Source organism: Magnolia sinica, chromosome 6 (assembly GCF_029962835.1).
Source record: "Magnolia sinica isolate HGM2019 chromosome 6, MsV1, whole genome shotgun sequence".
Classification (NCBI taxonomy): Eukaryota; Viridiplantae; Streptophyta; class Magnoliopsida; order Magnoliales; family Magnoliaceae; genus Magnolia; species Magnolia sinica.
Window position 1 is genome coordinate 104,219,767 of NC_080578.1, and position 66,009 is coordinate 104,285,775.

The 66,009-nt window shown below is 41.6% G+C and overlaps 2 protein-coding genes across 4 annotated transcripts; both read left to right on the top strand.

The window, feature by feature from the left end:
* Positions 1-4,714: 4,714 nt before the first annotated feature.
* On the top strand, positions 4,715-7,089 carry LOC131249388 (E3 ubiquitin-protein ligase SGR9, amyloplastic-like). The gene is made up of 2 exons (XM_058250139.1): positions 4,715-5,041; positions 6,785-7,089. The coding sequence occupies exons 1-2, from the start codon at positions 4,854-4,856 to the stop codon at positions 7,056-7,058; spliced, it is 462 nt and encodes a 153-aa protein (XP_058106122.1). The 5' UTR covers positions 4,715-4,853; the 3' UTR covers positions 7,059-7,089.
* A 16,521-nt stretch (positions 7,090-23,610) lies between these two features.
* On the top strand, positions 23,611-54,576 carry LOC131249391 (E3 ubiquitin-protein ligase SIRP1-like). Of its 3 annotated transcripts, none has more exons than XM_058250146.1 (2): positions 23,611-24,075; positions 53,809-54,576. In XM_058250146.1, exons 1-2 carry the CDS (start codon positions 23,888-23,890, stop codon positions 54,080-54,082), a joined length of 462 nt encoding a protein of 153 aa, XP_058106129.1. In that variant the 5' UTR covers positions 23,611-23,887; the 3' UTR covers positions 54,083-54,576. The 3 variants fall into 3 exon arrangements, with proteins under 3 accessions (XP_058106129.1, XP_058106127.1, XP_058106128.1); XM_058250144.1 differs by lacking the exon at positions 53,809-54,576 and adding an exon at positions 25,577-25,980 and having other exon boundaries at positions 23,697-24,075; XM_058250145.1 differs by lacking the exon at positions 23,611-24,075 and adding an exon at positions 51,654-51,996.
* The last annotated feature ends 11,433 nt before the right edge of the window (positions 54,577-66,009 follow it).

Genomic DNA, 66,009 nt, shown 5'->3' on the forward strand with positions numbered 1-66,009 from the left:
ATGCAATGAGTGGTCAGGATCTCTTATATTCACTGAACTTAATATCCTGTGCTGCGAAAGGTGATATTTATCTACACTCGCGCGAATCGCTTCAACGTTTCCCGTTACCTTGTGCCCTCCATTTGCGAGGCAAGCTCCTGGAAATTTACTCACGTGACGGTAGGTCGGGCTAAGGAAGCTTCCACGCTTTTTTCAGTTACGAAAGAACATCTGCTTTCTCAATTAACTTCGAAACTGCCACCGAAACCGCTTTTACCTCCTGCTGTTTTTCATTGGTGGTAAATAAAAAATTACCGTAGCATCTTCGGCTTTTCGTGGACGACACGTTAGTGTGTGTTACGCTGACCGCATGGGGCCCACCTTTGATGAATGTGTTATGCATCTATGCCGTCCATTCGTTGTTCAAGCAGATCCAATTCTCAACCGGACCATACCACCAGGAGTTTTGGTGATTGACCATTTAAAGCTTATATTAGGAGAAAAAAGTTTTGGATATAGCTAATTAATCGTTACATTTTCCCTTCATCGTCTCTTTTATGTTATCAATAGGTTGGATGGTAAATACACGCATCGAACACTAGGTGGGCCTTAGGTAGTTTTTAGTGGTGGACATTCAATCACCAGGTTTTCATGTGGTGTGGTCCAACTGAGATTTGGATCTTCCCATTTTTTGGGACCACGTCGTAAATGATACGTAAAAATGGATGGGCGTGGATATATAACAGATTCATCAAGGTGGACCCCACGGTGAGTGCATGGCTTAAATTGAGTCAATCCAACTACATACTTATTTTGTTTTTTTTTTATTTTTCCTTTTCTTTTACCAGTGAGACCTTTATGTGTTTTGGTACGTGTTTAGGGTCAAGCCTGCCCATTAAAACCAAAAACAACTAGCCCCTATACTTTGTTTGTTTTTAACTGTGCTATTTTACTCATTTAAGATCATGGTCTTATGACTTGTGACTCGTAAGTTACCGACTTGTTGAATTATGAGTTTTGCAACTATCACAAGTCAAAGGAAGGTTGAAATAAGGTATAACATTGCCCCCACATCATCTCGCCTTTGGTTGAAAAGGTGAAAGCGATATTGGTTCATCATTTAGTGGAATAAATGCGACAGCTCAACTAAGTAAAAACATCAAAATTGGTCATATTGATTGAACTCTGTTATCTTCCTCGAAAAACATTAAATTTGGTTATCTTGGTTAAACTCGAACATTTTAATCGAAAAACATTGAATTCGGCCATTTCGGTCGAATTCAACCATCTTGGTCGAACTCGACTATCTTAATCGAAAAACATCAAATTCGGCCGCTTTGGTTGAACTCAACTATCTTCGTCGAAAAATATTAAATTCGACTGTATTTGTCGAAATCGACTATCTTGAAAAAAAAAAAAAAAAAATCAAATTCGACCACCTCAATTGAACTTGGCCATCTTAGTCGAAAAATATCAAAGTCGGTCGTCTTAGTCGAACTCGGTCATCTTAGTAAAAACACATCAAAGTCGGTGGTCTTGGTCGAGTTTGGCCATTTTGGTCGAAAATCATCACAGTCGATCATATTGGTCGAACTTGACCATCATGTTCGAAAACATCAAATTTAATCGCAGCAATAGAGACTGTTGGTCGATTTATTTTGAATAAGAATTATAGTAGACTGGAGTAGTAGTACGGCTAAGAACTTGGCCTGCTACTTCTTGGACCAGTTGCATGATTCAGTCACGATCAAGATGTTGTGGTTTCAGTCATATCTAGTTTTGTCTTCCATGATATGGTAGATTTCTTGGAAATGGTTGCTCACAGATATACTTCGATTTCTTTCTTTAAGAACAAGGTTTCTGACCTCCTATTTCGGTCGAGTAAACTCAATAGCATAAAAGCATTCCATATCTCCTAGACTGTAACCGAATGAATATTACATTGTGGGGGAGGTGTGGGTGGAACTGTCGCCAAGTTTCCCACCAAGCTAACATCAACATTTGATTGAGGCATTGTTAGCGCTCTTTCAGCAATGATAGCCATCAGCTTGTTTAAGTGCCCAATCAGATTGGTCATCCACCTGTTGAAAGTTTAATATTGAATTTGTGATTGCTTGACTTGATATCGCGTTTGATCAAGAAGACCCTAAATCTCACTTTGCATATTGCGCATCACGACTGATATAATCTCAAGAGGATGAGTCCGAGATGTAGATGCTCTGTTCAAGTTTGAAGAATTGGGTGTCAGATTCAACAACTACTCTAGTGCTAGTTGTGCCTGTAATTCCTTTAATTTGGTACCTTAAATAGGTATCATTTGCATCATTACCACGGTGCGATCATCTACAATCTTTTTCTGAGTCATCTCGTGACCAAATATTAATTTGGCCACTTTTCTGGCATAATTTCAACTTAGTCGAATTTGTGCGCATGGTTTTGAGAATGCACACCAAAGTAGCATCACCTCATCATTAGTAATTAAGATATAAAAGTCACCTGTGGGACTAGCATAGGTATACAACAATTAGATCAGAATTGATCTATACCTTGTAGATAATTTGGTCTTGCATCATGTTGGCTTTGTTCATATAATGTGAATAATCAAGCATTTTTCATCTACATAATCATCACACAATATCTATCCAATCAATAAATGATTCATCCATTTTGCAATATATACGCTTACATGATCTGACTAGGTACGAAGCTAATGTCGTAGATCTCTATGAGATATCATCATGGTCATTTCTTAAATCAGAGTGGAGGTACATCTCATATGTGCATCTATCTCAATATGTACAACTTTTGTTTTTGCATACGCATATAAAAACTTATACCGTATAAGAAGGGGACCAAGCCTTTAATCAACGAATATTGACCATACCTCAATAAGGATCAATCCAAATGTCTATATGCATACATTATCAAGAAGCAATTACATCAATAAACATAAATTCAAATGTTGAAAAACTCAATATAATTCAATTAATAACTATATACACGTGTTAACAATGACTAGTGAACTTCACAAAGTCTAAAATGAAAATCTTCCTATGCCTATCTAAATTTTTCATTGGGTTTGGTCCACTCCACACCAGTAGTTGCTCCAAAGTAATATGATCTCGGACATCTATTTTATAAGCAATTGATTGAAATACAATTAAATCAAAATCATTCTCAACAAATTCATATGAAATTGATATAAAAAATTTTAAGCATTTGATTATAAAAAAGGTTACATGGTCGTCCATATACAAACCTAATCACCTATATTATCAATAGCTTGAAATGATCCAATTAGAAGTTTCTATTAATTAGAATCCACCCAACAAAATAAGACCCATTATAAAATGGGTTTGGGTCATTGGAAGATAAACCACATTAACAAGAGATGTGAATTCAATAGAATCGAGAAATGATGAGGACAATGGACATGATTATGGTCCCACCACGATATATTTATTTTATATCCATATCATTCATTCAATTTTGTCGTATCATTTTAGAGCATGAGTTCAACCAATTGATTAGATCCCACGAGCCTAAATAAAGGAAAACACAAATATCAGCTCGATCAAAACATTTACGCTACCAATAAAAGATTTTACGACGGGCATTCAATGATCATTGTTTTCTGGATCGTGGTTCACTTGAAATCTTAACATTTTAGGCTCGTGCTGTAAAATGCATTCAATGGTCATTGTTTCCTGTAACGTGGTTCACTGGAAATCTTAACTTTTTAGGCTCGTGCTGTAAAATGACAAGGGAAACAAATGAACCGTGTGTGTGTGTATATATATATATATTATTGGGTCCACATATTCCCTTGCGCCCGACGTTTTACGCCCGCTGAATATTCTGAGAAATGATTCAGTGCAGCCAACTCCATGGAGCTTCCATGCAACGCGCCTTCCACCGTACAAGTGATTGAGAAGATGACGAATCAGAACGCTTATCTAGTGATCTTTCTGTGGATGGTCCAATTTTGAAAGAAAATCATACCAATCAGATATACATCCATTTTAAGGTCATTAAATTAACGGTAAAAAATTAGTGAACGTTTTCAGCACTCTAGGTAGTAAAAGATAAGATGTTCTGACAGTAAAGTCTTCACAATTTGGGCCATCCACAGTGGGTTACACTAGATGGACGGCACCGATCGATCATCTCTCCTACTACAGCCATTGACGAAGGTAGGTTGTATGCGGTTTAGATGGAGACCGTTCCACTGAATCACTTCCCGTACAAGCTCATTCTCACGGGTACAATTCTCGTTCGTCGAAAGTTCTCGGGATATTTTGGGATTTTTAATTTTTAATCGCGATAATATCAGGAAATTCTTGCTTAAAATAAAATATCAAAATATTTATTATAAATTAATAAATGAATATCAAAATATTTGTTATAAATTGATAAATGATTTTGAAATTTAAAATATTGGGTAAAAGGTGAATATAGTTAAATATTTAGACATTTATCTTGAAAAAATCGTGAGAAAATAAAACCACAAGACATTGAAAATATCGAGATCCGTGATATTTCCGTGATATTTCGCAATTGTCTTAAACATTAGGGGTAGACAAGGACTGCGGGCCCTAACCTTTGTTTCTAGTAAGCAAACGGCATTTTCGTAATATTCTTAGCATCCAGGGTTAAATCCGCTACTAGCGCACCTTATTAGGTGAGAGGGAAGCTCATTTTTGGAAGAAACATTGATCGTAAAAAAACGCCTTGTTGCTAATCGGCCGCGCCAGCTGCATACGTTAGAAGAGAACCCCACTGTAAACGGAAGGAAAACCAGTTATCGGATTTTCTTTTCTATCTTTAATTGATTCCCGTGAGAAGAGAATCAGGGTGCGCAAGTTAGCAAAACGATGGCGGGAATGCTACCCGGAGTGGAGGTGGCCCGAAAGAGAAGGATCCACCATCACCGTCTCCACGACACGCGCGAGCCTTGTTTTCTGCGCTCACGTATCGCACCGTCGACAGCGACGGCCATGGACGAAACTGCCCTCAAAGCCCGTACAAGGCTCGAAGAAAAGCTCCGAGGCATTGGTTACAGGTCCATCCTCTCTCCCATCTCTTAATCGTAGCCTTTTATTTTGTCTTTTTTCTTTTTTAATTATCTGTGCATAGACTGATTACGATCCGACGGTTACGATTATTCGGGGCCGACCGAGATTCGGGTGAATAGCTATACACTGAAGGATAAGTTTAGACGATGCATTACGAGTCCGTTTGAAACCCGAACCCGACGTGGACCCGTTTTGTGTGGGTAGTTCGGTCCAATTGATCGGACCCGCCTCCACACGACGTGGATACAGAAGACGAGACGGGGCGCGATGATGTATTGATCCGTTCCAACTCTGTAACTCTCGCGCGAGTTGCGTGTAACTACTGTTACTTTAAATATGTGGGGCCCACCATGATATCCGTATGAAATCTAGTCCGTTCATCAGTTTCGTGGGGTGATGTCAGTACGTGATCTTAAAAATGAGGTGGATCTAAAACTTAAATCAGCCACGCCACGAGAAACAGTGGGGATGGAACTACTGACCGTTGAAACCTTCATAAGGCCCACCTTGATCTATATATGCCATCCAATCCATTCATAAGGGGATTCTCACCAGGATGTACGGAATAAACAAATATCATCTAGATCTGAAACCTCTATGGGTTTTGATGGTGAGCGTTCAATCCCAACTATTTCCAGTGGTGTGACTCACGTTAGTTTTGGATCTGCCTCATTTTTGTTCGGCCATAGTGAAACTGATGGACGGAGTGATGTCACACAGACATCTCGGTGGGCCGACAGAGCTTTGGGTTACATGCCCTCATGTGGCCGGGCTTACACGCAACTCGCGCCCACGGCAGCGTAGCGTACGGTAAACTTTGTGGGCCCCACCGTGGATGCATGTCCTATCCATGCCGTCCATCCGTTTTTTTAGATAATTTTTTTATCGTGAGCCCAAAATTGGAGCATAACACCTCAAGCGAACCACACGACAGGAAATAGTGGGGATAATGACGTCCACCGTTGAAATCTTCCTAGGGCCTACAGTGATGATGTTTATATGTCATCCAACCTGCTCACTATGTCAAAAACGCGTGGATGACGGGAAAACACAAATATCAGGTTCATCGAAAACTTCTGTGGCCCCCACGAAGTTCTCAATCTTAGGTGTTCAATTCACACTGTTTCCTGTGGTGTGGTCCACTTGAGCATTGAATATTCTTCAATTTTGGGCCCATATACTAAAATGAGCTGGTAAAATAGATGGACGGAATGGATAAAAAAATCCATGCCGTCTATCTATTTTGCTAGCTCATCTAAGATTACAGATAGTGGTTGGGTAGAAGAGGTGATCAGATGAAGCGCTACTGGTGCGTTTGGTTGCAACAACTTCCAACTTCTCATTTCTCAGAAAAGCTGTTGTCTCCCTTTCTTGTAAAATGAGTTAATAAGGAGGTCGGAATTGACCATCTATCATACATATGTTCATATGTTTCATGTATTTGAAAATCCAAACTGATTATCAAATTCATCATCACAGAGAGCCCATTCTGCTGAAATTTCAAGCGAATTGGACACTTGAGTGGACCACAATCTTACCAAGCTGGCAATGATCATAAGCTCAAATCCAGCCGTTAGTATGCTTCTGATCAGGAGAAAATGTGTTTATAACCCATTATCAATGACACCCAAACACGCCCTTAGCTTACAAATTGCATTTCGTATTACACTTATCATTTATGCCAGCTCTACTACTAGCATACTGACCTTGCATTGCAATCTTAATGGCAGATGGAGTAAAAACCAGCCTAGCAAAGATGAAGAGTCGGACCATAAAGCCGGTGCAAGCAAAGCTGGTGTGGGCGTGGTGAGAATGGAAATGGCGATTCATGTGGAGAGAAGGAATTCAGAGAAAGTCGTGTGTGCGGTTTGCCTAGATGAGATCCGGGCCAGACAGATGGTGATAAACCTACCATGTTCCCACACCTACCACTCTCATTGCCTTCTACCATGGCTCAATGTTCATTCACATTGCCCTTACTGTAGGACCAATGTTCAATCTTGATATTTCCTTAATGTGGTAGTCCATTTCTTTTTTTTTTGGGTTGATTTTGTTAGTCGACCATCGAGGTTTCATGGCACCCTTACGCATTGTGGGCTATGAGCCGTACATTAGACGGGGCGCGCCTCACAGATGACCTGGTGTAAAAATTAAGGCCAGTCCAATCATAGTTCTAAAGCTTGGTGGCACGCCTTGAAGTAAGGCTGAGTCAACTCGACTCGACAGGATTGTGAGTTGAGTCTACTTGAAACTCAAAACTCGCTGGTGAATTTGACTCGATTAGGGGTGGCAACGGGTCGAGTGGGCCTGTTGGTCAATTAGACTGACATGTTTTTGAGGTGGGCTTGAGGCAAGCTAAATGGGTGGTGGGGTTAGGGTCTGGCTGGAAATTTGACCTGTTTATATAAATGGGTTGTGCTTGGGTTGAACCCTACCCGACCCAAGCCACCTTTATAGGTTAACAATAAAGTTGGTTACGGGATGACTCGACTTGGCAAACTCGACTTGTACGACTCAGTTAGATCTGAATCTATTCCAACCAAGTGGGTGAGTCGATCCGAATTGAGTTGACTTCGTCCGATCCGAACTCAAACTAAATCGAGTTCAAGTCACCCGGTAACTCGACTTGACCCGTAATCCAACTCGGTACTGACCCAGATCGATCTGAAACTTGACTCATATATATATATATATGAAAAAACTCATATATGACGTTTCAGATCTGAGATGTTGTGTAGGTGATGGAGAGCTATAGGTTTGAGTTGTGATTTCAGCCTGTGGATACCCACTGCACTCGACCTGACTCGGTGCGAACTCGATTCGACTTGATACTTGTCACTAGGTTGGACTCCGTCTGAATTGGTCTAGGCCTGACGTGGACTCGGATCGAGTCAAGCATGCTAGACTCATACCGAGTCGGGTCGAGTTCAGGTCAAGGCCTATTTCAAAATCGAATCAAGTCGGATCAGCCCAACCCCAACTCGGTTCTGCTCGATGCCCACCTCTAGTTATCAAATGGTTAGTCTTGGGCCTAGAATGTGTTGCCTAATTAGATTTCGGGCTAGGTTTGGGCTTCAGCAATTGAGACCAACTTCAATCCTATATTATCAGTCTAAGTCATTTTAGAAGTTAAGGCCCATTTACAGCTTGTCCTAAAAGAGTTACATTAGATGTTAAACCCATCTTAAGAGTTACATTAGATGTTAAACCCATCTTAAAACGTAACTTTAGACTTTATGGCCAATTGAAAGTACTTTTGCAGAAGTGTGTCTAAACATACGTAACTTTAGACTTTATGGCCGATTGAAAGCACTTTTGCAGAAGTGTGTCTAAACATACATAACTTTAGACTTTATGGCCGATTGAAAGCACTTTTGCAGAAGTGTGTCTAAACATGTCCTAAATGCATAGGATTTGTTGGCTTTCATATATTTATTAAAATGAGATGTTGCAGTACGGAGGATGATTAGAGTCCTCCACACCATGTAGGGAGGGTCAGCAAAAACTTGACCCGACCTATCAAACTGATTGAACTCAACATGGGATGTTACGGATTAGGCTGACCCATTTCCAAAATGGATGGGTTTGGTAGTGTTTTGTCAATATAAAATTAAATAAATTGGGCTTGAGTTTGATTAGCCTGACCCGACATATTAAAAGAATTGAAGAGGCCCATTTAGGAAGAAGCTAACTATTATATATGATAGTTGGTCCTAAATGTTAATGTCTCTCAAACTTATATGATAGTTGGTCCTAAATGCTAATGTCTCTTAAACTTTTAAACGAGACGTTAGGTAGTGCAACTCGGTTATCGTGTCAATAAGATTTTGATACCCAAATACCTAAAATGCAATATATATATATATATATATATATATAAGATTTCACCACAATGGGTAATCGAGCCCATGATCTTGAGTTGAAACTCTTTTGAGTCTACCACCGTAGCATGAGAAAGGACTTGACATTAGAAAATTATTCGAAAGACTAACTTTTACACCACCATTTTCTTGTATATATCTTAAATGAATATTTAATTAATAAATTCTAATTAAGAAATTGATTTCAAATCAAGTATAATTTATTGCAAATCAATATAATATTCCTTAATATGATAAAAGCCTAATAAAAGTGAATATGGAAAGTATTTGTATCTCTAAAACCAACCCTTATAATTAATCACATCTTTAAATTTGTCCTCGTATCTACCAAAAAAGTAAATTATAATATTGATTTAAATCTCTAAATCTGTAAATAATCAATCCAAAAATTAGCTTAAGCATCAGCTTAGGACAACCTTTGTTAGAGTTCACTATAGATGATGTCTATCATGCCCTAAACTCGGAAACCAGACTCATTAAATTCTCGGCTACCGAATTCAATGCGACAGCCTCCGTAATACCCCATTCTCGACTCCTATCTCCCATACGCCAGGTTCAAATCATAGGATCTTGTAAGGAGAATTTTCAAGGTGTTTTTGTTTTTTTTTGTAAAGGAGCATAACCACAAATGTACCCAAGTCACAAAACCACATCACCACATATCCATTAATACAATCTTTGAATACAGTACTGAAAGGAAAATATAATATGTAATCAACACTCAAAAGAATATGCTCATGCTCCGGGCTCAATACTGCTGATATGTCTTAGCATCACATGTAACGTAAACAAACGTACATAAGCCTTATACAAAGCTTAAAACAGTGCATGTGCGCCTGCACAATGCATATGACAAGAATACATATACCGGAGTATGCGGAAGACAATGGAGTGCTAAGTTGATGAGTTCAGGAATGTTGTTAGCCATACCAAGGCTATGCAATGCAAGGCCTACATGGGCGGATATTATATGATAGAGATGCAAGCAAACATGCCCATCCTCAACTACTCCACGTATAAGTACGGTTCGTATTTGGAAATATCACCAGAGTCAAGTACACTTGTAACGCCCTGAAAATCGGGGGTCGAGTAGAAACCCAACTCCTGAGTTCCAACGCATCACTTATGCAACATATTTAATGATGGTTGTATGTTGTCTGTATTAGTGCATAAAACATGAATGGGATTAAGCCAAAATAGCAAAACATAATCCAGGGACAGTTGTAGTGCACAAGCGAAAGACTGACTCAAATATGTATAACTTTATAAATCAGTTTAGGTCCCCAAAGTATGTATGCATTGCCAGGTCAATAATTACATATATTGTTTCAAAATACAAAATGTCAAAAAAATGTAATAACCCACTGCAAGTATAACCTTGAAGCCTCGCCGATCAGAACGGTCTATATAAACCCGCTTGAATACTGCATATATGAGAAAGCATCCTCATTGTCTGCGAAGTCCGTCTCTGCCTCATCAATCAGGTCTCCATCTGTAACTAATACAGAGTCTGGTTGGTGTTTAAAACACCGTCCCGTAACGTGGGAGTGAGTGATCAACTCAGTGGAACAATAAAGCAAATGTTAACATGTTCTCAATTCAGTCAAACAGTAATGATAAAACAATATAATCAAATATCCCTAAATACTCTGATTAATGCAAGAATAGTATGTATAAATGATGCATGCCCTCGCCTGCACTCCTTCTGCGATCTTCATCTAACGGTCGCGCATGTCAGTCACTTCCTCGTGCTCTCTACTCAACGCCAAACGGCACATGCAGTGCGGTGCATGAGCGTGATTACCAAGTTCTTATTAGTCCTTTTCATACAACAAGATTGGGAAGCTAAGGTACCTCCCTTATATCAATTCCCAAATGATAATCCATTCTAGGGTTGTCAGTCCTAGTAAATCTCATACGATGTTACGGTTCTAGGTCGCTACAAAGGGCTCGTCACTTTATCAGTGTAGGCCTAGTTTGTACTTTTGTTGCTATGGAAAGGCTCGTTGCCTCTACGCATTCTTAGAGTGCGCTCAAGGTCACTACAAAGGGCTCATCACCTTATCAGTGTAGGCTGATAGCTCGAATACAGTGTCCCATACCACCGTATTTAGCTCACGAGGTTGTGTTGCTCACTGGACACTACGGGGAGGCTCGTCACCCCAGCGTAGGCAGAAAACTCGACCACGGTGTCCCATACCCCCATGCCCAGCTCACGAGTCTTAACGGATTGAGGTACCAAGGTTAAAGGGATTTTCACTGGTGAGTTTGGTATCTTAGATTCAAGCAGTAGCGTTCATACATGGTGAACATACATCGGGTCAATCGGGTTACTTGACGAGCTCGACCGGTACGAGCACACATCGAATTGATCGACATGAAGTGCACGAGCACTCCATGTGGCCTAACCACTGTCGACAACTGAAGTACGGCTCGGACTCATCGAACACGTCCTGTAGGGCGAAAACAACCTCAACCACCAAATTAGGGCCTGTTACCGATTGTCTGGACTATATTGCAGTCCCAAAGATATCCAATTCCAACAAGTATTCGTATGAAATGGTTAAAGCAGTAATAAACACATAATTTCAATCCTACAACCATTTGAGTATGTTATGAAGTACAACATACACAGGAATTCACGCATGTGCATTTCACAAGTAAAACAGACAATATAATATAAGTTGCATGGAGGAAATCATATACATAGTTAAGGTAGTTGAGAATCTTATCTCAACACTCATATAAAGTACCTGACGCCAAGTACTTGCTCATGTAGACATTTTTACGAACACTTAAACTACACCTTGTTAACATACACAACGTATGTTGGCCATAACATATACTGGGCCAAATCCTTTCACCAAGGAGTTGTTACACATACAACTAGTATAAACACACGACAATTAATTATGGCAAACACACTTTCAAATTTCACACATATACGATCTTTTCTACAAATACATGGATTACACTAAACTTAATATAGTTCATATATATCTGAAACGCAAAACAAACATCGCATTTGGAATGTGAAATAACACCCACATCAGTAATAAATCATTAACCGACATTGAAAGCCTTGAAAACCATAACCTATACGTTTATAGTCCGCACCTTTCGCCGGTAGACTCGTAACGAACTCAGTTTAAAAGCTAAGTCTTTGTCTACGGCACCACAATAACCTATAACAGGGAATAGGTTAGCTAATTCATCTATTACACTAGTCGGAAACCCTAAAATAAGTTAGGATTAGGTTTTCTTACCCAAGTACGGAGTCGGAATCGCTAGAATAGCGATGTAGAAGTAGTAGTTAAACCCGAGGAGCAATGGGATCGAATCCCAGGAGGATTCTCCAACTCACTCTCTCACTTTCTCTCTCTTTCCTTTCCTTTTCCTCTACTCTCTTTCTTAGGGTTTTAGAATTCATATAGAATATGAGAGAGAGAGAGAGTTTAAGACCCTTATATAGGCCCAGGTTTGATGGAAATGGCCCCAGGGCCAAGGTATACTTAGGTTATATCCAAAGGGCGTCTGTTTCAGCTCATCGAAACACTCCTGGTGGGCCATTTTCCACGTGCAGTCGGACTTAAGATCCCTGAGCATGGATCTAAGTCAGGCTGAGTTTTCGCTCCGATTGGGTTTACAGATCGACCGTGGCGGACCAGTTTCAGTTCAACGGTCACGGGCACTCAATCAGGGCCACAAGTGCATTGCCATATATGGGACATTTCCCCTGATCCGAGAGTGTATTTGGGTCAGATTCTGACGGTCTGAATCCTTATATTTGACCCGCCAGCGACACGATTCAGATTACTTAAATTCAGAATTTACTTCTAAATATATTCACGTTTCTCACACACTTTGCTCCAGGCTCAAGTTGTGTATTTCTAGACACAATTAGGACTTGATTTCCGAGGGGGTTGTCAAGTCTAGTAATGCGGTCATAACTGTATAGTTTTGCGGTTATCGGACTTTCGACGTGCGGTCCAGGTTCGATACAGAGTTTCGCTGTGCTCTCGAGAGCAACCGGGTTTACGGATGGATTCTAGATTTCAGGGTAATGTAGCGTTAATGATTCTGTATGGTTTGGGTCTTGCATATCATATTTAAAATGATTGATGCTAATTTCATAAATACTCTAGTTTAACACTTGCTAATATTAACCTAATTTCTAAAGGTTTTGGTCCTAGGTGATTTCTGTCTGAGGTGGTACTCAGGTCCTTGTACGAATTTTTCTGAGATGTTACAACACTCTAACAGTGGGTGTCACCCAATCACGTACATGATCAAGTGAGTGGAAAAGACCTTACTATCTGCCTCATCAGTGGTATGTCAATGTTCACCCGGCTCGTCGATAACGAACCCATTTCACGAGCTGGTCGAACTCAACCTAACTTACAGCCCCCTACCCTCGGGCGGATATGGTCACACCCTCTTTCAATCGACCATAATACAGTGAGAGATGCGATCTACTGATATTTGGCACTTAGGCGCTCATGTTTTCTACTCGGTCTCAACGTCGATGCATCCTACTAGTACCACAAGGGTTTATGGACTTTTACCTAAGGACATCTATAACGCCCAAGTGCTAGAGCAAACCCTTGGAAATATATTTTACATGAACTTAGAATTATAGGGATTTTAAATTCAGGGTGCCAAATATAGTTAAGGGATTTCAGGAATCCTAAGTCCAACAGAGCCACAAATACAAGGGATCTCGAATTAAGGGATTCCCAAGTCCATGGGATTCCAAAATCAAGGAATTCGAAGTCCAACGAGGTTTCCACCCCCACACTTCCCTGTGGTGCGGCCTACATAAGATCTGGATAGGCCTGAAACTTGGGACCATGGCCTAACATGGCCTGAAGAAACGGATGAACGACATGGATGGCACAAGAACATCAAGGTGGGTCCCACGAGTAGGCCCCATGTGCTGCAAAAAATGGACAGAACTCCTTACTAGGGGTGTACACGAGCCGATCCGAGTCGAACTGGGCTCAACCCGGCCCGGCTCGGTCATTAGCCAAACCCAACCCGAACCTGGCTCGGCTCGGTCACCGAGCCAACATGTCCAGCCCGAACTCGGCCTGGTCAGCAATTGGGCGAGTTCGGGCCAGTTTCGCTTTGGTAGGTAATCCGCGTCCCATTACAAGGCTCTCGATCAACGGTTTAGATAGTTGAACTATAGACTCCATAAAAAATCTAACTAGTCAGGACATTATAATTCATTTTTGTATTTGGATGAATCTAGGCTGTTCAAATTATACGTCTGTTAGGTGGATGAGTCACTATCACTTCAAAGATGAGCGGTGAACTATTCTAAAAGGATAAAGGGGAAAGGGACAGGTAGGGTTTGAAATACACACACACACACACACACACACACACACACACACACACACACACACACACACCACTCGACCGAGTCGGGCCAGGTTAAGTTGGGTTTCGGACCAAATCGGGCCGAACTGGGACCTATCCGAACTCGGCCCGAACGCAGTTTTGGGCTGAAGAAAATGGCCCGTCCCGACCCAAACTGAGTTCAGGACGGGCCGATTTGGTCCCATGGCATAACATGATTTAGCAAAATAGATGAACTGAGTGAATATGCCACATACATTATGGGGGTCCCACGAGTGGGCCACACTCTGCGCCCACGCTGGGCGTCCACCCGCCTAGGACGCTGGTAGCAGCCTGGGACGTTGGTAGCAGCTGGGGCTCCTTTGTTTTTTTTTTTCACACCATCAAAGCAGCCCACTAGGATAATATACTCTGTTCACCGCGTAGGCCAGCTCGAGCGGGGCCAACTAGACCTGAATCGGACTGGTTTGGACAAACGGGGACCCATGGTGGGCCCTGGAAAATTTCAACAGCGGGAGTTTGTTTCCCTCCTTGCTGCCCACTCAAGACCCGGATCTGCCTCATTTTTCTGCCCATGGTCCAAAATCATATGGAGAAACATGTGGACGGCGTGGATTCAACATATTCATCAAGGTGAATCCGCGAGTGGGACACCCCTCCCCACCACGTCTGCAAGCAGTGACGTGAGGGGTTGATACAACCCACCGTCACCTGTACTGTGGTCCATCTGATTGTTAGATCAGCCTGAATGTTGGGCTCAATGGCTAAAATGAGCCTGAAAAATAGATGGACGGTGTGGATTTAATAAATACATTACGGGGTCCCAAGAGTGGAAACCCACCCCATGGCTTCCCCATGCAAAATGTGTCTCACACGAGGTAAGTATTTGCTTAATTTTTCTGATCTACGGTCTAAATGAGACGAAGAGTCGGATAGATGGCATGGATTCAACATATACTTCGTGATAGGACCCATGATTGGGGCCCACACGGCGGGACATCCAAGGTGAGCGCGGTGCTTGGCAACAACGTCAGGAATGACGCGGCAGGGGACGCTAAAGAAGAAGGAATTTTGGGACGCGGATTTCCTGCGAAAGCCTTTCGCAGGAAGTTCCTGCGCAAGAATGCTGTGTGGGGCCCACCATCATTTTTTTGGGAAATGTACTCCGTTCATCCGTTTGGTGACCTCATTTTAGGAAAATTGACCAAAAACGAAGTGGATCCAAAACTAAAGTGGGCCACACGAGAGGGAAAGAAATACCTACCGTTGAAAGCTTCCTGGGCTCCACCTTGATGTTTATATGCCATCCAAACCGTTTATAAGGTTATTAACACAAGGATGAAGTGAGAATGAAACAAATTAGCCTCAAACAAAGCTTTTACGGTCATAAGAATGTTTCAACGGTTCTAACTGAATCCCTACTGTTTCCTCTCGTGTGGCCCACTTGAGTCTTGGATCAACCTCGTTTTTTGTAATTTGTCCTAAAATGAGGTCACCAAACGGATGAACGGAGTACATTTCCCAAAAAAATGATGGTAGGCCCCACACAGCATTCTTGCGCAGGAACTTCCTGCGAAAGGCTTTCGCAGGAAATCCGCGTCCGGAATTTTGGAGTTTCTCAGGAATGACGTGGCATGGTAAACTATCTTATCTGCAAATTTTCTGTCATTGTCCATTGCGATTAATTTTGATGATGTGTTGCTTTTTCGATGGTTGTGATGTCAATCATACCGTTATCAGAAGTGGGTTGAATTGTAAACTTGGTGGGCCGGGCATGCGTCTAGTAAACTACTCGCAGCTCATTTTCTAAACAGAATTCAAATATACATAGGTGAAATGTTCATACGTAGTATTTAACATGTCAAAGTGTAGATATGCACATGTGGTTTTATTGTATATCTTGTTTCTACTGCTCTCTATATTCAAATACAATAGCATTCCTTATTAAGTTTCCCTTTGCTTTAGTACGAGGATTTTTTCCTTCACTTTTTCTCTTTGTTGTTTTCTCGGGTCTATCTTATTGCAGGGGCATTTTCACATTGGGCTTGAGTGGGATAGCCCATGAGATGAGAGAACAAATTTGGGGTGGGTGGCCTGTGTGAGGCAGGTGGCTCGTGTGAGGTGGGTGACTCGTTTGAGGTGGTACCCATGTGATATGGGGCCCATGAGGGAGGTTCGGTCAAGGTCCTAACCCATGCGATGTGAGGCCTGGGCTATAAATTCACACCCTGATCCATAGCTCAAGTGGTAAACTGAGTGAAAGATACCTCATTTCAACACCTTGGTCATGGTATCGATTCCCAAGTGGGGGTGGCTAACAGTGAAGTGTGAACTGACCGTGGGGTGTACTAACAAGCTAACATTTAATAATAATAATAATAATAATAATAATAAATAAAGGGATTAATTCACCACACTCTATCAATTTGAGCTTTTATAGTAAGTGGTTAATTGTCTTGTATCAAATGTTATCTGAGTGAGAAGTCTTAAGTCACGTATTTGAGACTCCTCAAGAGTGATTAATACCAGGGAGCATGCCATGGTGCCTAATCCCAACCCAAAACCAGTTCGGGTTCGAGTTTGTAGAATCGAGTGGGTTGGCTACCCAGCCCCCACTAGCTGGTGGGCGAGGGCTTAATCAAAGGTTTAAAGGATACCTTCCATATTCAAAGAGAAATAGGGGTTGCAATACTTAACGATAATCCACTTAAGAGTGAGGCCCATCATATAAACGGTTTTGAAAAATCCCAACCCTTCAATGGGTGGCCATGAAATAAACAGTCAGGAAAGGAAAGACCAGAACAATCCACATCCAAATGGGCAAAAAAAAAAAAAAAAAAAAGGGTATTCAACGGCTAGAATCTTCCATTACGGTGTTAGCCTGTTTAACATTTGGGCTGGACCGGGCTGTACCTAAGAACAATCAGCAAGGCCAGGCCCACATGGGGTTTCATGGGCTGACTCTAGTTTGTATGTTTTAGCCCATCTTGGGCCCATACTAGGTCGGGCCCAGCTTCGCCGGACCTTGGCGCAGCCCGGACTGTTAAATCTCCTGATACATCGCAGCCGTGAATAGTGTCCTGATGCATCCCTTCTGTACAATGCAGGAGGTTTGAGAATTTGGTGATCCAGACATTGATTGGGTGGCCCCACCGTGGATTCTGTCTCCAATACTTTCCAGGTGGGATGATTCTATCTTTCCCACCAACAACTATTATTTTATCCCATTGAATTATTGCTAGCTAAGCACTGATTTCTAGGACCCTGATCAAGGGTCAGAATTCGTCTAACTTGAGAATGATTTTATGGGTGACCCATCTATTGCAAGCTCCTCCAGATTAACGTTGTGGATCCCAAACCATGGGTCCTACAAATAGGCTTATGGTTGAGGGATCTGAACCATCCATCCAATCGACCCCTCTTTGATGGCCCATCAAATATCATTTCTCAGAATGGAAAATCTCAACCATTCAATTGGTGGGGAGAGAAAATACCACAACAATCTAACATCCATATGAACAAAGGAAAGGAAATCAATGGTTAAGATATATACATCCAAACTGTAAATAGTCTCCCGATGCATTGGTGATCCAGACAGTTGATACGGTGGGCCCCATGTTGGATCGAGTATTCTCAGTGCTTTCCAGAGTGGATGATTCCAGCTGTCCCATCTACAACTATTATTTTATTAGATTCAACCATTGTTAGCTAACCGTTGATTTAGGACACTGGTGCAAGGGTAAAAATCGTCTATCGCCAGAAAGATTTTTGGTGTTACCCCTCCATTGCAAGTTGATCAATATTAACGGTGTGGATCACCGAACCATGATCGTGCATGAACAAAGAAGAGCAATATAATATTACGCCTATCCATTACATCTATTATGCATCAGAACCCTCCCTCCCAAAGGCAGCCAATTCTGTCAGGCCACGACCACGGGACCCACATTAATGTATTTTTTGCATATCAAAGCCGTCCATCCGTTTTTCCAGATCGTTTTAGGAAGTTGACCCAAAATAGAAGTAGATATAAATTTCAAAGGGACCACACCACAGGAAACAGTGTCGATTGAACATTAAAAACTTCTTGTGACCCACAAGAGTTTTTAACCAAGATTTTATATATTTTTCCTTATTCATCGAGGTTTTTTTGACCGTACCAACAGATTGGATTGAAAAATAAGCCTTATGATGGGCCCTACGAAGTTTTTAATGGTGGGCGTTCATTCACCACTGTTTTCAGTGGTGTGGCTCACTGACATTTGAATGTGCCTATTTCTTAAAATCATGCCACAAAATGACTTGGAATAACAGATGGACGGTGTGGATATACAAAAAATACACCAAGGTGGGCCCCACGATCGCTGCCTGACCGAACTCAGCATTGCCTAGACCTGACCGAATCCGCTCACACGCAAAAAAGGACGGGGATTAGCTACTGACAGGTTGAGTAGCCACACCCACTACTGAAGTGACGTCACCAAGTTCTGTGGGTCCAACCATGGTGTATGTTTTGTATCCACACCGTTCATTAAGGCGAAGAGATCATTTTATAGCACGAGACAAAAAAGTGAGCCAGGTCTAAAGCTCAAGTGAACCACATAAAATAGTGGGCGTCACTCTCCCCACTGTTTTTGGTGGGGTCCACTCCAGCTTTGGATCTACCTCATTCTTTGATTCATGTCCTAAAATGATATCTCCAAATGGATGGACGGTGTGGATACAACACACATAATGTAAGTCCCACGTTACTTGGTGACGTCACTTCAGTAGGCAGCCTCGCTACTCAACCTCTCACTAGTTAATCCACGTCAGCATAAAAGAACGCGAATTTCGTACGCTTTGGAACCGCGTTCGCAAACCGCGTTCGCAAAAACCCTCCATGAATCGAATCTTTTTCAGTGGTCAAATGAAAAAGTCTGATACTCCGGCGTCCTGTAATGTATGATACGCAGACACTTAGAAATTAGTAAGCCAGTGCATTCTTGGCGAATAATTAATTTAATCTAAACCGTCCAACTTATAGGTAAAATTTTAGATATATGATGAACTGAAAATTACTTCTATCGGTAAATTCTGATCATTTATTGGATGGTTAAAAAAACTATACAATGGTATTTATTTTAAATAAAAAGTGTCTACGAATCAGATGATTGTAAATTCTCATCAATTTTTGTTTTGGAATTTTATTTAAAAAAATCTGTCCGATAATTTAGTCGGTTTAATTTGAGCTGATATATGCCACTTTTACTACTTTTAAGTGCCTGAGTATCAAGCGTTGTACTCCGCCAGAATATCAAATAAATAACATTCGCGTCCCAAAATTAAATAAAGTGGTGATTTTGGAAAAATAGTATGAGATTTGCGCGAGTAAGATTTCAAAGAGTCCACTGGCAGCAGTATCTACGTGGCAGATTAGACAGAGATCCGGACCATTCTGCAGATGGTCCCACTTTTAAATGCTCTAAATGGAGCATCAAACTGGTGGAAATCTCATGGTCATATCTGATTATTAGTAGATCTAAAAGTTAGGGGAGAAATATTTACATTGGGGCCATGCAATGAGTGGTCAGGATCTCTCATATATACTGAACTTAATACCCTGTGCTGCGAAGGGTGACATTTACCTACACTCGCGCGAATCACTTTAAAGTTTATTATCACCTCGTGCCCTGCATTTTCGAGGCAAGCGCTAGGAAGTTTACTCACATGATGGTAGGGCGGCCAAAGGAAGCTTCCAGTCGAGTTCGCGTTTTTCCAGTTATGAAATAACCTCTTCCTTCTCAATTAACTACGAAACTGCCACTGATTCCGCTTTTCTCTACAATAGTGATTTTAAACGGTGGTAAAGAAGAATTTACCGGGAACGGATTGGCTACTCCCCCTCCACCAGCCAATGGCTGATGGTCGGTTCTCTGTGGGCCACACCATGAAGTATGTATTTCATCCATTTCGTCCATCTATTTCTATTTATCATTTTAGAGTATGGGAGTAAAAATAAGATATATACTAGTCTCAAAACGACCACATTACAGGAAATAGTGTTGAATGAGCGTTGACCATTAAAAAAATTTTGGGGCCAATAAAAGTTTTCGATCAAGCTGATATTTGTTTTTTCCCTTCATCTAAGTATGTATGACCTAATCAACAAATTAGATGTCAAATAAACAGTACAGTGGGCCTTAGGAGGATTTTAATGGTGGATATCCAATCACAATTGTGATTGTTTTCCTTAGGTGTGGTCCGGCTGAGATTTATTTCCCTCTCCGTTTTTTGGTCAAGCCCTAAAATAACCTTTAAAAATGAATGAGCGGCATGAATGAAATACATAAATCATAATGGGGCCCACGGAGGAGTAGCCAATCCGTTTCCGAGTTTACCGTGGCATTTTCAGCTTTTCGGAACGACACGGGAAGCGGATATCAGGAAGTTCCCGTCCAAGGATTTTGGGTGGGGCTCACTGCGATGTTTGTGAGAAATCCAATTCGTTCATCCATTTTTTCAACCTCATTTTAGTACATGTGGTTAAAAATAAAGTAGATCAAAAACTCAAATGAACCGCACAAGAGGAAACAGTGGAAATTTAATGACTACCGTTGAAATATTTATATGGCCAGGAAAGTTTTATATGTCTAAGCTTGTGGTGTTTTCACTTCGTACCGGTGAAAATAACTTTATAAACAGTTTGGATGGCATATAAGTATCAAGTTGAGCTTAAGCATCAAGTAAGTGGGGCTTACGAAGGTTTCACCTGTAGGAATTCCCTTACCCACTGTTTCAGCTTGTATAGCACATATGAGTTTTGGACATTCCTCATTTTTCGCTTCATGTCCTACTGCTATTTGAGCGTTTCAAGTCATGAGCCAAATATGGGTCATATCTAAAGTTCAAGTGTACCACACTACAAATAGTAGTAGTGACAATGATTCTCACCGTTAAAACGTTAAAAATCGTTTGTAGGGCCTACAATAATGTTTATTTTCCATTCAATTTATTTATAAGGTCACACATACCTCGACAAAGGAAAAAAAACAAATATTATATTGGTCCAAAACTTCTCTAACCCTCAAAATAATTTCAATAGTATACGTTCAATACACCCACTACGTTGTGCAATGTGATCCACCGTATGATATTTGGATATGCCTTATTTTTGGGCTCAATTATTTAATTATTTTGTTTTTTTTCTTTTCTTTTCCCAGGGAGACCTCATGATTATGTCTTGGTATGCATTGAGTGCTACGCCTGCCCGTTAAAACCAAAAACAACCAGACAATATACCTTGTTTGTTTGTAACGGAGCTTTTTTTCTCTTTTAAGAATATAGTTTTATGACTTGTGACTAAGAAATTACTGACTGCGTTGGCATTCTAGCCGTTGGACTTTACTCTTTTCTCACCCGTTACTTACTGGGCTCTCCATAGAATGCCTAAAAAAACGTTGGATTAAATATTTCAACCCTTTCATTACATAAGGGATATGTGTCCGTTCATGTTCAAATAACTATCAAAATTATCCATGCATGGTAATAATATAAATGGATAGATTTTATTAGTTGACTAACCACAGTACACGATAAAATTCATCTTATAAACGGCTCGGATCATTGGAAAGATGATCAAGATTCAAAGGCGGGTGTATTGGAGCCCTACCATACTCATGCGGGCACACATGCCAATATAGCTCACATATCCAGAATCTGACCGTTCCACAGGGGGTCTACGTTATTTGGATTTTCTGGCCTAAAAATTTGACTGTTTTACTCAAGGTGGGCCACAAAACATAAAGAAGCCCGAAAGAATTTCTTCTGGCCATCTATTTCTTTGGACAATTATGGTCCACCTGAAGAGTGCTGCTTGATTATTAAGTTGGAAGATCTACACATTGTGGCCCACCTAATGGAATACCCTGATGTTGCACGTGTGAGGGTCGGTGTACAAGACTCCACATGCGTGTGGCCATAGCGAAATCTACTGTAATAAGTCGAATCGAGTGCACGACAAGTGTGGCATGTGTCACGCTTTGGGCTGCCGGTTTGGGTACTACCCCACTGGGACCTTGCTAGAGATGGATGGTCCTGTTAGGGGATTCGTGGGGCCACCGTGATATATCTGTTATATCTAATCCGTCCACCCATTTTGAAAGTTCATTTTAAGTTAAAAGCCCAAAAAATAGACTGATCAAAGGATTGATTGAACCACAAAAAAAGGAGACAGTGAGGATTCAACGCCTACCACTGAAAACCTTTTAGGGACAACCGAAGTTTCAGATCAAGCTGATATTTATGTTGTCCCTTCATCCAGATCTATGTGACACTATAAACAGATTGGATGGAAACTAAAAAAAGTAGTAATCCATAGGAAGGTTTCAACGGTGGACGATTGTCACAGCTGCTTCCTACGGTGTAGCCAACTCGAACGTCAGATCTCCTTGGGCTTATGCCTAAAATGATCTTTTAAAATGGATGGACGGCTTAGATAAAACGGTGGGCCCACAGAGCCCCTTACAGTACCTTCCGTCTGTCCTGTTGGGGTTTGTATACGATCCGCGCCTCACGCTTTGCGCCCGCTGAATATCCAGAACCACATGAACGATCCAGTGCAGCCAACTCCACTGAGCTTCCATGCAACGCACCTTCCACCGTACAAGTGATTGAGAAGATAACAAATCAGAACGCCTGTCTAATGATATTTTTGTGGATGGTCCAATTTTGAAAGAAAATCATACCAATAGGATATACATCCACTTTAAGGTCGGTAAATTAACGGTGAAAAAAATGGTGGACGTTTTCACCACTTCAGGGAGTGGCAGATAAGATGTTTAGACAGTGTAGTCTTCAAATTTTGGGCCATCGACAGTGGGGACCACTAGTTTGACGGCACCGATCGATCATTTCCCCTATCACAGCCACTGACGAAGGTAGGTTGTATGCGGTTTAGATGGAGACTGTTCCACTGAATCATTTCCCGTACAACCTCGCTCTCATCGGTATAATTCTCGTTCATCGCAATTTCTCGAGATATTTTCAGAATTTTACTTTTTACTCGCGATAATATCAGGAAATTCCTGCTTAAAATAAAATATCAAAATATTTATTATAAATTGATAAATGATTTTGATATTTAAATTTTTGGATAAGAATTGAATTTAATTAAATTTTTAGACATTTATCTTGAAAGAATACGAGAAAATAAAAACATCATGCATTGAAAATATCGAGATATTATCACTATAAATATCTTTTAATGAATTTCCGTGATATTTCGTACTTCTCTTCAACATCCAGGGGTAGACAAGGACAGCGGGCCTTAACGTAAGTTACTGGTAAGTAAATGGCATTGTCGTAATATTCTCAACATCCAGCGTCAAATCCACGCCTAGCGCACCTTATTAGGTGAGAGAGAGAAGCTCATCTCACGAAGAAACGTTGATAGTGAAAAAACGCGTTGTAGTTGAACGGCCGCGCTCCCTGCGTGCGTTAAGAGAGAACCCTACTCTAAACAGAAGAAAAACCAGTTCTCGGAATTTCTTTTCTATCTTGAATTGATTCCCGTGAGAAGAGAATCAGGGCGCGCAAGTTAGCAAAACGATGGCGGGAATGCTACCAGGAGTGGAGGTGGCCCGAAAGAGAAGGATCCACCATCACCATCTCGATAATACGCGCGAGCCTTGTTTTCTGCGTTCACGTATCGTACCGTCGACAACGACGGCCATGGACGAAACTGCCCTCAAAGCCCGTACAAGGCTCGAAGAAAAGCTCCGAGGCATTGGTTACAGGTCCATCTCCTCTCTCCCATCTCTCGATTGTAGCCTTTTATTTTGATTACGATCCGACGGTTCCGATTATTTGGGGCTGATCGAGATTCGATGCGGGTGAATAGCTAGGGCGTTCATCAGTTTCGGGGGGAGATTTCGGAATGTGATCTCAAAAATGAGGTGGATCCAAAACTTAAATCACCACGCCATGAAAAACAGTACTGGAGATGGAAATACCGACCGTTGAAACCTTCATAAGGCCCACCTTGATCTATATATGCCATCCAATCCATTCATAAGGATGTACGGAATAGACGAATATCATCCCGATCCGAAACCTCTATGGATAGAAGTAAGGTTTTGATGGTGAGCGTTCAATCCCCACTGCTTCCTTTGGGGGGGCTCACGTTAGTTTTGGATCCGTTTCATTTTTTTTCGGCCATGATGAAACTGATGGACGGTATGGATTTCACACAGACATCTAGGTGGGGCCCACAGAGCTTTGGGTTACATGATCTCCTCGTAGCCGGGCTTACACGCAACTCGCACCCACGTTTAGCGTAGCGCACTTAAACGAGCGACGGGTGGTGGGATCAGTTTGGACGGAATCGGAATTGGTACAAACTCGGTACGTTGCAGCGTACTGAGTAAAGTATGTGGGGCCCACCGTGGATGCATGTCTTATCCATGCCGTTTTTCTCAAATCAATTTTGGATATGAGCCCCAAATTGAAGCATAAAACCTCAATTGGAACACATCACAAGAAAGAGAGGGAGGATAATGACGTCTCCACCGTTGAAATCTTCCTAGGGCCCACAGTAAAATTTATATGTCATCCAACCTGCTCACTAGGTCACAAACGCGTGGATGATGGGAAAAAACAAATATCAGCTTCATCTAAAACTTCTGTCGCCCCACGAAGTCTTCAACAGTAGGTGTTCAATTCACACTGTTTCCTGTGGTGTGGTCCATTTAATATTTGAATATGCTTCACTTTTGGGTCTTACCCTAAAATGAGCTTTTAAAACGGATGGACGGTATGGATAAAACATCCACGCCTTCTATCCATTTTGCCAGCCCATTCAGGATTACATATGGTCGAAGAGGTCACGTGTTTTTGTTGCAACCACTTCTCATTCCTCAGAAAAGCTGTTGTATCCTTTTTCTCAAAAAATGAGTTTACAGGGAGGTTGGAATTGACCATCGATCACACACATGTTCATATGTTCCATGTTTTTGAAAATCCAAACCGCTTATCAAATTCATCATCATAGAAATCCCATTCTGCTGAAATTTCAAGCGAGCTGGACACCTGAGTGGGCTACAATCTTACCAAGATGGCAATGATCATAAGCTTAAATCCAGCTGTTGGTATGCTTCTGGTCAGGAGAAAATGTGTTTATAACCCATTATCAATGGCACCCAAACACGGCCTTAGCTTACAACTTGCATTTCGCTTTATTCTTATCATGTATGCCAGCTCTACTAGCATCCTGACCTTGCATTGCTTTCTTAATGCCAGATGGAGTGAAAACCAGCCTAGCAAAGATGGAGAGTCGGACCATGAAGCCGGTGCAAGCAAAGCTGGTGTGGGCGCGGTGAGATTGGAAATGACGATTCATGTGGACAGAAGGAATTCAGAGAAAGTGGTGTGTGCTGTTTGCCTGGATGAGATCCGGGCCAGACAGATGGTGATAAACCTCCCATGTTCCCACACCTACCACTCTCATTGCCTTCTACCATGGCTCAATGTTCATTCACATTGCCCTTATTGTAGGACCAATGTTCAATCTTGATATTTCCTTAATGTGGTAGTCCATTTCTTTTGATGGGTTGATTTTATTAGTCGACCATCGAGGTTCATGGCACCCTCTTTGACTGTACCCTTATTCTATTATATTTTCAATACATGTCTTATTTTTTGTACCTATAATTTTATTAATTATAAAGAAGTTTATTTCTTCTAAACAAACAAGCTAAAATATAGGACAACTAGCTACTGCTTTATAAGTCATGTTGTGTAGCACCCAATCTATTTGGGAGGGAGAAATCTGGTGTATCTTATTAGCTTGAGCCATTGGAAATGACGTGGATTAATGAAACCCGACGGCATTGAAATTTCTTGTGCCTTCAACACAAACGATCCATACTCAATTATAATTTATAAAGAACTTGTATATCAATTAGGTTCGGGTTGGGTTGGGGAGCCTGATACCTCAACCAGAGCCCGACCCAAGTTTTATTGTGTTGGTATTTGTATAGCCCAAGTCCGACACCGAACCCAATACATCCTACCCAAGCCCAAGTCTGACACCGAACCCAATACATCCTGCCCAAGCCCAAGTCAGGTTCAGCCCTAGTTAGGGGTGTACATCGAGTCGAACCGAGCCAAGCTGGTCTTAGCTCGACTCGGCTTGAACAGTGGCTGACCTCAGCTTGAACTCGGCTCGGCTTGGTCCTCGAGCCTGACTGGCCAACTTGGTTCTGTCGGTCAGCAGCTCGGGCCGAGTTCGAGCCAAGATCAAGCCGAGTACGCCATTAAGGCATTTCCACAAACACCTAAATTGCAACTTCAAAACCCCATTGTTTTACAAACAGAGGCAATAGTTTTACAGGTATTTTCTCAAACACCTTTTAAGTAACATAAAAGCCTTAAAAAAAAAAAAACAGAGAAAAAAGGTAATTGTTTCATGTACATACCTTCCTTGCCACCAACCAAACCTTCCTTGCCACTAGCTAAACCTTCCTTGCCACCTTACCACCAGCCAAACCTTCCTTGCCAACAACCAATCGTTCCTTCCCACCAGCCACATTTCGTTGAGTCATTTTATCAAACAGTTGGTGAACAACATCATTGGCAAAGTAACCAAGTCACCAAACTAGTTCGATTCGAGCTGGAATCGATCCGAGTCGAGTCGAGCTGGGGCCTGCTTGAACTTAGCTCGAACTCATTTTCGAGCTTAAAAAATCAGCTCGACTTGGCTCAAACTCAGCTTTGAACCGAATCGAAACGAGCTTTTTCAAGTCGAGTCGAGTGAGCTAACCAAGCTAGCTCAATTCGTGTACACCCCTAGCCCTAGTGCCACCAAGCTTTAGAACTATGATTGGACTGACCTCATTTTACACAATCCCAAATGGCAGCAGATTCAGTAGGGCCAAGAACACGAAGCCCACATTAATGTATTTGTTGCATATCAAAGCCGTCCATCCGTTTTGTTTTTTCAGATCGTAGATTTAAATCTTAAGTGGACTATACCACAGGAAACAGTGTTGATTGACCATTAAAAACTTCTTATGAGCCACAAAAGTTTTTAACCAAGTTATATTTTGTTTCATTCATCTAGGTTTGTGTGATCGTACCAACAGATTGGATTGAAACATAAGCCTTGTGTTGGCCCTACGAAGTTTTTAATGGTGGACGTTCAATCATCATTGCTTTTAGTAGTGTGGCCAACTGAGATTTGAATATGCCTATTTCTCAAAATCATGCCACAATGATCTAGAATAATGGATGGACGATATGGATATATATAAAAAAATACATCAAGGTGGGCCCCACGATGGCTGCTTGACCAAACTTAGCCTTACCTAGACCTTTCCAAATTCGCTCCACGTAGAAAAGGATACCATTAGCTACTGACAGGTTGAATAGCCACACTTGTTACTGAAGTGACATCACCAAGTTCTGTGGGTTTAACCATGATGTATGTTTTCTATCCATACCGTCCATTCATTTGGAGATATCATTTTCGGATCAATTGTAATTTCCATGTAAATGAGTAATGATTATTTATATAGGTAATTACCGCATCTTTTGTAAGGCTCGTATCCTATACCGTACCGTTCCTTAGACTCTCGCGGTCCTCCCGTTCAAATTCTAGCAAATCGCGACCTGTAATTGGCATTTGAGCACGACCCTGAGTCGCATCTCGTAGATCTGAGTCAGCTCGACTCGAAACTTGTACCATCGCGAGCGCACTGTCGCCGCGGTTACAACGCCCAAAGGAGATCAAAGTTACATAGACCCCACAGTGATGTATTTATTATATCCACACCGTTCATCCATTTTTCGAGATCATTTTAGAGTAATATCTAAAAAATGAATCAGATCCAAGGATCAACTGGACCACACCACAAATAGTAGCACGGATGATGATTTTCACCATTCAAAAATCCATAGGGCCCACCTTAAAGTTTATTTTCCATCTAATCTGCTTATAAGGTCACAAAGATCTGGATGAAATTTCATATTGATCCAAAACTTCTTTAACCATTAAAAGGGTTTCAACAATAGACGTTCAATCCGCTATTGGTTTTTTCAGTGTGGTCCACTTGACAGTAATATTTGTCTTATATTTCGTCTCAAGCTTTAAGACTATCTGGCCAAATGGATGGACGGTTTGGATATAATAAATACATCATGATGAGACCCACAGAACATGCTAACGATGCACCAACAATATAGCTAACGTAGATACCATTAAAATTGAATTATATCCAAAGCTTAAATGGACCACACCGAAAATAGCAACGAGGATAATGATTTTCACCGTTAAAAAATTCTTAGGGCCCACTGTAATGTTTATTTTCCATCAAATTCATTAATAAGTTCAAAAATATATGGATAAAGAGGAAAAACAAATTTCATATTGATCTGAAACTTCTCTGACCCCAAAAGGGTTTCAATGGTAGACGCTCAATCCCCCGCTTCCTTTTGCAGTGTGGTCTACTTGATCTTTCTATCTGTCTAATTTTTCTCCTCAAGCCTTAATACGAGCTGGAAAAATGGATGGACCGTTTGGATATAACACATACGGATCCACAGAACTTGCTGACGTCTATACACTAGCTATATAGCTGGTGTGTGGTACCCACCAATCCGCTTCCGAAGGACTGCCGACCCTAACCTTTGTTTCTAGTGAGAAAATGTCATTTTCGTAATATTCTAAGCATCCAGGATCAAATCCGCTACTAGCGCACCTTATTAGGTGAGAGGATAAGCTGATTTTACGAAGAAACGTTGATAGTGAAAAAACGCGTTGTTGTTGATCGGCCGCGCCAGCTGCGTACGTTAGAAGAGAACCCCTCTGTAAACGGAAGAAAAACCAGTTCTCGGATTCTCTTTTCTATCTTTAATTGATTCCTGCGATAATAGAATCAGAGTGCGCAAGTTAGCAAAACTATGGCGGGAATGCTAGCCCTAGTGGAGGTGGCCCGAAGGAGAAGGATCCACCATCACCATATCGACAACACGCGTGAACCGTCTTTTCTGCGTTCACATATCGCACCGTCGACAGAGACGGCCATGGACGATACTGCCCTCAGAGCCCGTACAAGGCTTGAAGAAAAGCTCCAAGGCGTTGGTTACAGGTCCATCCTCTCTCTCATCTCTTAATCGTAGCCTTTTATTTTTATCGGTGCATAGACTGATTACGATCCGACGGTTCCGATTATTCTAGGCCGACCGAGATTCGATGCGGGTGAATAGCTGTACACTGAAGGATTAGTTTAGACAATGCGTTATCAGTATCACGTCCGTTTGAAACCCGAACCCGACGTGGACCCGTTTTGTGTGGGTAGTTCGGTTGAATTGATCGGACCCGCCTCCACACGACGTGGATAGATTTCTCCACGGGACACGACGATGATGTATTGATCCGCTCCAACTCTGTAACTCTCGCGCGAGTTGCGTGTAACCCCAGTTACTTTAAATATGTGAGGTCCACCGTGATATCCGTATGAAATCTAGTCCGTTAATCAGTTTCGCGGGTGTATGTCAGTACTTGATCTTAAAAATGAAGTGGATCTAAATAATTAAATCAGCCACGCCACGAGAAACAGTGGGGATGGATGAACGTTGAAGCCTTCATAAGACCCGCCTTGATCTATATATGCCATCTAATCCATTCATAAGGGGATTATCACCAGGATGTACGAAATAAACAAATATCATCCAGATCTGAAACCTCTATGAGTCCCAGTAAGGTTTTGATGGTGAGCGTTCAATCCCAACTGTTTCCTGTGGTGTGGCTAACGTTGGTTTTTGATCTGCCCCATTTTTTTTTCGGCCACGGTGAAACTGATGGACGGAGTGGATGTTACACAGGCCATCTTGGTGGGCCCACAGAGCTTTGGGTTACATGCCTTCCTTGCAGTCGGGCTTACACGCAACTCGCGCCCACGGCTGCGTAGCCTACGTAAACGAGCACGGGTGGTGGGATCAATTCGGACGGAAGCGGAATTGGAACCAACTCAGTACATTGCAGGGTACTGAGTAAACTCTGTGGGGCCCACCATGGATGCATGTCTTATCCATGCCGTCCATCCGGTTTTCAGATAATTTTTTAATATGAGTCCCAAAATTGGTGCATAACACTTAAAGTGAACCACACGACAGGAAACAGGGGGGATAATGACGTCCACCCTTGAAATCTTCCAAGGGCCCACAGTAATGATATTGATATGTCATCTAACCTGCTCACTAGGTCACAAACGCGTGGATGACGAGAAAACACAAATATCAGCTTCATCCAAAACTTCTGTGGGCCGCACGAAGTTTTCAACCTTAGGTGTTCTGCATTGAATATACTTAAATTTTGGGCCCATATCCTGAAATGAGCTTGTAAAACGGATGGACAGCATGGATAAAACATCCACGCCGTCTATCCATTTTGCCAGCCCATTTAGGATTGCATATAGGCGAAGAGGTTGGGTAGAAGACGTGATCAGATCAAGTGTGTTTGTTGCAATCAGTACTCATTCTTCAGAAAAGAGCTGTTGTATCCTTTTTCTCAAAAAATGAGTTTATAGGGAGGTTAGAATTGACCATCGATCACACACATGTTCATATGTTCCATGTTTTTAAAAATCCAAACTGCATCAAATTCATCATCACAGAAATCCCATTATGCTGAAATTTCGAGCGAATTGGACACTTGAGTGGGCCACAATCTTACCAAGCTGGCAATGATCATAAGCTCAAATCCAGCCGTTGGTATGCTTCTGATGAGGAGAAAATGTGTTTTTAACCCATTATCAATGACACCCAAACATGCCCTTAGTTTACGACTTGCATTTCGCATTCCTTATCATATATGCCAGCTCTACTAGCATACTGAACTTGCATTTCTATCTTAATGGCAGAAGGAGTAAAAACAAGCCTAGCAGAGATGGAGAATCGGACCATGCAGCCGGTGCAAGCAAAGCTGGTGTGGGCGGGGTGAGAATGGAAATGGCGATTCATGTGGACAGAAGGAATTCAGAGAAAGTGGTGTGTGCTGTTTGCCTGGATGAGAACCGGGCCAAACAGATGGTGATAAACCTACCATGTTCCCACACCTACCATTCTTATTGCCTTCTCCCATGGCTCAATGTTCATTCACATTGCCCTTATTGTAGGACCCATATTCAATCTTAATTTCTACGCAATGTGTTGGTACTTTTTTCTTTTGATGGGTTGATTTCATTAGTCTACCGTCGTGGTTTCATAGCACCCTCTTCCACCTCACCCTTATGCCTCGCGGCCTATGAGCCGTACATTAGATGGGTCGCACCTTAAATATGATCTGGTGTAAAAATAAGGCCAGTCCAATCATAGTTCTAAAGCTTGGTGGCACGCCTTGGAATAAGGCTGAGTCAACTCGACTCGACAGGATTGTGAGTTTAGTCTACTTGAAACTCAAAAATGGCTGGTGAGTGTGACTCGATTAGGGGTGGCTGTGGGTCAATTAGACTGACCTGTTTTTGAGGTGAGCTCGAGGCAAGCTAAATGGGTGGAGGCTGGAAATTTGACATGTTTATGTAAAAGGGTTGTGCTTGGGTTGAACCCTACCTGACCCGAGCCACCTTATAGGTTATCAATAGAGCTGGTTACGGGATGACTCGACTCGGCAAACTCGACTTGTACGACTCATTTAGTTCTGACTCGATCCGAATCGAGTGGGTGAGTTGATCCGAATCAAGTTGATTTCGTCTAATCCGAACTCAAACTGAGTAAAGTTCGAGTCACCAAGTAACTCGACTTGACCCGTAAACTAACTCGATACTGACCCAACTCGTTCCGAAACTCAACTCATACATATATATTAGAAAAAATTCATATATGACATTTCAGATCTGAGATGCTCTGTAGGTGATGGAGAGCTACAGGTTTTGAGTTGTGACTTCAGCCTGTGGATACCCACCACTGCACTCGACCCGACTCGGTGCTGACTCGACTCGACTCGGTACTTGTCATTGGGTCAGACTTGGTCTAAATTGGTCCAAGCCTGACGTGGATTCGGATCGGGATAGGCATGCCCGACTCGTATCAAGTCGGGTCGAGTTTAGGTCAGGCCTATTTCAAAACCGGATTAAGTCAGATCAGCCCCAAATCGGTCCGGCTCGATGCCCACCTCTCGTTATTAATGGATTGGTCTTGGGCCTAGAATGTGTTGCCTGATAGATTTCGGGCTAGGTTTGGGCTTCAGCAATTGAGCAACTTTAGACTTTATGGCAGATTGGAAGCGCTTTTGCGGAAGTGTGTCTAAACAAGTCCTAAATGCGTAGATTTGTTGGCTTTCACATATTTATTAAAATGAGATGTTGTAGTACTAAGGATGGTTAGAGTCCTCCACACCATGTAGGTAGGGTCAGCAAAAACTTGACCTAACTCGCCAAACTGATTGAACTTAACATGGGATGTCAAGGATTAAGCCGACCCATTTCCAAAGTGGATGTGGTTTGGTAGTGTTTTGTCAATATAAAATTAAATAGATTGGGCCTGAGTTTGAACATATCAATAGAATTGAAGAGGCCCATTTAGGAAGAAGCTAACTATTATATATGATAGTGGGTCCTAAATGCTTATGTCTCTCAAACTTTTAAATGAGACATTAGGTGGTGCATATAACTCGGCATGATATCATTACACTAAAAGCATGTTATCAGTGTGTTCTTATCAGACATATCATGCAATAATCGGCCTTAATTGGCACATCATACATAGAGAGCGGGACTCGAACGACAGACCCCACTAGAAACATAGAGGTAAATGTGTTGTGGCCCATGTTAGACTAACACCGACTCCATATGTAGCTTGCACATCATAAGGCATGGATAAAATAGATATACTAAGGCAGGGTCCACTAGGAATGACCCGAATGGACACCTATATATACAACATGTGTGCCATTAGGCTACTAATCTATTGGGCACATGGCCCACTAATGATATCCTGAAACAAACTGATTATCAATGGCATCACTTTAATTACTTTAATAAGACGATCTGCATCGTCTGAACATTGTTGACGTAAACCGACGGTTACAAATCATTATTTAGTCACTAAGATGTGATACTATGCTTGTGGCCCATTTGAGTATTGGGATTTTCATCATTTCAGGCAAAGTATTGCATCAACGTATTTAATACAACCATAGTGTCATACGTACACTTATTAGGGATTTTAAAATTTGATTTAATAATTAATTTCAAACCCCTGCAAATACATCTTGCATTAACTTGAATTATAGTGATTTTAAATCCTGGGTGCCAAATATAACTAAGGGATTCCAGGAATCCCAAGTCCAAGAGAGCCACAAATACAAGGGATCCCAAATTAAGGGATTCCCAAGTCCATGGGATTCGAAATCTAGGAAATCCCAAGTCGATGGGATTCCAAAATCAAGGAATTCCAAGTCCAATGGGGTTTCCACTGCCACACTTCCCTATGGTGTGGCCCATCTAAGATCTGGATCAATTTGAAACTTAGGACCATGGCCTAACACAGTCTAAAGAAAAGTATGAACGGCGTGGATGGCATAAAAACATTAAGATGGGTCCCACAAGTTGGCCCCATGTGCTGAAAAATGGGCAGTACTCCTTGCCCACTTTTCCCTTAGGTACAGTGTGACTGAAATTCAAATATGCCTGATATTTGGGCCCATGGCATAACATGATTTAGCAAAATGGATGAACTAAGTGGATAAGCCGCATACATATGGAGATCCCACGAGTGGGTCACACTCCACACCCACGTTGGGTGTCCGCTCGCCTTGGAAGATTCAACAGCATGAGTTTGTTTCCCTCCGTGCGACCCACTCAAGACTCGGATCTGCCTCATTTTTCGGCCCATAGCCCAAAATTACATGGAGAAACGAGTGGACGGTGGATTCAACATATTCATCAAGGTGTGTCTGTGAGTGGGACACCCCTCCCCACCACGTTCGCATGCAGTAACATGAGGGGGTGATACAACCCACTGTCACCTGTAACATGGTCCATATGATGGTTGGATTAGCCTGAATTTTGTGCTCAATGGCTAAAATGAGCATGAAAAATATATGGACGGTGTGGATTTAATAAATACATTACGAGGGTCCCAAGAGTGGAAACCCACCTATGTCTTCCCCATGCAAAGTGTCCATGATGCTGGGCTTACTAGCCCCTTGTACCTTGTAGTGTGGCCCACATTAGGTAAATATTGGCTTCATTTTTGGGCTCAACAGTTTAAATGAGAGAAAGAGTCGGATAGATGGCATGGATTCAACATATACTTCATGATAGGACCCATGATTGGATCCCACATGGTGGGGCATTCAAGGTGAACACGCTTGTCATGCCCTAGACTCGGTGACCAGACTCACAAGGAACCCGATAGCCAGTTCCGGCCGCAACAGCCTCCGTAACACCCCATTCTCGGCTTCTAGCACAGGTTCTGATCCTAGGATCCTACAAGGAGGATTTTCATAACACTATTCCAAACCAAATCGAGCATACCCAAGATCATAGCAAGTAAATCTCAAAAGATAAATAAGCAACACGCTGTAAAATTCACTAAGAATTTAAACTTTTACAGGTACAAGGGTTAAAAGGAAATATATAATATAGAAAGAGGGAAGGAAGGGTCTACAACAGGTCCTCAGCTCGCACCAATCCAAATCCACAACTCCTCCGCTACAACGTCGACCTAGGATTTCCTGCACGCATCAATCATGCATAAACTTATAGAAAGCTTAGAGGGTGGTGAAGGTGTGTGACAATAGTGCACAGGAGAAAATAAGGAATGCATAAGGGAAACATGATCAATACTAATGCCGCTAGCCTATCGAGGCTAAGCTATAATGCAAGGAATTGTACCAAGGTATGCAATGCAATAAGGTTTAAACAGCCGATGCCAATAAAAATGCTAAGTAATGCCAATGTTCATATCCAGTCCACATATCCAATATAGTTCTATCATAAAGAATATCATCGGGGTCTAATATGTTGCAGGATGACTGTCACGCCCCAAACTCAGAAACCGGGCTCTCAAAATTTCCAATCACCGAATTCGGTGCTGACAGCCTCCGCAGTACCCCATTCTTGGCTCCTTGCGTTCATACGCCAGATTCCGATCCTGGGATGCTACAAGGAGGATTTTTTTTGTACATTTAACTCGTAATAAGCATAACCACAATAAGCATAACCACAAGCATACCCAAATCACAAAGGCAACATCATCATCATATATCCACTAATATAAACATTTGAATACAATCAGGTTGGACCATCCACGTCTTGTGCCGTAATCCCGCTGCACGCTCCAAGCTCAACACTGCTGCAACCTAACATTACCTGCATGCATCTATCGTATATAAGCTTATAAAAAGCTTAGAGGGTGGTGTAAGTGTGTGCACAAGGTAAGTGCCAAGTATTCAACGCAATGCCATAGTCATACAATACCGAAAATACTAGTAATTCATAAATCGTACCATATCGGAATAAGAAGAATTATTGACAAGATCATGAATTATCAGGGTAAACAGAAATACTGACAAGATCATGACAAGATCATAAATCATATGATAACAAAGTAAGTGGAAATACGGACAATTCCATGAGTCAATAAATATCAGAATACACAATATAGAACAGCTATGCAAATAATGAGTCGTAAAGAGCCAGGTATCAGATGCCAAGGATGCGATACAATATAAAATTCCTGATGAGTCCATAAATAGGATCAGTCGTATCTAGACCATATAATGCAGAAACACATTAACCCAAAATGTCATATGCCATGAATGTAATGCAATATGCGGTGCAAATGTAACGACCATGCTAGAATGTGAAGTCAGGATGGTAGTACGTAGTATCGCAGGCTATGGGTTCTATCACAAGGGACTTCTATCCAAACCAGTCTCATACTTAAATTTGGATAGTCAGACCCAATGTGGTAAACTCCTGATCTCAGGTTAGTCACGCACCCAACCGAAATCCTGGCCATGCGAAGGCACACAATAATTAGTTGCGCACCACCAGCCCAAGTGGATAGTGAATGAAATGAATGAATAAGTATGCAATTCCTACTCAATAAGTCCACAAATCAGTACGGTTCCTCTCTGGAATCATCATCGGGGTCTATAACACTCTACGCCAGCTTGCCGCCCTTATCCGAGCGCACAACTGGGTAAGTGGAAGAGACCTCACTATCCTCCTGCCAATATCGGGCCCGGCTCGTCAATAGCGGACCCATTCCTCAAGCTGGTCAAACTCAACGTAGACATTGCCCCCTCACTCAGGCGGGTAAGGTCACACTCCTTCTCAACCGACCACGACACAGTGGGAGACGCGGCCTACTAGTATACGGCCCTCATGCGCTCATATATCCACTCGGTCTCGACGTTGGGACGTCTCCTGGCCACGGAGGTTTATGAATTTTCACCCAGGGACATCTGTGGTGTGGATAAAACATACATTGTAATAACCCGAGAAATTTTGTGCCAAGACCCGAGTACTGCCTCTATTTTTCCTTAGTAGTTAATTGGGGTAATTAGCGCTAAACTTGATTGCTTATGAAATTTGCATCAAGCACTTTAAATTTGATCTGCATGACTCAAAATCTGTAGAATAATGAGCGCTAGTTACTCTGAAATCTGGGATTCATCGCTAAATCCAGTTGCTCGTGGGAATTTTTGGAAGTTTTGGATCGGACCTGGACCGCACGTCGAAAGTCCGATGGCGATGATCTTAGGTTGTATTGGTCACCATGTTGGACTTGGCTATCACCTCAAAAATCGAATCCAGATGATGTTCTGGGTCGATTTATCTGAGTCCGGAGTGAAGAGTGTGAGAACGGTGAGAAATTAAATAAGATTTTATGAAATCTGAGTCGTGTCGCTTACGTGATGATTTTAAGCAATCTGACCGTTGGATTCTGACCCAATTTCACCCTCTAATCAGGAAAGATGGCCCAGGCATGTCCTTGTGCTTGTGGGCCTGATCAAGATTCGGTGACCGTTGAATTAAGTATGGTCCGCCACGGCTGATCTGAAGATCCGATCGGTACGAAATCTCAGCTTGACCTAGATCCATGGTCAGTGAGCTTAAGTCCGACCTTTCGTGAAAAAAGGCCCACCAGAAGTGCTCCGTTGGATCGAGAGAGGCCTGTTTTGGTTATAACCTAAGTATACCTTGGCCTTGAGGTTATTTCCATCGAAGTTAGGCCTATAAATAGACCTTAAAACCCTAGCTCTATTTTCCATACGAATTTCCTAACCCTAACTAAGAAAGAGAGAGGAAAAGAGAGAGAAAGTGAGAAAGAAGTTGGTGAATCATCTTAGATTCTTTCCTGTTCTTCTTCATCCTTAAACCTTAACTTTTGAATCGTTTTTCCAGCAATTCGAAGTTCATCCTTGGGTAAGTTAACCTAACCCTAATCTGTCTTAGAGCTTAGAATAGTCTTTGTGTTGTTGTAGCTCATTTCTATGCTTGTCTTAGGTTATTTAGTCGCCGTTGACGAAGACATCTCGTCTGAATCAGTTCGGTGTTCCATTTCTGGTTTAAGGTACGGACTTTAATTGTATAGGTTATGGTTTTCAAGGCTTTCAATGCCAGCTAATGGTTTATTCTTGTTATGGATGATATTTCACATGTCAAATGTTATATTTATGTTGCGTTCCTGATATGCATGTGATATATTGAGATTCGTGTATTCTATGTATATGTAGGAAGTGCCGTATATGTATAAAATATGCACATGTGTTTGCCATGATTATTTGTTGTGTATTTATGCTAGATGTATGTGTGACAACTCCTTGGCAGAAGGAATTGTCCAAATGCGTGTATTTCAACATACATCATGTATGTTGTATTATGTATTCTAAGTGTTTGTAGAAATGTCTGAATGATCTAAGGTGTAATATATCAACCTAGTATGGGCGTTGAGAAGCGATTCTCAACTCTCCTATTAGCGTGTATGATTTCCTTCATGCAAGTTACATTCCTTGTTGTTTAATTTCAAGCATTACTTATGTGTAAAATCCATGTTAAGTTGATATTCTTTAAATGCTTATAACCACATGATTTGAGTTGTTGTTCCATTACTATTCTCAATTGTTGATATGAATATCTGTTGTAGTGGAATATGTTTAGGACTATGAATTAGTCCAAAAAATCGGTAATCAACCTTGAGATGGTGGCTGAGGCTGCTTTCGCCACAAAGGACGTGTTAGATGAACCCGAGTCGTATTAGAGTTGTCGGCAGTGGTTTAGCCACACGGAGTGTTTGCACACTCTATGTCGTTCAACCCAACGTGCGCTCGTGCTAGTCGAGTTCGTCAAGTAACCCGATTGTCCGATGTATGTTCATCATGTATGGACGCTATTGTTTGAATCTAAGGTACCAAACTTACCATTGCAAATCCTGTTAACCATTGTACCTTGATCCGCTAAGACTCATGGGCCGGACATGGTGGTATGGGACACCGTGGTCGAGCTATCGGCTTACGCTGGGGTGATGAGCCTCCCCGTAGTGACCAATGAGCAACCAAACTCGTGAGCCGATTATGGTGGTATGGGACACTATATTAGTGCTGTCGGCCTACATTGATTGGTGACGAGCCCTTTGTAGTGACCTCGAGCATGCCTAGATACCACATTAAGGTGACGAGCCTTATTGTAGTAATGAAGGTGTGACAGGCGTGCATTGATTGGTGGCGAGCCCTTTGCAATGACCTGAAACCATATGATCGTATGAGATGATCTAGGACTAACGACCCTAGAATGGATCACTGTTTGGACGTTGATATGAGGAAGGTACCTTAACTTCCCAATCCTGCTGTATGAAAAGGACTAATAGCAACTTGGTAATCATGTTCATGCACCGCATTTGCATGTGCTTTGTAGACGTGGAGCACTTTGAGGCGATGTCATGCGTAACGTAAGATGAAGACGTTAAGGGTGTACGCGTGAGGGCACGCATCATTCTACATACATCCTTGCATTAACAAGAGTACTTAGGACATGTTTGATTATTCTGCTTTATTATTACTGCTTGATTGAATTGATAACATGTTAACCTTTGCTTTATTGTTCCACTGAGTTGATCACTCACTCCCACGTTCTGGGACGGTGTTTAAACACCAGATGTTGATGCGACCTCTGAGGCAGAGCAGGAGATCGAGGATGATAAGGCTGTATTTTCTTTCATGCAGTTTTCAGACGGGTTCTAGTGAGCCTTGTTCTGATGCGCGGGATGCTGGGATTTCTTTTGGGATTAAATGATGTAATTTGATACTTGTAATTTTGATAGTAACACTTGTAACACGACCTGGTATGTATATGTATTTCAGGGATGTGCACATGTACACTTATATTTTTTTAAGTTTTCCGCTTGCGTTCTTCACTTATCCCTGAATTATATTAGCAGTTTGGCTTAATCTATTCCATGTTTTATGCACTCATACAGACAACATATATCCATCATTCAATATGTTGCATAAGTGATGTTTTGAAACTCAGGAGCTGAGTTATGCTCGACCCCTAAATTTCAGGGCGTTACATACATCGATGCTGGCCCTCTATGATCTAGACGATTATGATGGAACATATGAGGTGGGCTCTGCTCACGGGATCCAAATACATTTCGATGGGCCTTAACCCATGGGCCTTGAATACATCTTAATGGGCTGCCTGCCCTGGATGACGTGGATATATATATATATGTATGTATGTATATATATCTTGGCGCATCCCATCCAAATAGTTGAATAGTATGGATATAAAACTTATGTATCATGAGGGATCCATATGTACAATAGATACATCAAGGTGGGCCTTACAGAGATGGATTGCATGAAATGAAATACATATGTCACATGGGTTCCCCATCCCACGTCCAGAGATTAGGCGGTGTGGATAAATAAATACATCATGCCGGCTTATACTGCATATGGACGGTATGCTTGTACAACACATAATAAACGTATAATAGGGAGGGCCCCACCATCCAGTAGCTACTGGACGGTGTGAATATAGAATGCATGCATCAAGGTGGGCCATACGTCCATCAAAATGGACAGACAATGTGAATACAACATATTCGTCAAGGCAGACCTCATACATCAAGGTGCGTCCATCTGCTGTGCTCGACGGTGCGAAGATAAAATACATCCAATCAAGGTGAGTCCACACGTCCCATGTACTGATGGCGTGGATCAAAACATATATCGAGGTGGTCCCACCATCCAGACCTGCTGGATGGTGCAATTGCATCACGTATATCAAAGTGTGACCCACCAGAACTTGCTCTGGTCAATCACACCAGCTGCCTGCTGGTGTGAGTCTGCCTTCATTCAACAGGTGGGTCCCACGTGGGGAGCCCATTAGATATTTGTCTATGTATATATATATATATATATAATATTATTTATATTTATTTTATTATTATTATTATTATTATTATTATTACTATTTAAATGAGATGGTTCACCGCCCAGACCCATGTCTGGAAGGACGGTGTGGATAAGACAAACATCAGTGGGTCCCACTAGATGAACGGTCTGATCCACGGATGGACAACGTGGACATAAGATACACACATCATGTAGTCCCACATGGGCGCCGACGTCAATACAGCAGCTATATATATAGCTGTGTGTGGTACAGTACCCAATCTGTTTCCATGCAAGTGGGTCCCACGTGGGGCCCACCATAACGTTATTTTCATTTCATCCGTACATAAGGTCACGTGGACTTGGACTATGAGGAAAAACAAATTTTATATAGCTTCAAAACTTCTATTGCCCAAAAAGGGTTTCAATGGTGGGCGTTCAATCTCCACTGGTTTCTGCAGTGGTCCACCTGATAGATAGCGTAGATATAAAATACATCAATGGTGGGTCCCACCATCTAGCCATCTAGACGGTGTGGACAAGACCCAAACATCACACTGGCCCTCACAGCAAAGTGCTTTTATAGGTTAAGCAGATCTTCACATAATTCAAGATGATGTGGGCCACCTAAGTGCCGTGAACGGCTGAATTTTGGGATGACCCACTGATTTAAGGGGGTCCATCAAAGGCACGGTGTGGATGCTCCATATGCATCATGGTGGGGCCCACAATTAGGGCCGTGGGTCTCTGCCCGCCCAGCGTCCACGCAGACGCTGCTGCGTGTCAGGTCAGCGCTAGCAGCATGTGCTGCATGCCTCGTTTATTTTTTTTTTTTTAATTTTTATTTTTCTATGGATTTTACTAGGTGGGGCCCACATCTGAAGAATCTGACCCAGCCATTGCATCCCATGGCTCCAGACTGACCAAAACAAGCCCAATATTAGGCATGTTTCAGTGTGTACAATCATCAAGTGGGTTTTAACGGTAGGAAATACTATTTCTTATAGTATGGCCAGCCAGATAGTCGGATTGGGTTCATTTTTTGGCTCAACGCCTAAAATGAACTGGAAAATAGGGTGGACGGTGTGGATTAAAGCTATACATCAATGTGGGGCCTGCATGAGTAGCCCACCAAGAATTCTTGAATCAAACTGATATGTTATTTTATTATTATTATTATTTTGTCCTTCCCAACCTACGTCCAGGGAGGCTGGCGGTATGAGTGAAAACACCCATCTCTCACGGTGGTCCCATCGTCCTAGATGGACGATGTGGACACCACACGTGCCTCGTGTGGGTCCCGCTCCTGATAAACGGCATGGGTACAAAACTCATACATCATGGTGTAGCTTGGGGTGGGTCCTACACATACCTCATGATATAGACCCACAAAACTTGCTGCTGTCAACACAGCAGATGGGTACATGTCCAAATATATGGACAGTTGCATCAAGGTGAGTCCACGTAGGTGGGCCACCCACTATTAGGATGGAGCTGATATTTGTGTCTTCCTCCAAACAGACACGTCCAAACGGGGGGTCCTTAAATCACATCAAGATGGATCCCTCTTTGGTACAAGATATACATCAAGAAGGGTCCCATCATATGTGGGCCCTTAAATCACAAAAAAAATAATAATAATAAAGATCACCCACCTGGAGATCTCTTCTTCCTTCTTCCGCCAATGCATGATAGAGCCCCAAAAAGATAACTTCAACGGTGGAGATGATCCTTAGATGGTGGAGATGAGAGATAGGGAGGTGGGCCACACTAGCTCTCTCATGGGAGTCATGGACGTGAGGCAGCCCATTATGATATATATCAGGACCCATGGGCTGAGGCCCATTGAGATGTATTCAAGGCCCATGGGTTAAGGCCCATCGAAATGTATTTGGATCCCGTGAGCAGAGCCCACCTCATATGTTCCATCCTAACCGTCTAGATCATAGAGGGCCGGCATCAATGTATGTTTTATCCACACCGTCCGTGGGACGTGTGACCCACTAGACGTATGCATGCTATATCCACACTAATCATCTAGTGGGGCCCATCTGCTGCATGTATAGGGCCTACCTATTTGTGCGGCCAATTGGTACAACCCACTTGATGTGTACGAGGCCCATTGGTGCAGCCCATTGATGCAACCCACTTGATGTGTATAAGGCCCATTAGTGCGGCTTATTGATGCGGCCCACTTATTGGATTGACGCCCATTGATGCGGCCCAATGATGCGACCCACCGTGATGTACATATTAGGCTAATGGTGCGGCCCAATGTATCGACCCACCGTGATGTGTAGGCCCATCTCGACCCGCCTGGATTCGACCAGTAGGACTGCGTGACTTAAAGAAACAGCGTGCACACTTGAGTTAGGATCTTACAACGCTGGTGGGCAGCAACATCAGGATACATGTGGAGTGGTGCATATAGAGGTAAATATAGATGATGGTGCATTTATATGTTTTACGTGTTGGTATTTGAAGATTGACGGTGGCACATGCGAGGAATTTAGACAGTTACACACGTGATACATTTGAAACTTGTAATAGATAAAAAGATGATAGGTTTTTCAAACATTAAAATGTCCATTCTCTCTAGTCTTTATTTTTGGTTGAATGAATTGTGAGTTTTGATATTTGTATTGTGAGGTTTTACAAGGTGGGCCATCAAGTAATCTAAGAAAGAATTGACTTTTGAGGACACACGAGAAAGAATAGAAGTCATTCTAACATAGTGGATTGTTGTGTTTTGCAGCCATGGTTTTAAGACCCAGTGAGTTTGACTCATCTGAGTTGACTCAGACTCGGTCGAGATGCTTATCTCAACACCAGGAGTCAGTTTGAGTTGCCGAGTCTTTTGAACATGTTCCTAGCTATCCGTGCCAGATAAAACTAGCAAGATGTCCTTCATTGCTCAATGAGAAAAGACCAATCCAATGGTTTTTCTATTCTAGCCGTCCAATTTCAGACAACCAAAGGAAGGAATATGATCAGCCCAATTACCCACGAATATCAACATATCAGCTACTTGATTAATGCTACAGATTACAACAAAGATTATCATATGAGCATAGATCCAAATTACAGCTAAGATTACCAGCTACTTGATTAACGTTACGGATTACACTATTGAATGTAAACAATTAGAAAAAAGTAAATGATTACACCGAGAAATGTAATTGACTTACAAAAATAAAGAGTGATTACACTTAAGGAATGTAAATTATGGTAATTGAAAGATATAATGGGTTTGATTGGGTTGGTACGAGACAAATTTTTTTGTTGAATCCATTTGCTATTTATAGTCTTAATTTGGCCATCTAGATACTTCCCATGTTCTGACGGTTGTTGCAACCATTTCACAAGTCTTAACTCTTCTTGCCTATAATCCCGTCATATGTTCTGTAACTGCTTCTATACTCCAGCTGTATTATTATAAAATCTTCTTCATATATTCTCAAAGATTGGTGGCCTTGAAATAAATGGTCAGGAAAGGAAAGACCAGAGCAATCCATATCCAAATGAAACAAAAAGAAAAAGAAAAAGAGGGTATTCAACGGCTAGGATCCTCCATCATGGAGTTAGCCCGTTTAATATTTGGGCTGGACCCGGGCTGTATCTAAGAGCAATCAGCAAGGCCAGGCCCACATGGGGTTTCATGGGTTGGCTCAAGTTTGTTTGTTTAAGCCCATTAAATGCCCAGACTAGGTCGAGCCCAGTATTTACTATGTGGGCCAGGCTTGGGCCGGACCTTGACGCGGCCCGACCATTGAAAGCCCCTAATCATGAGGTTCTGAATTTCTTGATACATCGCGGCCGTGAATAGTGTCCTGATGCATCCTTTCTGTACAATGAAGGAGGTTTGAGGATTTGGTGATCCAGACATTGATTGGGTGGCCCCACCGTGGACTCTGTCTCCAATACTTTCCAGGTGGGATGATTCTATCTTTCTCACCTACAACTATTATTTTATCCCATTGCATTATTACTAGCTAAGCATTGATTTATAGGACCCTGATCAAGGGTCAGAATTCCTCTAACTTGAGAATGGTTTTATGGGTTACCCATCTATTGCAAGTTCCTCGAAATTAACGTCGTGGATCCCAAACCATGGCCCCTAAAAGTGGGGATTATGGTTGAGGCATCCGAACCATCCATCCAATCAACCTCACTTTGTTGGCCCATCAAATAATCATTTACCAAATGAAAAATCCCAACCATTCAATTGGTGGCCAAGAAACAAACCATCGGGAAAGAAAATACCACATCAATCGAACATCCAGATGAAAAAAGGAAAGAAATTCAATGGTTAGGATATATACATTCAAACGGTAAATAGTCGCCTGATGCATCGGTGATCCAGACAGTTGATACGGTGGGTCCCACGTTGGATCGAGTATTCTCAATGCTTTCCAGAGTGGATGATTCTAGCTGTCCCATCTGCAACTATTATTTTATTAGATTTCACTATTGTTAGCTAACCGTTGATTTAGGACACTGGTGCAAGGGTAAGAATCATCTATCCCGAGAAAGATTTTTGGTATCACCTATCCGTTGCAAGTTGGTCAATACTAACGGTGTAGATCGCTGAACCATGGTCGTGCATGAACAAAGCAATGTTTGAACGGCGGTCATCACTCTCCCCACTGTTTCATGTGCTGGGGGGCTCCATTTGGATCTGCCTTAATTTTTATCCAATGACTTAAAATGATATCTATAAATGGAATCTTGATCCGAAGATCACGCTGGTTAAAATCTAATTAGATCACATTATTATAAACTGCATTTAATACAGCAATGATTCGGCCAATCATGATGTAGGAAATCAATAATTTCTACGCTTATGATAAGCAAAGGATCCGAATTTCTCCGTCTGTTTACGGCGTGGATACAGCACACACGTCGTGGTAAGTCCCACCATCAACGGAACTTGGTGACGTCACTTCAGCCAACTTGATCTGCCAGTAGTTTATCCGGATGAGGATTTGCTGGTGTACCTCACACCAGCTGTGGTGTATTGACGTCAGTAAATTCTGTGGGCCTGATCATAAGATATATGTTATATCCAAATTAACCATCCATTTGACTAGCATGTCGAAAAATAAGACAAATGTAACCATCAATTGGACCATACTGCAAAAAGCAGTGGGGGAATCAACGTCTACCATTGAAACTACTTTTTTTGGGGTCATTAAAATTTTGAATCAATATGAAATTTGTTTTCCTCTTCATTCAAGTCCTTGTGGCCTTATTAACAGATTGGATGTAAAATAAATCGTGATAGTGGGCCTACAAATTGTTGGACAATAAGAATCATTATCTCTGCTACTATTTGTTGTGTGGTCGAGTTGCCTTTGTATATGATTCATTTTTTGGATAGTAGTCTAAAATGATCTCGACAAATAGATGAACGGTGTGGATATAATAAATACATCATCTTGGGGCATGTAACTTTGATCTCCTTTGAACCGTTCGTACAACCCCGAGCTCGAGGAGCGTCAGCGCTCGTCTTCGCACGACACGTACCCACCGCGGCTATATAGCTAGTGTGTGGTACACCAGCCAATCCGCTTCCAGTTTATCCGCGATCAAAATTATAATTTTAAAATTTAAAAAAAAAAAAAAACGCGGATTGCGTTCCTCCGCTCCGCGTTCTCAAAAATCCACTATAATCGAATGGGATTCGGGATCATTTCAGCGGTCAAATTCAAAGAGAAACCGTCTTATACGCCGGCGTAGTTTAAAATATCATACGCGTGCACTTATAAATTACTAAGGAAGTGCATTCTTGGTGCAGAATTAATTTAATCTACACCATCCAAATTATAGATAAAATTTTAGATATACCATAAAGTGAAAATTACTTCTATCCATAAATTCTGATCATTTATTGGATGGTTGAAATGAAAATTACACACTGATATTTATTTCAAAAAACAAGTGTCCATGAAATAGATGATAGTAAATTCTCATCGATTTTTGTTTTGAAATTTAATCTAGAAAAATCTGTCGCACAATTTAGTCAGTTTAATTTTGGTTGATATATGCCACGTGTACTACTTTTAAGTGCCTGCGTATCAAGCGTTATACTCAGCCAGATTATTTAGATAAAGTGTTGATTCCAACAAAAAATAGCATGCGATTTGCACGAGTAAGATTTCAAAGAGACCACCGGCAGCAGTGTCTACGTGGCAGATTCGATAGAGATCCGGACCATTCTTCAGGTGGTCCCACTTTTAAACGCCCTAAATGGAGCATCAAACTGGTAGACGTCTCATGATTATATATGATGATGAGTGAACCTTGATTATAAGGGTGGAATATTTACACTGGGGCCATGCAATGAGTGGCCAGGATCTCTCATATTCACTGAACTTAATATCCTGTGCTGCGAAAGGTGATATTTATCTACACTCGCGCGAATCGCTTCAACGTTTGTGGTTACCTTGTGCCTTCCATTTGCGAGGCAAGCTCCTGGAAATTTACTCACGTGACAGTGGGTCGGGCTAAGGAAGCTTCCACGCTTTTTTCAGTTACGAAATAACATCTGCTTTCTCAATAAACTACGAAACTGCCACTGAATCCGCTTTTCTCTCCTGCTGTTTTTCATTGGTGGTAAATAAAAAATTACCGTATCATTTTCGGCTTTTCGTGGACGACACGTTAGTGTGTGTTATGCTGGCCTATGGGGCCCACCTTTGATAAATGTGTTGTGCATCTATGCCGTCCATTCGTTGTTCAAGCAGATCCAATTCTCAACCGGACCATACCACCAGGAGTTTTGGTGATTGACCATTAAAAGCTTATATTGGGAGATAAAAGTTTTGGATAAAGCTAATTAATCTTTATATTTTCCCTTCATCGTCTCTTTTATGTCATCAATAGGTTGGATGGCAAATACACGCATCGAACACTAGGTGCGCCTTAGGTAGTTTTTAGTGGTGGCCTTTCAATCACCAGGTTTTCATGTGGTGTGGTCCAACTGAGATTTGGATCTTCTCATTTTTTGGGACCACGTCGTAAATGATACGTAAAAATGGATGGGCGTGGATATATAACGGATTCAACAAGGTGGACCCCACGGTGAGGGCATGACTTAAATTGAATCAATCCAACTACATACTTATTTTGTTTTTTTTCCCTTTTCTTTTACCAGTGAGACCTTTATATGTTTTGGTACGTGTTTAGGCCAAGCCTGCCCATTAAAACCAAAAACAACTAGACCCTATGCATTGTTTGTTTTTAACTAAGCTATTTTACTCATTTAAGATCATGGTCTTTTGACTTGTGACTCGTAAGTTACCGGCGTTGAATTCTGAGTTTTGCGACTATCACAAGTCAAAGGAAGGTTGAAATAAGGTATAACATTACCCCCACATCATCTCGCCTTTGGTTGAAAAGGTGAAAGCGATATTGGTTCATCATTTAGTGGAATAAATGCGACAGCTCAACTAAGTAAAAACATCAAAATTGGTCATATTAATTGCACTCTGTTATCTTTCTCGAAAAACATTAAATTTGGTTATCTTGGTTAAACTCGAATATTTTAATCGAAAAACATTGAATTCGGCCATTTCGGTCGAATTCAACCATCTTGATTGAACTCGATTATCTTAATCAAAAAACATTAAATTCAACCGCCTTGGTTGAACTCAACCATTTTGGTCGAAAAATATTAAATTCGACTGTATTTGTCGAAATCGACTATCTTGAAAAAAAAATAAAAATACATCAAATTCGACCACCTTAATCGAACTTGGCCATCTTGGTCGAAAAATATCAAAGTCGGTCGTCTTAGTCGAACTCGGCCATCTTAGTAAAAACACATCAAAGTCGATGGTCTTGGTCAAGTTTAGCCATTTTGGTCGAAAATCATCACAGTCGATCATATTAGTCGAACTTGACCATCATGTTCGAAAACATCAAATTTAACCGCAACAATAGAGATTGTTGGTCGATTTATTTTGAATAAGAATTATAGTAGACTGGAGTAGTTGTACGGCCGAAAACTTAGCCTGCTACTTCCCGGACCAGTTGCATGATTAAGTCACGATCAAGATGTTGTGGTTTCAGTCATACCTAGTTTTGTCTTCATCATGGTGGATTTCTTGGAAATGGTTGCTCACAGATATACTCCAATTTCTTTCTCTAAGAACAAGGTTTCTGACCTCCTATTTCGGTCGACTAAACTCAATAGCATAAAAGCATTCCATATCTCCTAGACTGTAACCGAATGAATATTACATTGTGGGGGAGGTGCGGGTGGAACTGTTGCCAAGTTTCCCACCAAGCTAACATTAACATTTGATTGAGGCATTGTTAGCGTTCTTTCAGTAATGATAGCCATCAGCTTGTTTAAGTGCCCAATCAGACTGATCATCCACCTGTTGAAAGTTTAATCTTGAATTTGTGATTGCTTAACTTGATATCGTGTTTGATCAAGAAGACCCTAAATCCCACTTTGCATATCGCGCATCACGACCTATATAATCTCAAGAGGATGAGTCTGAGATGTAGATGCTCTGTCCGAGTTTGATGAATTGGGTGTCAGATTCGACAACTACTCTAGTGCTAGTTGTGCTTATAATTCCTTTAATTTTGTACCTTAAATAGGTATCATTTGCATCATTACCACGGTGCGATCATCTACAATCTTTTTCTGAGTTATCTCGTGACCAAATATTAATTTGGCCACTTTTCTGGCATAATTTCAACTTAGTTGAATTTGTGTGCATGTTTTTGAGAATGCACACCAAAGTAGCATCACCTCATCATTACTAATTAAGACACAAAAGTCACCTGTGGGACTAGCATATGTATACAACAATTAGATCAGAATTGATCTATACCTTGTAGGTAATTTGGTCTTGCATCATGTTGGCTTTGTTCATATAATGTGAATAATCAAGCATTTTTCATCTACATAATCATCACACAATATCTATCCAATCAATAAATGATTCATCCATTTTGCAATATATACACTTACATGATCTGAATAGGTACGAAGCTAATGACGTAGATCTCTATGAGATATCATCATGGTCATTTCTTAAATCAGAGTGGAGGTACATCTCATATGTGCATCTATTTCAATATGCACAACTTTCGTTTTTGCATACACATATAAAAACCTGTACCGTGCAAGAAGCGGACCAAGCCTTTAATCAACGAATATTGACCATACCTCAGTAAGGATCAATCCAAATGTCTATATGCATACATTATCAAGAAGCAATTACATCAATAAACATAAACTCAAATGTTAAAAAACTCAATATAATTCAATTAATAACTATACACACGTGTTAACAATGACTAGTGAACTTCACAAAGTCTAAAATGAAAATCTTCTTATGCCTATCTAAATTTTTCATTGGGTTTGGTCCACTCTACACCAGTAGTTGCTCAAAAGTAATAATGATCTCGGACATCTATTTTACAGGCAATTGATTGAAATACAATTAAATCAAAATCATTCTCAACAAATTCATATGAAATTGATATTAAAAATTTTAAGCATTTGATTATAAAAAAGGTTACATGGTCGTCCATATACAAACCTAATCACCTATATTATCAATAGCTTGAAATGATCCAATTTAGAAGTTTCTATTAATTAGTATCCACCCAACAAAATAAGACCCATTATAAAATGGGTTTAGGTCATTGGAAGATAAAACACATTAACAAGAGATGTGAATTCTGTAGAATTGAGAAATGATGAGGACAATGGATATGATTGTGGTCCCACCACGATATATTTATTTTATATCCATTTCATTCATTCAATTTTGTCGTATTATTTTAGAGCATGAGTTCAACCAATTGATTAGATCCCACAATCCTAAATAAAGGAAAACACAAATATCAGCTCGATCAAAACATTTACGCTACCATTAAAAGATTCTATGACGGGCATTCAACGATCATTGTTTCCTATAACGTGGTTCACTTGAAATCTTAACTTTTTAGGCTCGTCCTGTAAAATGACACGGGAAACAAATGAACCGTGTATACATGTATGTGTGTGTATATATATATATTTATTGGCTCCACATATTCCCTGACAGGACTTTCCCTTGCGCCCGACGCTTTACGCCCGCTGAATATTCTGAGAAACGACTCAGTGCAGCCAACTCCATGGAGCTTCCATGCAACGCGCCTTCCACCGCACAAGTGATTGAGAAGATGACGAATCAGAACGCTTATCTAGTGATCTTTTTGTGGATGGTCCAATTTTGAAAGAAAATCATACCAATCAGATATACATCCATTTTCAGGTCATTAAATTAACGGTAAAAAATTAGTGAACGTTTTCAGCACTCTAGGTAGTGACAGATTAGATCTTCTGACGGTAAAGTCTTCAAATTTTGGGCCATCCACAGTGGGGTACACTAGATGGACGGCACCGATCGATCATCTCCCCTATTACAGCCATTGACGAAGGTAGGTTGTATGCGGTTTAGATGGAGACCGTTCTACTGAATCATTTCCCGTACAAGCTCATTCTCACCGGTACAATTCTCGTTCATCGAAAGTTCTCGGGATATTTTGGGATTTTTACTTTTTACTCGCGATAATATCAAGAAATTCATGCTTAAAATAAAATATCAAAATATTTATTATAAATTGATAAATGAATATCAAAATATTTGTTATAAATTGACAAATGATTTTGAAATTTAAAATATTGGGTAAAAAGTGAATTTAGTTAAATATTTAGACATTTATCTTGAAAAAATCGCGAGACAATAAAACCATCAGACATTGAAAATATCGAGATCCGTGATATTTCGTAATTCTCTTAAACATCCAGGGGTAGACAAGGACTGCGATCCCTAACCTCTCTTTCTAATAAGAAAATGGCATTTTCGTAATATTCTAAGCATCCAGGGTTAAATCCGCTACCAGTGCACCTTATTAGGTGAGAGGGAAGCTCATTTTACGAAGAAACATTGATAGTAAAAAAACGCCTTGTTGCTAATCGGCCGCGCCACCTGCGTACGTTAGAAGAGAACCCTACTATAACCGGAAGAAAAACCAGTTTTCCGATTTGCTTTTTTATCTTTAATTGATTCCTGCGAGAATAGAATCAAGGTGCGCAATTTAGCAAAACGATGGCGGGAATGCTACCCGGAGTGGAGGTGGCCCGAAAGAGAAGGATCCACCATCACCGTCTCCACGACACGCGCGAGCCTTGTTTTCTGCGCTCACGTATCTCACCGTCGACAGGGACGGCCATGGGCGATACTGCCCTCAAAGCCCGTACAAGGCTCGAAGAAAAGCTCCGAGGCATTGGTTACAGGTCCATCCTCTCTCTCATCTCTTAATCGCAGCCTTTTATTTTGCTTTAAAAATAAAAAATAAAAAAATTATCGGTGCATAGACTGATTACGATCCGACGGTTCCGATTATTCGGGGCCGACCGAGATTCGGGTGAATAGCTATACACTGAAGGATAAGTTCAGATAATGCGTTATCGCGTCCGTTTGAAACCCGAACCCGACGTGGACCCGTTTTGTGTGGGTAGTTTGGTGCAATTGATCGGACCCGCCTCCACACGACGTGGATGGATTTCTCTACATGACACGAGACGTGGCACGCTGATGTATTGATCCGTTCCAACTCTGTAACTCTCGCGCGAGTTGCTTGTAACCCCTGTTACTTTAAATATGTGGGGCTCACCGTGATATCCTTATGAAATCTAGTCCGTTCATCAGTTTCGCGGGGTGATTTCAGTTAACGATCCCAAAAATGAGGTGGGTATAAAATTTAAATCAGCCACGCCATGAGAAGTAGTGGGGATGGAAATACCGACCGTTGAAACCTTCATAAGGCCCACCTTGATTTATATATGCCATCCAATCCATTCATAAGGGGATTCTCACCAGGATGTACGTAATAAACAAATATCATCCAGATCTGAAACCTCTATGGGTCCCAGTAAAGGTTTTGATGGTGAGCGTTCAATCCCAACTGTTTCCAGTGGTGTAACTCACGTTAGTTTTGGATCTGCCTCATTTTTGTTCGGCTATAGTGAAACTGATGGACGGAATGGATGTCACACAGACATCTCGGTGGACCCACAGAGCTTTGGGTTACATGCCCTCATGTGGCCGGGCTTACACGCAACTCGCGCCCACGGCAGCGTAGCGTACGTCTCAATTTGGACGGAAGCGGAATCGGTACCAACTCAGTACATTGCAGCGTACTGAGTAAACTTTGTGGGCCCCACCGTGGATTCATGTCCTATCCATGCCGTCCATCCGTTTTTTCAGATAATTTTTTAATGTGAGCCCAAAATTGGAGCATAACACGTCAAGCGAACCACACGACAGGAAATAGTGGGGATAATGACGTCCACCGTTGAAATCTTCCTAGGGCCTACAGTGATGATGTTTATATGTCATCCAACCTGATCACTAGGTCAAAAACGCGTGGATGACAGGAAAACACAAATATCAGGTTCATCCAAAACTTCTGTGGCCCCCACGAATTTTTCAATCTTAGGTGTTCAATGCACAGTATTTCCTGTGGTGTGGTCCACATGAGATTTGAATATGCTTAAATTTTTGCTACATACCCTAAAATGAGCTGGTAAAACAGATGGACGGAATGGATAAAAAATCCATGCCGTCTATCCATTTTGCTAGCTCATCTAAGATTACATATAGTGGTTGGGTATAAGAGGTGATCAGATGAAGATTTATGGTGTGTTTGGTTGCAACAACTTCTCATTTCTCAGAAAAGCTGTTGTCTCCCTTTCTTATAAAATGAGTTTATAAGGAGGTCGGAATTGACCATCTATCATACATATGTTTCATGTATTTGAAAATCCAAACTGCTTATCAAATTCATCATCACAGAAAGCCCATTCTGCTGAAATTTCAAGCGAATTGGACACTTGAGTGGGCCACAATCTTACCAAGCTGGCAATGATCATAAGCTCAAATCCAGCCGTTAGTATGCTTCTGATCAGGAGAAAATGTTTTTATAACCCATTATCAATGACACCCAAACACGTCCTTAGCTTACAAATTGCATTTCGTATTACACTTATCGTTTATGCCAGCTCTACTACTAGCATACTGACCTTGCATTGCTATCTGAATGGCAGATGGAGTAAAAACCAGCCTAGCAAAGTTGGAGAGTCGGACCTTGAAGCCGGTGCAAGCAAAGCTGGTGTGGGCGTGGTGAGAATGGAAATGGCGATTCATGTGGACAGAAGGAATTCAGAGAAAGAGGTGTGTGCTGTTTGCCTGGATGAGATCCGAGCCAGACAGATGGTGATAAACCTACCATGTTCCCACACCTACCACTCTCATTGCCTTCTACCATGGCTCAATGTTCATTCACATTGCCCTTACTGTAGGACCCATGTTCAATCTTGATATTTCCTTAATGTGGTAGTCCATTTCTTTTTTTTTGGGTTGATTTTATTAGTCGACCATCGAGGTTTCATGGCACCCTTACGCATTGTGGGCTATGAGCCGTACATTAGACGGGTCGCGCCTCACAGATGACCCGGTGTAAAAATTAAGGCCAGTCCATTCATAGTTCTAAAGCTTGGTGGCACGCCTTGAAATAAGGCTGAGTCAACTCGACTCGACAGGATTGTGAGTTGAGTCTACTTGAAACTCAAAACTCGCTGGTGAATTTGACTCGATTAGGGGTGGCAACGGGTCGAGTGGGCCTGTGGGTCAATTAGACTGACCTGTTTTTGAGGTGGGCTTGAGGCAAGCTAAATGGGTAGTGGGGTCAGGGTCTGGCTGGAAATTTGACCTGTTTATGTAAATGGGTTGTGCTTGGGTTGAACCCTACCCAACCCGAGCCACCTTTATAGGTTATCAATAAAACTGGTTACGGGATGACTCGACTTGGCAAACTCGACTTGTACGACTCATTTAGATCTATTCCAAGCGAGTGGGTGAGTCGATCCGAAATGAGTTGACTTCGTCCAATCTGAACTCAAACTAAATCGAGTTCAAGTCACCCGGTAACTCGACTTGACCAGTAATCCAACTCGGTACTGACCCAGCTCGAGCCGAAACTCGACTCATACGTATATATTAGAAAAAACTCATATACGACGTTTCAGATATGAGATGTTGTGCGGGTGATGGAGAGCTATAGGTTTGAGTTGTGATACCCACTACACTCGACCTGACTCGGTGCCAACTCAACTCGACTCGATACTTATCACTGGGTTGGACTCCGTCCGAATTGGTCTAGGTCTGACCTAGACTCGGATTGGGTCAGACATGCTAGACTCGTACTGAGTCAGGTCGAGTTCAGGTCAGGCCTATTTCAAAATTGAATCAAGTCGGATCAGCCCAACCCCAACTCGGTTGGGCTGGATGCCCACCCCTAGTTATCAATGGGTTGGTCTTGGGCCTAGAATGTGTTGCCTAATTAGATTTCGGGCTAGGTTTGGGCTTGAGCAATTGAGACCAACTTCAATCCTATATTATCAATCTAAGTAATTTTAAAAGTTAAGGCCCATTTACAGCTCGTCCTAAAAGAGTTACGTTAGATGTTAAACCCATCTTAAAATGTAAGTTTAGACTTTATGGCCAATTGAAAGCACTTTTGCAGAAGTGTGTCTAAACATACATAACTTTAGACTTTATGATCGATTGAAAGCACTTTTGCATAAGTGTGTCTAAACATGTCCTGAATGCATAGGATTTGTTGGCTTTCATATATTTATTAAAATGAGATGTTGCAGTACTGAGGTTGATTAGAGTCCTCCACACCATGTAGGGAGGGTTAGCAAAAACTTGACCTGACCTGTCAAACTGATTGAACTCAACATGGGATGTTAAGGATTAGGTTGACCCATTTCCAAAATGGATGGGGTTTGGTAGTGTTTTGTCAATATAAAATTAAATAAATTAGGCTTGAGTTTGATTAGCCTGACCCGACATATTAAAAGAATTGAAGAGCCCCTAGAATTGATGAGGCCCATTTAGGAAGAAGCTAACTATCATATATGATAGTGGGTCCTAAATGCTAATGTCTCTCAAACTTTTAAATGAGACTTTAGGTAGTGCAACTCAGTTATCGTGTCAATAAGATTTTGATACCCAAAAATACCTGAATTGCAATTATATATATATATATAAGATTTCACCACAACGGGTAATCCAGCCCATGATCTTGAGTTGAAACTCTTTTGAGTCTACCATTGGAGCATGAGTAAGGACTTGACATTAGAAAATTATTCAAAAGACTAACTTTTAAACCACCATTTTCTTTTATATATCTTAAATGAATATTTAATTAAAAATTTCTAATTAAGAAATTGATTTCAAATCAAGTATAATTTAATGCAAATCAATATAATATTCCTTAATATGATAAAAACCTAATAAAAGTGAATATGGAAAGTAATTGTAACTCTAAAACCAACCCTTATAATTAATCACATCAATCACGTCTTTAAATTTGTCCTCGTATCTACCAAAAATAGTAAATTATAATATTGATTTAAATCTCTAAATTTGTAAATAATCAATCCAAAAATCAGCACACGGTAAACTTACGATGGGTTATCAGCCTAAGTATTGTTGGGTCATACAGTGGGCCTGGATGGGCCTATTTGAGTCGTGGGCCTACATCAATTCTCATCAGCTTCGAAAGAACTCATCTTCAAGTTGGAAACCAATCTAAATCTTTGGACTTGTCATACCTCTATGATAAATCATGTTCTTGTTTGGTGGAAGCTGATTGTGTAATCTTAAGCATTAACTTAGCACAACCTTTGTTAGAGTTCAATGTAGATGATATCTATCATGCCCCGAACTCGGAAACTGGACTCATTAAATTCTCAGCTGCCGAATTCAGTGTGACAGTCTCCGTAATACCCCATTCTCGACTCCTATCTCCCATACGCCAGGTTCAAGTCATGGGATCTTATAAGGAGAATTTTCAAGGTGTTTTTTTTTGTAAATGAGCATAACCATAAGTGTACCTAAGTCACAAAACCACATCACCACATATCCATTAATACAATCTTTGAATACAGTACTGAAAGGAAAATATAATATGTAATCAATACTCAAAAGAATATGCTCATGCTCTGGGCTCAATACTGCTGATATGTCCTAGCATCACATGCAACGTAAACAAACGTGCATAAGCCTCATATGAAGCTCAATAGAGTGCATGTGCGCCTGCGCAATGCATATGACAAGAATACATATACTGGAGTATGCAGAAGATGATGGAGTGCTAAGCCGATGAGTTCAGGAATGTTGTTAGCCATACCAAGGCTTTGCAATGCAAGGCCTACATGGGCGGATATTATATGAAAGAGATGCAACCAAACATGCCCATCCTCAACTAATCTACATATAAGTACGGTTCGTATTTGGAAATATCACCAGGGTCAAGTACACTCTAACACTGGCTGTCACCCAATCATGCACATGACCAAGTGAGTGGAAAATACCTCGCTATCTGCCCCATCAATGGTATGTCAATGTTCACCCGGCTTGTCAATAACGGACTCATTTCACGAGCTGGTTGAACTCAACCTAGCTTACAGCCCCCTACCCTTAGGCGGATAAGGTCACACCCTCTTTCAACCGACCAAAACACAGTGAGAGATGCGATCTACTAATATTTGACACTCAGGCGCTCATGTTTTCCACTCGGTCTCAACGTCGACACATCCTACTGGTACCAAAAGGGTTTATGGACTTTTACCTAAGGACATCTATAACACCTAAGTGCTAGAGCAAATCCTTGGAAATACATCTTACATGAACTTAGAAATATGGGGATTTTAAATTTAGGGTGCCAAATATAATTAAGGGATTTCAGGAATCCTAAGTCCAACAGAGCCACAAATACAAGGGATCTCGAATTAAGGGATTCCCAAGTCCATGGGATTCGAAACTCAGGAAATCCGAAGTCCATGGGATTCTAAAATCAAGGAATTCGAAGTCCAACGGGGTTTCCACCCCCACACTTCCTTGTGGTGCGGCCCACATAAGATCTGGATAAGCCTGAAACTTGGGACCATGGCCTAACACGGCCTAAAGAAACGGATGAATGACATGGATGGCACAAGAACATCAAGGTGGGTCCCACGAGTAGGCCCCATGTGCTGCAAAAAATGGACAGAACTCCTTACTAAGGGTGTACACAAGTCGATCCGAGTCGAACTGGGCTCAACCCGGCCCAACCCGGTCACCAGCCAAACCTAGCCTGAACCCGGCCCGGCCCGGTCACCAGCCAAACCCAGCCCGAACTCAGCCCGGCCCGGTCACCAAGCCAACATGTCCAGCCCAAACTCGGCCCGGTTAGTAATCGGGCGAGTTCAGGCCAGTTTCGCTTTGGCAGGTAATCCGCGTCCCATTACAAGACCCTCGATCAACGGTTTAGATAGTTGAACTATAGACTCCACAAAAATCTAACTAGTCAGGACATTATAATTCCTTTTTGTATTTGGATGAATCTAGGTCGTTCAAGTTATATGTCTGTGAGGTGGATGAGTCATTGTTACTTCAAAGATGGACGGTGAACTATCCCAAAAGGGTAAAGGGGAAAGGGACAGGTAGGGTTTTGAAATACACACACACACACACACTACTCAACCGAGTCGGGCCAGGTTGAGTCGGGTTTTGGGCCGAATCGGCCGAACTGGGACCTATCCGAACTCAGCCCGAACGCAGTTTTGGGCTGAAGAAAATGGCCCATTCCGACCCAAACTGAGTTCGGGTGGAGCCGAGTCGAGCTTTTTTGGGCCAAGTCGAGCGAGTTAACTGGGCTGGCCCGGTTCATGTATAGCCGTACTCCTTACCCACTTTCCCCTCCCGTACAGTATGCCAGAAATTCGAATAAGCCTCATATTTGGGCCCATGGCATAACATGATTTGGCAAAATAGATGAACTGAATGAATATGCCACGTACATTATGGGGGTCCCACGAGTGGGCCACACTCCACGCCCACGGTGGGCGTCCGCCCGCCTAGGACGCTGGTAGCAGCATGGGACGTTGGTAGCAGCTGGGGCTCGTTTTTTTATATATTTTTTGTCACACCATCAAAGCAACCCACTGGGATAATCTACTCCGTTCACGGCATAGGCCAGCTCGAGTGGGGCCAACGGGACCTGAATCGGACTGGTTTGGACAAACGGGGACCCACGGTGGGCCCTGGAAAATTTCAACAGAAGGAGTTTGTTTCCCTCCTTGCTGCCCACTCAAGACCCGGATCTGCCTCATTTTTCTGCCCATGGTCCAAAATCATATGGAGAAACATGTGGACGGCGTGGATTCAACATATTCATCAAGGTGTGTCCGCGAGTGGGACACCCCTCCCCACCACGTTTGCATGCAGTGACGCGAGCGGTTGATACAACCCACCGTCACCTGTAGTGTGGTCTATCTGATTGTTAGATCAGCCTGAATGTTGGGCTCAATGGCTAAAATGAGCCTAAAAAATAGATGGACGGTGTGGATTTAATAAATACATTACGGGGTCCCAAGAGTGGAAACCCACCCCATGTCTTCCCCATGCAAAATGTGTCCCACACGAGGTAAGTATTTGCTTAATTTTTCTGATCAACGGTCTAAATGAGACGAAGAGTCGGATAGATGGCATGGATTCAACATATACTTCGTGATAGGACCCATGATTGGGGCCCACACGGCGGGACATCCAAGTTGAGCGCGGTGCTGGGCAACAACGTTAGGAATGACGCGGCATGGGACGCCAAAGAAGAAGGAATTTTGGAGTTTCTCAAGAATGACGTGGCATGGTAAACTATCTTATCTGCAAATTTTCTGTCATTGTCCATTGCGATTAATTTTGATGATGTGATGCTTTTTCAGTGGTTGTGATGTCAATCATACCGTTATCAGAAGTGGGTTGAATTGCAAACTTGGTGGGCTGGGAATGCGAGACCGTAAACTACTCGCAGCTCATTTTCTAAACAGAATTCAAATGTACATTGGTGAAATGTTCATACGTAATATTTAACATGTCAAAGTGTAGATACACACATGTGGTTTTATTGTATATCTTGTTTCTACTGCTCTCAATATTCAAATACAATAGCATTCCTTATTAAGTTTCCCTTTACTTAAGTACGAGGATTTTTCTTTCACTATTTTTCTCTTTGCTGCTTTCTCAGGTCTGTCTTAATGTAAGGGCATTTTCATATCGGGCTTGAGTGGGATAGCCCGTGGGATGCGAGAACACACCTGGGGTGGGTAGCCTGTATGAGGCAGGTGGCTCGTGTGAGGTGAGTGACTCATGTGAGGCGGTACCCATGTGATGTGGGGCCCACAAGGAAGGTTCGGTCAATGTCCTAACCCATGCGATGTGGGGCTTAAGCTATAAGTTTACACCCTGATCCATAGCTCAAGTGGTAGACTGAGTGAAAGATATCTCGTTTCAACACCTTGATTATGGTATTGATTCCCAAGTGGGGGTGGCTAACAGTGAAGTGTGAACTGACCATGGGGCATGCTAACAAGCTAACATTTAAAAAAATAATAATAATAATAAATAAAGGGATTAATTCACTATACTCTATTAGTTCAAGCTTTTATGGCAAGTGGTTAATTGTCCTGTATCAAATGTTATCAGAGCGAGAAGTTTTAAGTCACGTATTTGAGACTCCTTACTAGGACTGATTAATACCTGGGAGCATGTCATGGTGCCTAATCCCAACCCAAAACCAATTCGGGTTCGTAGAATCGAGTGGGTTGGCTACCCAGCCCCCACTAGCTGGTGGGACAGGGCTTAATCAAAGGTTTAAAGGATACCTTCCATATTCAAGGGAAAATAGGGGTTGCAATACTTAACAATAATCCACTTAAGTGTGAGGCCCATCATATACACGGTTTTGAAAAATCCTAGCCCTTCAATTGGTGGCCATGAAATAAACAGTCAGGAAAGGAAAGACCAAACAATCCACATCCAAATGGAAAACAAGAATAAAAAAATAAAAAGTATTCAACGGCTAGAATCTTCCATCATAGAGTTAGCCCGTTCAACATTTGGGCTGGACCGGGCTGTATCTTAGAACAGCAAGGACAGGCCCACATGAGATTTCATGGGCAGACTCTAGTTTGTTTGTTTTAGCCCATCATGGGTCCATACTAGGTCGGGCCCAGCTTCGGCTGGACCTTGGCGCAGCCCGGACCGTTAAATCTCCTGATACATCGCAGCCGTGAATAGTGTCCTGATGCATCCCTTCTGTACAATGCAGGAGGCTTGAGAATTTGGTGATCCAGACATTGATTGGGTGGCCTCACCGTCGATTCTGTCTCCACTACTTTCCAGGTGAGATGATTCTATCTTTCCCACCTACAACTATTGTTTTATCCCATTGCATTATTGCTATTGCTAACTAGCATTGATTTCTAGGACCCTGATCAAGGGTCAGAATTCCTCTAACTTGAGAATGGTTTTATGGGTCACCCATCTATTGCAAGTTCTTCAAGATTAACGTTGTGGATCCCAAACCATGGGCCCTAAAAGTGGGGATTATGATTGAGGGATCCCAACCATCCATTCAATCAACCCTACTTTGATGGCCCATCAAATAATCATTTCCCAGAATGAAAAATCCCAACCATTCAATTGGTGGCCACGAAACAAACAATCGGGAAAGAAAATACCACAACAATCTAACATCCATGTGAACAAAGGAAAGGAATTCAATGGTTAGGATATATACATCCAAACTGTAAATAGTCTCCCAATGCATTGGTGATCCAGACAGTTGATACGGTGGGCCCCATGTTGGATCGAGTATTCTCAGTGCTTTCCAGAGTGGATGATTCCAGCTGTCCCATCTACAACTATTATTTTATTAGATTCAACCATTGTTAGCTAACCGTTGATTTAGGACACTGGTGTAAGGGTAAAAATCGTCTATCACCAGAAAGATTTTTGATGTTACCCATCCATTGCAAGTTTATCAATATTAACGGTGTGGATCACCGAACCGTGATCGTGCATGAACAAAGAAGAGCATTATAATATTACTCCTATCCAATACGTCTATTATGCATCAGAACCCTCCCTCCCAAAGGCAGCCAATTCTGTCAGTCCAAGACCACGGGACCCACATTAATGTATTGGTTGCATACCAAAGCCGTCCATCCGTTTTTCCAGATCGTTTTAAGAAGTTGGCCCAAAATCGAAGTAGATATAAATTTCAAAGGGACCACACCACAGGAAACAGTGTGGATTGACCATTAAAAACTTCTTGTGAGCCGCAAAAGTTTTTAACCAAGATTATATATTTTTTCTTATTCATCGAGTTCTTTCTGTGACCGTACCAACAGATTGGATTGAAACATAAGCCTTATGATGGGCCCTACGAAGTTTTTAATGGTGGGCGTTCATTCACCACTGTTTTCAGTGATGTGGCTCACTGATATTTGAATATGTGTATTTCTTAAAATCATGCCACAAAATGAGTTGGAATAACAGATGGACGGTGTGGATATACGGAAAATACACTAAGGTAGGCCCATGATCGCTGCCTGACCGACCTCAGCTTTATCCGGACCTGACCGAATCCGCTTCCACGCAAAAAAGGACGGGGATTAGCTACTGACAGGTTGAGTAGCCACACTCGCTACTGAGTGACGTCACTAAATTCTGTGGGTCCAATCATGATGTATGTTTTGCATCTACACCGTTCATTCTTTTGAAGAGATCATTTTATACCACGAGGCATAAAATAGTGGGCGTCACTCTCCCCACTGTTTTTGGTGGGGTCCACTCCAGCTTTGGATCTCCCTCATTCTTTGATTAATATCCTAAAATGATATCTCCAAATGGATGGACGGTGTGGATACAACACACATAATGTAAGTCCCACGTTACTTGGCGACGTCACTTCAGTAGGCAGCCTCGCTACTCAACCTCTCACTAGCTAATCCACGTCAGCAGAAAAGAACACGAATTTCGTACGCTTTGGAACCGCGTTCGCAGAAACCCTCCATGAATCGAATCTTTTTCAGCGGTCAAATGAAAAAGTCTGATACTCCGGCGTCGTGTAATGTATGATACGCAGACACTTAGAGATTAGTAAGCCAGTGCACTCTTGGCGAATAATTAATTTAATCTAAACCGTCCAAATTATAGGTAAAACTTTAGATATATGATGAACTGAAAATTACTTCTATCGGTAAATTCTGATCATTTATTGGATGGTTAAAAAAAATTATCCTATGGTATTTATTTTAAATAATAAGTGTCTACGAATCAGATGATTGTAATTTCTCATCAATTTTTGTTTTGGAATTTTATTTAAAAAAATTTGTCCGGCAATTTAGTCGGTTTAATTTGAGCTGATATATGCCACTTTTACTGCTTTTAAGTGCCTGGGTATCAAGCGTTGTCCTCCGCCAGAATATCAAATAAATAACATTCGCGTCCCAAAATTAAATAAAGTGGTGATTTTGGAAACATAGTATGTGATTTGCGCGAGTAAGATTTCAAAGAGTCCACCGGCAGCAGTATCTACGTGGCAGATTAGACAGAGATCCGGACCATTCTGCAGATGGTCCCACTTTTAAATGCTCTAAATGGAGCATCAAACTTGTGGAAATCTCATGGTCATATCTGATTATCAGTAGATCTAAAAGTTAGGGGAGAAATATTTACATTGAGGCCATGCAATGAGTGGTCAGGATCTCTCATATATACTGAACTTAATACCCTGTGCTGCGAAGGGCGACACTTACCTACACTCGCGCGAATCACTTTAAAGTTTGTTGTCACCTAGTGCCCTGCATTTTCGAGGCAAGCGCTAGGAAGTTTACTCACATGATGGTAGGGCGGCCAAAGGAAGCTTCCAGTCGAGTTCGCGTTTTTTCAGTTATGAAATAACCTCTTCCTTCTCAATTAACTACGAAACTGCCACTGATTCCGCTTTTCTCTACAATAGTGATTTTAAACGGTGGTAAAGAAGAATTTACCGGGAACGGATTGGCTACTCCCCCTCCACCAGCCAATGGCTGATGGTCGGTTCTTTGTGGGCCACGCCATGAAGTATGTATTTCATCCATTCCGTCCATTTATTTTTATTGATCATTTTAGAGTATGAGAGTAAAAATAAGATATATACTAATCTCAAATCGACCACATTACAGGAAATATTGTTGAATGAGCGTTGACCATTAAAAAAATTTTGGGGCCAATAAAAGTTTTCGATCAAGCTGATATTTGTTTTTTCCCTTCATCTAAATCTGTATGACCTAATCAACATATTATATATCAAATAAACAGTACAGTGGGCCTTAGGAAGATTTTAATGGTGGATATCCAATCACTATTGTGATTGTTTTCCTTAGGTGTGGTCCGGCTGAGATTTATATACCTCTCCGTTTTTTGGTCAAGCCCTAAAATGACCTTTAAAAATGAATGAGTGGCATTAATGAAATACATAAATCATAATGGGGCCCACGGGGGAGTAGCCAATCCGTTTCCGAATTTACCGTGGCATTTTCAGCTTTTTGGAACGACACGGGAAGCGGATATCAGGAAGTTTCCGTCCAAGGATTTTAGGTGGGGCTCACTGCGATGTTTGTGAGAAATCCAATTCGTTCATCCATTTTTCGACCTCATTTTAATACATGTGGTTAAAAATAAGGTAGATCAAAAACTCAAATGGACCACACAAGAGGAAACAGTGGAAATTTAATGACCACCGTTTAAATATTTATATGGCCAGGAAAGTTTTGTATGTCTAAGCCTACGGTGTTTTCACTTCGTACCGTGAAAATGACTTTATAAACAATTTGGATGGCATATAAGTATCAAGTTGAGCTTAAGCATCAAGTAAGTGGGGCTTACGTAGGTTTCACCTGTAGGAATTCCCTTACCCACTGTTTCAGCTTGTATAGCCCATATGAGTTTTGGACATTCCTCATTTTTTGCTTCATGTCCTACTGCTATTTGAGCGTTTCAAGTCATGAGCCAAATATGGGTCATGTCTAAAGTTCAAGTGTACCACACTACAAAGACAATGATTCTCACCGTTAAAACGTTAAAAATCGTTTGTAAGGCCTACAATAATGTTTATTTTCCATTCAATTTATTTATAAGGTCACACATACCTCGACGAAGAAAAAAAAACAAATATTATATTGGTCCAAGACTTCTCTAACCCTCAAAATAATTTCAATAGTATACGTTCAATACACCCACTACGTTTTGCAATGTGATCCACCGTCTGATATTTGGATATGCCTTATTTTTGGGCTCAATTACTTAATTATTTTGTTTTTTTTTTTCTTTTCCCAGTGAGACCTCATGATTATGTCTCGGTATGCATTCCGTGCTACGCCTGCCCATTAAAACCAAAAACAACCAGACAATATACCTTGTTTGTTTTTAACGGAGCTTTTTTTCTCGTTTAAGAATATAGTTTTATGGCTTGTAACTAAGAAGTTACTGACTGCGTTGGCATTCTAGCCGTTGGACTTTACTCTTTTCTCACCCGTTACTTACTGGGCTCTCCATAGAATGCCTAAAAAAACGTTGGATTAAATATTTCAACCCTTTCATTACATAAGGGATATGTGTCCGTTCATGTTCAAATAACTATCAAAATTATCCATGCATGGTAATAATATAAATGGATAGATTTTATTAGTTGACTAACCACAGTACACGATAAAATTCATCTTATAAACGGCTCGGATCATTGGAAAGATGATCAAGATTCAAAGGCGGGTGTATTGGAGCCCTACCATACTCATGCGGGCACACATGCCAATATAGCTCACATATCCAGAATCTGACCGTTCCACAGGGGGTCTACGTTATTTGGATTTTCTGGCCTAAAAATTTGACTGTTTTACTCAAGGTGGGCCACAAAACATAAGAAGCCCGAAAGAATTTCTTCTGGCCATCTATTTCTTTGGACAATTATGGTCCACCTGAAGAGTGCTGCTTGATTATTAAGTTGGAAGATCTACACATTGTGGCCCACCTAATGGAATACCCTGATGTTGCACGTGTGAGGGTCGGTGTACAAGACTCCACATGCGTGTGGCCATAGCGAAATCTACTGTAATAAGTCGAATCGAGTGCACGACAAGTGTGGCATGTGTCACGCTTTGGGCTGCCGGTTTGGGTACTACCCCACTGGGACCTTGCTAGAGATGGATGGTCCTGTTAGGGGATTCGTGGGGCCACCGTGATATATCTGTTATATCTAATCCGTCCACCCATTTTGAAAGTTCATTTTAAGTTAAAAGCCCAAAAAATAGACTGATCAAAGGATTGATTGAACCACAAAAAAAGGAGACAGTGAGGATTCAACGCCTACCACTGAA

Coding starts and splice junctions, on each gene's coding strand:
- LOC131249388 (XM_058250139.1), top strand. CDS start 4,854: ATGGCGGGAATGCTACCCGGAGTGGAGGTGGCCCGAAAGAGAAGGATC. Junction 5,042..6,784: donor CTCCGAGGCATTGGTTACAG/GTCCATCCTCTC, acceptor TCTTAATGGCAG/ATGGAGTAAAAACCAGCCTA.
- LOC131249391 (XM_058250146.1), top strand. CDS start 23,888: ATGGCGGGAATGCTACCAGGAGTGGAGGTGGCCCGAAAGAGAAGGATC. Junction 24,076..53,808: donor CTCCGAGGCATTGGTTACAG/GTCCATCTCCTC, acceptor TCTGAATGGCAG/ATGGAGTAAAAACCAGCCTA.